Source organism: Erpetoichthys calabaricus, chromosome 14 (genome assembly GCF_900747795.2).
Source record: "Erpetoichthys calabaricus chromosome 14, fErpCal1.3, whole genome shotgun sequence".
In the NCBI taxonomy this organism is placed as follows: domain Eukaryota; kingdom Metazoa; phylum Chordata; class Cladistia; order Polypteriformes; family Polypteridae; genus Erpetoichthys; species Erpetoichthys calabaricus.
Genome location: NC_041407.2, coordinates 16,100,419 through 16,164,482, shown reverse-complemented (window position 1 = coordinate 16,164,482; position 64,064 = coordinate 16,100,419). Strand labels below are relative to the sequence as shown.

Sequence of the window (64,064 nt, the reverse complement as noted above, 5' to 3'; positions counted from 1 at the left end):
TCTTTTTCCGTTGCTGAGTTCACCAGTGCTTGCTTTCTTTCTCAGGATGTACCAAACTGTCGATTTTGCCACTCGTAATATTGTAGCAATTTCTCCGATGGGTTTTTTCTGTTTTCACAGCTTAAGGATGGCTTCTGTCACCTGCATGGAGAGCTCCTTTGACCACATGTTGTCTGTTTACAGCAAAATCTTCCACATGCAAGCACCACACCTCAAATCAACTCCAGGCCTTTTATCTGCTTCATTGATAAGGACATAATGACGGACTTGACCACACCTGCCCATGAAATAGCCAAAGAGTCAATTGTCCAATTACTTTTGAGCCCCTGAAATGAAGGGATTGTGTTCAAAAAATGCTTTAGTTGCCTCACATTTTTATGCAATCGTTTTGTTCACCCCACTGAATTAAAGCTGAAAGTCTGCACTTCAACTGCATCGGAGTTGTTTCATTTAAAATTCATTGTGGTAATGTACAGAACCAAAATTAGAAAAAAGTTGTCTCTGTCCAAATATTTATGGACCTAACTGTAGTGTGGAAATCAGCCCAGACACAGACAGGCAGACATCGTTAGTTCACCCAACACACGTTTATTATACATTATTTACAAATAAGTGCTCACACACAACCCCAAAACTCCCCCATAGTCCAGGCCTCACAATGCCTCTCTTTCTCCTGTCCGTCTCCACTCCTCTCCTCCCGAGCTCTGTCTCACTTCCTCCTGACTCCAGCCATCAAATGGAGGGAGGTGGCCCCTTTTAAACCCACCCGGATTTGCTCCAGGTGCCTCTGGATTAGCTTCCGCCGGCACTTCCAAGTCTGGCGGAAGTACCGGCTGCGCACCCAGAAGCACTCCGGGTGTCCCTTGTCTTCTTCCCCCCAGCACTTCCGGGTGTGGCGGAAGTGCTGAGGGCCAGGGCTCCTCAGGCATTGGGGTGCCCCCTGGCGGTGACCACGGGCCCCTATAGGGTTGAGCTTCTAAGCTCTGTTCCCGTGGTCCCCAAAGCCACCAGGGCGGTCTCCCCCTTGTGGTCTGGAGGAGGCGTCCTCCTGGGGGTCCCGGCTGGTTACCACCCCCAGCCACTCGCCACAATAGACAGGTAAACAGTCCTTAATTATGTGTGGTAGGTAACAAAGTCCAGATGGTCAATGTAATCAATGAACATTCGCACCGTTGTCCATCAAGTCGACACGATTCAGGACTCTACCCTTTCATCAGGAGCAGACAAACTGGGAACTAAAGATAAATAAATTTCAGATCTCATTACATAATCCATATAAATACATGCTCTGAAAGGGGTATTCACAATAAAACCTTACCGAAGAGTATAAGAATTTGAAACACTTCTCAGGCAAAGCATCTACAGTTTTGATTACTAATGGACTTCTCCCCTATTTATAGAGCACTAGATTAATAAGTTCAATATGTTCATTAAATTAAATTAGGAGCTTGTTAAGACCCCCCAGCCTGAGGAGTCAATTAAATGAGCAGCCAATATCTCAACAGAGCATATAAAACATCTATTAAAGGTTCATATATTATGGCGTACAGTCTGGGCCCTTGTCTGGCTGGGACGCCTCTACGCTGGGAGGGAGCGTATCCAGAGCATTACCTCCCCCAGAGAGCTAGGTGGCAGCCCCCTTGGGTTGCAGCGGTGTCTTGGTCTGCCACAGGGCTCCATGGGAGCTGGAGTTTGATGCAGCCCTGTTGGGTTCCGTGGGCGCCGTCATGGGGTGCTGCAGCACTTCCACCCAACCCGGAAGTGCTGCAAGATTTAGGTCAACGAGCACCTGGAGCACTTCCGGGTGCCTTATAAATGGAGCCAGCAGCCACTACTCTGGGAGCCAGAGTCAAGTGGGAGAAGACAAAGCTTGCCTGGAGGAGTGGAGGAGAAGAGAGAGAAGAAAGAAAGCAGAAGAAGTAGAAGAAAAGGACTTGGTGCCGGACTGTGTTGTGAGTGTGGGAAACAGGGGAAAGCGTTTCCCACGTGGGAAAGAAAATTAAAACGTGTGTGCTGGACTTGAACTTGTGTCTCACATCTGTCTGTGTCGGGTTTGGGTGGCTGTACGCCCCCTGGTGGTCCACAATATACAGTATGATCCCTCTTTATTTATCTTCTTAAATGATGGAAACTGTCAAAGACTGATTAACCATTTCATCGAAAACGCTTCAAATTTTACCATAATTTGATGGATTTTAACACAATCCAGCCCCACATTTTAGTTGCGAGACTGATCGATCAGTTCTGTTTGGACCCTAACTTGGTGGGGTGGACTCTGGACTTTTTATCAAAAAGAATACAAAGAGTGAGTGTCAATGGCTGTTTCTCTGACAGCCTAACTACATCCGCAAGGTTGCTGTTTATCTCCTCTTTTGTTTCCCCTGCAGGAGTTCACAGGAGGACAGACACATCCTGAAATGTGCAGATGACTCTGTCATTGTAAGTCTTTTCCACAAGGTAAGGAAGACAGCCATGGACCTGCTGTCAATGAGTTTGGACAATGGTGTGATTGCTCTAATTTCCGACTTAATATTTCTAAGACAAAAGATCTGGTTGTAGATGTGAGGTGCTCTCCACCATCTGCTGTCTCAATTTTAATTAAAGGGGGGGGGGGGCAGTGGAGATGGTAGAGCGATACAAATATCTGGGAACAATCCTTGATAACAAATTAAACTTTGATCTTAACAAAGCATAAATCTGTAAAAAAAAATGGGCAGTAACGACTTTTCTTTCTTAGGAAACTCAACAGTTTCAAAGCGGACAAAACAATAAAGACTCTTTTTTATAAGTCGTTTATTGAATACGTTGTTACATTTGCTTTTATCTGTTGGGTTCGTTCGGTGGCGCAACCTCAGCAATAAGAACATAAATCATCTTAACGACATTATAACAAATTTTGCAGTAAAAGTATTGGTTCACAGTAGGCCTCAATCGCTTAGAAAGAAAGCCAACTCAGTTCTGTCCGACAGACGCCATCCTCTCCGCTCGAAATTCCAACTGTTGCCATCAGTCTACAGATTGGTAGAGGTAGAGAGCAACAGGTTTAAGAACTCTTTTATTCCTGGAGCTGTAAGCATTTTAAATTCTGTTACTTGTAGGGATGCTGCTATATATTGCATTCGGTATTATTATATCGTGTACTGTTGAAGGTAATTATTCTTCTTTGTATTGATCTCGAGTGTGTCTGCTTATGCAATAACATTGTTGTGTCTTCTGTTTGTCTACTGGTTCACTGTAACAGCGTCTTCTGTTGGTTGTACTTTCCTGCTGCAAACAAATTTCCCTCTGGAATAATAAAGTCTTCCTAAACTACAGACTGGGGATCACATAATGAGAACATTGAGGAGGTTGTTGACTGCACTACTGACTACATCAACTTCTGTATGGACATTGTAGTTCCAGTAAGAACAGTACGCTGCTATGCTAACAACAAGCCATTTTATAGGCGGTGATCAGCATGAGCTCAAGCGCATGCAGAAGGAACTTAGAGTCCAGCTCAGGGCGGCGAAGGAGCAGTACAGGAGAAAGATGGAGCAGAAGTTGCAGAATAACAGCATGAAGGAAGTGTGGGATGGGATGAAGATCATCACTGGCTGCAGCTCGAAGCGGGGTACCACCATCGAGAGAGACGTGAAGAGAGCAAACCAAATGAACAACTTCTTTAACAGGTTTGACTACCCTAACCCACTCTCACTCTCACCTCGAAGTACTGCACCCTCTACACATCCTTCTGCTGATACCAGCATAGGAAAGACATCCCCACCCATAATTACAACAGCGCAGGTGAGCAGAGAGCTGAGGAGACTTCGTGCCAGCAAAGCAGCGGGTCCAGATGGAGTATCTCCACGACTGCTGAAGGTCTGTGCATCGGAGCTGGGGAGTCCTCTACAGCACATCTTCAACCTGAGCCTGGAACAGGGGAGAGTCCCGAGGCTTTGGAAAACATCTTGCATCACCCCAGTCCCAAAGGTATCACGTCCTAGTGAGCTGAATGTCTTCTGGCTTGTTGCTCTGACATCACATGTGATGAAGACCATGGAGAGGCTGCTGCTTCACCACCTTAGGCCACAGGTTCAACACGCCCTCGACCCTCTGCAGTTTGCATACCAGGAGAAGGTGGGAGCAGAGGATGCCATCATCTATATGCTACACCGATCCCTCTCCCACTTGGACAGAGGCAGTGGTGCAGTAAGAATTATGTTTCTAGACTTCTCTAGCGCCTTCAACACCATCCAACCTCTGTTCCTTAGGGACAAGCTGACAGAGATGGCAGTAGATTCATACCTGGTGGCATGGATCGTGGACTATCTTAAAGACAGACCTCAGTATGTGCGTCTTGGGAACTGCAGGTCTGACATTGTGGTCAGCAACACAGGAGCGGCACAGGGGACTGTACTTTCTCCGGTCCTGTTCAGCCTATATACATCAGACTTCCAATACAACTCGGAGTCCTGCCACGTGCAAAAGTTCGCTGACGACACTGCTATCATGGGCTGCATCAGGAGTGGGCAGGAGGAGGAGTATAGGAACCTAATCAAAGACTTTGTTAAATGGTGCGACTCAAACCACCTACACCTGAACACCAGCAAAACCAAGGAGCTAGTGGTGGATTCTAGGAGGCCCAGACCCCTCATGGATGGTGTGATCATCAAAGGTGACTGTGTGCAGATGGTGCAGACCTATAAATACCTGAGAGTGCAGCTGGATGATAAATTGGACTGGACTGCCAATACTGATGCTCTGTGTAAGAAAGAACAGAGCCGACTATACTTCCTTAGAAGGCTGGCGTCCTTCAACATCTGCAATAAGATGCTGCAGATGTTCTATCAGACGGTTGTGGCGAGCGCCCTCTTCTACGCGGTGGTGTGCTGGGGAGGCAGCATAAAGAAGAGGGACGCCTCATGCCTGGACAAACTGGTGAGGAAGGCAGGCTCTAATGTAGGCACGGAGCTGGACAGTTTGACATCTGTGGCAGAGCGACGGGTGCTGAGCAGACTCCTGTCAATTATGGAGAATCCACTGCATCCACTAAACAGGATCATCTCCAGACAGAGGAGCAGCTTCAGCGGCAGACTGCTGTCACCATCCTGCTCCACTGACGGACTGAGGAGATCGTTCCTCCCCCAAACTATGCGACTCTGTAAGGTGCTGCTGGAGTATGTGAATTTCCCCTTGGGATTAATAAAGTATCTATCTATCTATCTATCTATCTATCTATCTATCTATCTATCTATCTATCTATCTATCTATCTATCTATCTATCTATCTATCTATCTATCTATCTATCTATCTATCTATCTATCTATCTATCTATCTATCTCAACCTCAACCTAAACCAACAGAGCTGCAATTGTATGAAGATGCAAAGTTTCTGTTCACATTACATACTACAAGATCACAAATAGGAGAAAAGGCCACGGAGATGAACTTGATCCCTTCAGCTGTGGAGCAGAGGACCGCTATGCCACAGTGCTAGCACTTTTCCAGCCTACTTTACATAGATAGCGGATGGGCACTTCACCAACCATCAATGTGCAGCATCCACCTGGGTGACGCGATGGCAGGCACTCTTGTGCCACTGAGCTCACCACATTCTTGCTATTAGGAGAGTTGTTAGCCTATAAGGGACAGGGTATGATTAAGGGGTGAATGACCAGGCCATCACAGGCAATCAGGACTCAGGACATCGGGGTTCACCCCTTTATGACCACAGAAAGTCAGGGAGCTCAGTTTCACATCTCAGCCCAAAGCTCAGGGCTCAGTGTCCCCATCATCACTACACTGGAGCGTTGGGATCCACGCACAGAGACCACAGGGTGCGCATGCCCTGCTAACCTCTTCCCGCAGCAACCCAAGCTTTTTCTAGATGGCCGCCCATGCAAGTACTAGCCAGGTTCAAACGTGCTGGGCCTCAAGTGGATTTCGAGTTCAGGTGTTATGGCGGCTGGCTAAGGTATAAGGCCAAGAGGCCAGCCATTGAACGGGGCTCCTCATTTCCACTGCAGTCTCTCCATCGGGTGTGCAGAAGACTCACCCCGATGACAGTTCATATTAATGGTCAGTCACGGTGCCCATTACTGAACATTAAAATGTCCTCAACTGCAGGCCTCACACTCGGCCGCTTGTTTATCGTCAGCACAGGAGATGCAGGATACGCTTAAATGGTTGCCACTGCCGACAGTAACAGGCCTGCAGCTCACTTGTTCTTTCTTTGCCCAAAGGAAACAAAAGCAAAGCGAAAAGCACATCCCCGCGTATGTGGGCAGAATGTAAACGAAACGGCAGGCAGCGAGAGGGCAGGCCGTGGCACTAGGTCGTGCTGTGAAGAACACTTACAGGGCCTTAATCCTGCATTTTGTGTGTGTGTGTGTTTGTGTGTGTGTGTGTGTGTGTGTGTGTGTGTGTGTGTGTGTGTGTGTGCATGTGTGTGTGTGTGTCCCTCTACCTGTCTCCTGGGGATGAGCTGCTTTCAATAAGGGACACAGGGCCTACTGAACTGTGCCAAGGCTGGTGGCAACAGGGGGATTTTGTTTCAAACAATTGCTGATGTTTCACAGATTGACTTGGTTTTCCATTATTTATTAATGAAGAGTTTTTAACAAATGGGTAATGGAATAGATTCCCAGCATGATACGGTAGCCGTAGAAGTGCTGCAACCTGAGACTGCAACCTGTACACAGACGCAAAGGTGCCTGCCTGGATTGGTGCTTCTAATACAATAATATGGCAGGTTTCTGTATGCTTCTAACACACGCCAATCAAAAACGCACTTAATCCATGTTCAGGATTGTGGCAGACCACCAGGCGGTCCATCACGGGCTTACCCATTCACACACACAAAAGAAAGTGGAAGAAAAACCACACAGACATGGGGAGAACATGCATACCCCACACAGCACCAGATCCATGGAGTCTCCTCAACTGGCTCGCCTCAATCCGGAGGAGCAGTGACTCTACTCTGATGCTCTCCTAAATCGTTGAACTTCTCACCGTATCACACAGTTGACAGCCTAGCCACCCTCATTTCTGCCGTTTGTACTCACAATCTCATTCTTTTGCTCATTATCCTCAGATCGTGACCATAGTTCAGGACAGGTATGTATATCGACCGGTAAACCAAGAGTTTTGTCTTTAGACTCTGCTCCCACTTCACCATCATGGACCGGTGAAGCACCTGCAGAACAGCTGCCATTGCACCAATCCGGCTTGGACTGATCTCACGTTCCTTTCTTTCTTCCATCACTTGTGAACAATTTGAACTTCTCCAGCCCTGTCACCTGGAAAGTGCAACCCACTCTTTCCCAAGAGAAGGCCAGGACATCAGACCTGGAGGTGTTGATCTTCATTCCAGCTGCTTCACACCCGAGGGTCGCAATCAGATGTGGCATAGAGGACAACATCACTTGCAAAAAGCAACAATGCCACTCCTAGCTTCCCCAAGTGGGCACCCTCAGCTACACCTTGATATCCTGGCTATGAAAACCACAAACGGGACTCAAAACATGTGTTTTGTAGACTTGGAAAAAGCATACGATCGTGTTATGTCCTCAGGACTATGGGGTAACAAAAGCATTCCCTAAATGAACACCATGAGCCATGTTTCCGAAAAGGTGCCATTAATTGGAATTCATTTGTTTTTGGTGTCAGACTGCATCAAGGCTGTGTTTTGTCACATCACAACATGACGCTTTTAATCCCACCAATCTGATAGAGAAGAATGAAGCCAGTGTTTGCATATTAAAAGTTCTCCCGGCTTTCCAAAGTGCACACTTTGTAGGAAGACTGGCATCTCCTATTGATCCTCTTTTGCAATCCGTTTTATTTTATTTACTTGCGGTGGCATAGAGAAGCCTGCTGTTTGTCATCACATTTTCTGCACCGTTTGCCTCGGTAAACGTCTTTTTTTTTGTTTTTTTTAACCCGGTCTTCCTTTGCGGGTCAGTGGACAGGTCTTCCCTCCTCCATCGCCACTGCTCCGTCTCTACTGCACTGTTTGCTTGCCCTTCAAGGTCTCCCTTGTTTACCGATGCTGAATTTCATTGGCTCTTGTAAAATGTCATTTGTATGCATGCAAGCATGGAGCTGAGAAACGGAGCAATTCACCAAATGTTAGACTTGTTTTGAGGATTGATGAGAACTTACGGGATGGAGGTGGAGGTGATAAGTCCACTCCAGTTTAGGGACAATGGGGTCTCCTGACCCATGAAGGGTAAGATCGCATTCTGCAGAGAAGGACTTCATTTTCATTCAAGGCAGTCCTATAATCCCTTGGAGGACATTGTGTGGCTCACTCATTGTCCCTGCATTCTTCCGTTCTGCCAGGCGATAATAAAATAGATTGAGTAAAGAGCGCAGATTCAATAAATGCTAAGACACGTTTAATCTTTATGCAATCAAAGTCAAGACTGGAAAACGGCACTCATTAGTTTGTGTCAATGCATTTACTGGACCAGCTTGATCCAATTTTGTGCTTTGGGCAGCCAGAGCCTCTTTTACCAAGCAGCTTTGGACACAGGGTTGGAAGGGGCACCAGTGCGTCACAGGGCAGTCTCACGCACACGCCCCCCCTCGGCTGTCAATTGAGGACTGTGTGGAGGACAGCCGGGTCCCATGCCCGGCAGGGACGCCCCTGCTGCATCTGTTCCGGGGGAGCCACCATGGGCAGCTCAATACCTCCCCCGGGACACTTGGTGGCAGCTTCCCTGGCGGACGGTGATCCCCCAGCCTGGTGCATGGCTCCACGGGAGATAGAGTCCTCCACAGCCTGGGTGGGGGCTCGGATAACCGCTAGGGGGAGCTGCATGGAGTCTGCAGCCCCACCCGGAAGTGCAATTTGAACCAGGTGGTCAAGCACCTGGAATGCTTCCGGGTGGGTTATAAAAAGGGGCAGCCACCACCACTCAGGGAGCCAGGGTCTGGTGGAGGAGGACTACGCTTGCGGAGGAGTGGTGGGAGAGGAGAAAGAATTGTTGGTGTGTGGAAAAGAGTGCTTGTGGGACTGTGTATTGCCTGTGGGTCATGGGGAAGACATGCGCCCACGGGTGAGGAAGAAAATAAAAAGTCCTTGTTTTATACATGCCTCTGTGTCCTTCTGTGCCGGGTCGGGCGCCTGTATAGTGCCTTTCTACAGCTGTTAATGAAGCCTAACATGCACTTCTTTAGGATGTGAGACATTCAAGGCCAGTACCTCTGGAGCCTTGAGGCTGCAGTGCTAACCAATGGGCCGAGCGTCTTCCAACAATCTGTTTGGCTATAAAAGCTGTGTCTGAGTGCAGATGGAAATGCTGACGATGGTGGCAATTTTTAGGCAGTGTGGGAGATGGCCGTTGTCCTTGCCCGGTCGGGAAGCCCTTCTGATTGGAGGACCGGGGAAGAGGAAATATGAATGGCAGTACCTCCCCCGGAACACGAGAGGGCATCAGAGCCACGGGCTTGGAGCTTGGAAGCTCAACCCTGCTGGGGACCATGGCCATCAACAGGGGGCACCTGGACAGCTTTGGAGCCTTGGACTGCGGCACTTCCGCCAGACCCGGAAGTGCTGCCAGAGGAGGATCTGGGTTCCCATGCAGCACTTCTGCCACAACTGGAAGTGCTGCCGGAAGGTGATTGGGGAGCAACTGGAGCACTTAGGGTGCTGTATGAAAGAGGCCTCCTCACTCCATTCGAGGAGCCAGAATTGGGAAGCAGAGGACAGAGCTTGCGGGAGAGGAGTGGATGCGGCAGAGACGAGAAAGAAGGGATTGCGCTTTATTGTGGCTGATTTGTGCACTGTGTGTTGTGCAAAGGACTGAGAAAAGAAATAAATCCTGTATGCTTTTGGAACTTGTGAGTCTGAGTCTCTGTCTGGGACCAGGCTAATTCCACAATGGAATCCCAGATGGGACTTCCTGGCCATTAACTGGCAGGGGACTCATCAAAAAAATAATTTTGTGGACAGCCCAGCACAGCAGAACAGGGCATGCACACGCCACTGCACTGCGGCACGCACACACAGCAACCAACGGCTCACCTTTAAGGAGCCAGAGTCGGGAGGTAGAGGACAAAGCTTGTGGGAGAGGAGTAGAGGCGGCAGAAGAAAAGAAGGAGAAAGACAGAGAAGAAAAAGAACTGAGGCATTATTGTAGGTGAGTTGTGCACTGTGTGTGGTGAAGAAAAGAAATAAACGTGTGTTTTGGGACTTCCTGTGTCTGTCTGGGTCTGTCTGGGTACGGACTAATTCCACATTTTATGATGTAACTATGTTTCCAATCTTTTAGAATATCCTCAGTTATCCATATTTTGTGGAAAAGATGGTACAGCATCTCCGCAGTTATTTCACTGCCTGCTTTCAGGGATTCCGATAGGATTCCATCTGGTCCTGGTAGCATGCCTCTCTTGAACTGGGATAATACCTTCCTAATTTCTTCCTTTGTTGATGTAAATGGTTCTGTTGTTGAAAATGCTGGTGAGGTTGACCAAGACTTGCTATGTGCCAGTTGCAGCCAGGAGACAGAGTTCTGTGTGACCTTGAACAGGAAAAAGAAGGTTTTCAGAATTTCTGTAATTTGAAGTTAAAATAAAAATGGGGTAACTGTATACTCCCCATGTGGAGCATAGATGATCAACAAGAAGTCACCACTTCTCCTTGTCATCTGCTTGTTTGGCTTCTTGCTCAGGGGATTATTTCCCCTGTTCTTCATGGCTAACCTCCTTTCCATTTTCCGGCTTGGCACGTGATGTTTGATATTAGATGGTTGCCCTTTCTCCTCTTGATCTCTCATGCCCTGTTTTCCACCATATTTCATCTTTGTTTGTTTCATCATACCATTTGATGCTGAGGATTTGCTGTAGACATCGGTTCATAAACACCTGCAGTTTGAGTGTGGAGGGTTTGTTGGTGCACCAGGCATACAATAAAACTGATCTCAATTTGTGTTAAATATTCATACTTTGGTCTTCGATGAGGCTACCTATGATCTCCATAGTGGTTGAAGGATTTTAAAAACTACTGTAGCCTTTCCAGTTCTGGTGCTGATATTTTGATCTGTGCCTCCCTGGTTATTGATTATGCCACCTAAGAATGTAAATTGTTCAACATCTTGTAGATCATCTCCTCTAAGTTTAACATTGTCATAAATGTGAGCAATATTTCGTGGAAAAGATAGTACAGCATCTCCATAGTTATTTCACTGCCTGCTTTTAGGGATTCAGATGGGATTCCATCTGGTCCTGGTGGCATGCCTCTCTTGAACTATTCCTCATTATGTTTGTATTTCCTTTTGATGATGTCAGGTTTTCCTGCTATCTGGGTCAGTGTCTCAATCCCTTCTTCCATATCCCTGTGCCGGTGTGATAATGCTGTGTTCACGTGCTCTCAGACAGATGGTAAATATGAGTTTCCGAGTCAGAAATCCCATGTGAGCACACTTCGAACTAAGAGTTACAAGTTGGACAATCTGGAGAAAAACAAAGCTGCCCAAATTATGACATAACATTGGCCTTTCACCTTAGTCAATTGTAAAAAATAAAACAATAACAATACATTTTTGGTTGAATTGCATTTGGGGTGAAGTGATTCCAGATCATTTTTCCAGATCATGTAACAAATCAACTGTGACCTCACATTTCTCCAATCTCCGAACATCCCGAAGAGTATGTGAACACAGCATAAGAGGGCAATATCATCAGCAAAGTTAACATCTTCTAATTGGTGAAAGAGCGACCAATTAAATACTTCTTCTGTGGCCTGCTGCTGTCCTTGTTATGATCCATTCTATTCTGATGGTAAACAGAAATGGTGATAGCAGACATCTCTGTAGCACCACCGTTTGTATGCCGAATGGTCCTGTGAGAGCATTGTTATGAATCATTTGATTTGTTTACTGTATTTGGTTGATCATTTTCTCTGGAATTCCATGATGTGTTAGCAGTTTCTATGTTGGTCTATCTATACCGTCAAGTGCTTCTTCCACATCAGTAAAACCCAAATACAATGGCTGTTCAATGATATTATGTAGCGTTAGTGCATGGCCTGTGCACCATCTCCCACTTCTAAACCCAGCTTGTTCTTCTATTAGATGTCTTTGGACTTCAGTCTCTCAAGTAGGACTGTGTTAAATTGCCTTCCAGTAATTGATACTCGAGTCATACCCCTTCCTTACTCAGCTTCCTTTCTTAGGCAGTTTTATGATGTAACCAGAGCTTTTTTTGTGATTGTATGCGCCGGTACTCAGCTGGGACAACTGGTCATGGCATCGACTACATATTAAATGAATCTGTAATCAATTGTGTGCTGTGCAGATTTGTATATTTTTAACCCGGTGCTCTGTGTTCTACTTTAACTGGTCCCGATATGTACTATATTCATCTACATTGGAGATATCTGAAGAAAACTGCACTTGACCGAAAGAGACGAAGAGAATTCAAAGATTTCATCAGTACCTCATCAATAAACAGTCCGACAAACTGCAGCCTCTATTGTATGCTCTTAGTTGTACTCCAGTTTCATCGAGTGAGGACGAACATAGGTTTTCATGAACGAATCTAATTGTTACTCTAGTGACCCGCCACGTTACTGACAAACACTGTCATTGCACTTCTCTTGAAATGATCGGTTGGTCCTCCACTCTAACACTTCAATCCTGTGAAATACATTAGTTCATCACAGTTATGAGGACGACAATCAGCCATTGGCACTCAAAGCAAAGAACAAATTGGGAAGACTGCATGGGATGAAAACATGCAAAAACTTTAGAATTTTCTTTAAAACCCAGTCAAATGAAGCATTGATTGCTTTGCGGGACTATGTAACAACTTTTTCGTATAATGTAGTGCTCGCTTTTAACTTACGGTTGATGTACTGTACTTTGATGTTTTCTGTAATTTTAAACCGCCAAGAACAATATTATTCACTACAGGACAGTTGATGATTTTTGAGTTTCAAATTTGAAACGTTGCATTTTTTTCACCAAATAAACCAAACATGCAGGGCGAGGACTCTCGGTTTCTGGACACCTTCACAGTACTTCAGACTTGATCCAAACGCAATGTATGCGGACCGCCACCTTTTTGTTTACAAAATAAGCACTGGATGTACAGTAACCGTGTTTCCAATCTTTCAGGTTCTCCTCAGTTATCCATCCTATGTGATACAGCATGCCAGCTTTAATTTCACTGCCTGCTTTAAATTTCTTCTGGTGGGATTCCATCTGGTCCTGGGGCATTGCTTCTCTTGAGTTGGAACACTTCCTTTCAGATCTCTTCCTTGGATGGTCTGTCTGTGCTGATACCTGGTGATGTGCTGGTGGAATCTCAAAAGGTTCTCTTGGTGGAAATGCTGGTGAGGGTGACTGGTAATGGACTTGCATTCTGACCAGGACTGGCATCTGCTGCGTGCCAATTGCTGGCAGGACAGAGTCTAAGGGACCTTAAATGAAACAAAAAAAACAGTGTTCAGAAATTGGAGTGGTTTCATATTTTATAAAAGGTAAGCAAATCTCTTTCTCTAATTTGAGGTAACTGGTGTGGAAACCAGGGGCGCTCCAGCTGACCCAACTCGAACACAACAGGCACAAACCAGTGCAGCACAACACACAGTTTTATTATTCTTCCTCGTAGGGACCACTCTCCCTGGTCTCCCACCATTAAACCACAGTTTTAATGCACAGTAGTTTATCTTCTTCGTTCCGTCACCACTCCCCCTCTGGCAAGCTTCATCTTCTTCCTCCTGACTCCGGCTCCTCGAATGGAGTGAGGATGCCCCTTTTAAGCAGGTCCTGGGAGTGCTCCATGTGGCTCATCAGTGTCCCAGGTATGGTGGAAGTCCACTGTAGGGCTCTGCAGCACCGGTGGCCCCCATTGAACCCAACAAGGCTGTTACCAAACTCCAACTCCCAGTGTGCACTGCAGGACTTCTGTGGCACTACAGCCGCCCAGGAGGGCTGCCCTCTAGTGTCCCAGGGAAGGTAGTGCCCTGTGGATACTCTCTCCCCCTCTGGTCCTTCCATTGTCGAGGCATCCCGGCCAGGTAACCAGTCACACTGGATGCTAATATTAGCTATTAACGTCACAGTACAGTAGAGGCAACATGGCAGCATCACTGCTTCACAAACCCAGCACATTCTGCTTGTGTCTGCATGGCTTTTCTTTCCAGTTTGAGTCCCATACCCCCCTAGACATGCAGGTTAGATGAGCTGGGCCCAGAGTGGCTCTACGTGTGTGTGTGTCAGTTGGCCCTGCAGTGGTGTTTTCCTGCCTTGTGCTCAGTGTTGCTTGGATGTGCTCCCAACCCCACGTGACCCTGAATTGGATTAGGCCAGGGCTGAAAATTACTGACTGAATTTGATCAAGCGGCTCTGGAAACGGCTGACTGATTGAAAATGCTGCCGTCTGAGAGCCTGCAGTGGATCACTGAATGGAAAATCAAATATGTATCTGTCAAAGTGGCATGCAATGCACTCTACCCACATTCAAGTCAGGCAGTTAAAAGAAAAATCAATATAAATAAAAGAAAGAATTAAACACAAGCCTGCGATGGACCTGTGCTCTGTTCAAGGAGGGTGAACCATCTTGCACTCAATGTTTAGGAGAATGGCCCCCTACAACCATGAAGTGGATCAAAGGCTTTGAGAATCGTTACTAAATAAAAGGGTCCTGCCAATAAGTCCAGTAAATCTGTATTGATGATTTCAAAAATAGTTTGTCTGTTTCTGGTTGAAAATAAGCTAGAAAGGCAAAACCTATCAAAACTACAAAGCAACTAACTACACCAAGTGGGAAAATCCAAACAATATACTTTACATAATAAACTGAAGCCCCAAGAAACATAAAAATATATGAAATGAAAATAGAACAGCTCTGCTGAATGAAAAGGGTCAGTTCAATGACTTAAATGAACAGAGTTACCCGGCTAAGTCAGTGAGGTAAGGGCACAGTTTCTTAAACTATGGGTGGCTATTCTGAATCGGCTATGACTGTCGACGGCACTTACCCAAAGGGGCGAGATTGGGTTGTGAGGAAAAACAGTTTAAGAAATTCCAGGGTAGAGCATTGCTGGCATTTCCAAGAAAATAATCATCATCCTGGCATTACAGCTCTGCATGCTTTAACAGTTAAGGTGCCGCCCAAACTTGGACTAAGACCCACTCAGGTGCTTCCCAAACCCAGACTAGAACCCCGGGGTAACTTAGCTCCCTAACTGAGAGCTGATTGTACTTTTAATAGAGCAGAGAATCATAATAACAGTCTGATGCTGCCACCACCGTGCTTCACAGGAATGGTGCACTTGTGATAATGTGTGGGAATGGGCTTACGTCAAATGTGGCATTTAAATAGATGGCCTTCAACCAAACAGCTTTAAACTCAGCATTTGACTTCACAAACCAAGAAGTTAAAAAAAAAGCATGTAATGTCTCCCAGTTTAAACCTTAAAATTCTGAAACTTACAAGAGGTGAATACTTTTTATAGGCACTGTGTTAGACATAGATAGATAGATAGATAGATAGATAGATAGATAGATAGATAGATAGATAGATAGATAGATAGATAGATAGATAGATAGATAGATAGAGTTTAATTTTAGCGTAGTAGGCAGGATAAGATAGATAGATAGATAGATAGATAGATAGATAGATAGATAGATAGATAGATAGATAGATAGATAGATAGATAGATAGATAGATAGATAGATAGATAGATAGATAGATGTGAAAGGCACTATATGATAGATAGATAGATAGATAGATAGATAGATAGATAGATAGATAGATAGATAGATAGATAGATAGATAGATGTGAAAGGCACTATATGATAGATAGATAGATAGATAGATAGATAGATAGATAGATAGATAGATAGATAGATAGATAGATAGATAGATAGATAGATAGATAGATAGATAGATAGAGTTTAATTTTAGCGTAGTAGGCAGGATAAGATAGATAGATAGATAGATAGATAGATAGATAGATAGATAGATAGATAGATAGATAGATAGATAGATAGATAGATAGATAGATAGATAGATAGATAGATGTGAAAGGCACTATATGATAGATAGATAGATAGATAGATAGATAGATAGATAGATAGATAGATAGATAGATAGATAGATAGATAGATAGATAGATAGATAGATAGATAGATAGATAGATAGATAGATAGATGTGAAAGGCACTATATGATAGATAGATAGATAGATAGATAGATAGATAGATAGATAGATAGATAGATAGATAGATAGATAGATAGATAGATAGATTTTAATTTTAGCATAATAGATAGATAGATAGATAGATAGATAGATAGATAGATAGATAGATAGATAGATAGATAGATAGATAGATAGATAGATAGATAGATAGATAGATAGATAGATGTGAAAGGCACTATATGATAGACAGATAGCACTGGTGCCATTGTTAGGGTGGTCTGTACGGCTCGCTTGCCTACAGTGCACTGCCTTTGTGTTTTTATCATGTCGAGTGCACTGATGGTGGTTAGAGGGGTTATTTTGTTTTAATCCGATTCAGGCTTCATTACATGGTTGATTGAACCCCTCAGACTCAGCATTAACTAAATTAGCACATCCATCACAGCAGTGGTAAAGCTGCGCTGCCACCCCATCATCCAAATGGTCCCAAATTAATTCTCTGTCTGTCACAGAAGCGCCATTCATTGATGATTTACATGTTGCACAGGTCAGAAAGCAGTCACATTTTCCCTGTGGCTCCCTGGTCTCAGTTTCACTTTGATTTAGTAGACTTCTAGACAGTGACACAGTAGATCAGAGTCGACCAGATGATGATGATGATGATGATGATGATTTGTGATATGAGATGGGAAACTTGATGACCCCCAGAGTAACTCCAAACCCTTTACTGCTGTATGCTATTTTTTTCTGTGAAGGCTTTCAAAGGCAGGCCAAAACTTACCAAAGTTTCAGGCAGGGTTCTCTTGTAAATCACACCAACCGCCTATGCCCACCAGAGCACTACATCGTTTTACACTCTGTAAGACTGCACTAAGCCCATTACGGCAGTGGGCTGATCACTGGTCAGATGTTGCCCTGCACTCTTAAAAATGAAGGCTCTAAAGTGGTTCTTCAGATCAGTGCCATAAGACCCATCCATGTGAAGGTTCCAGAAAGAGCTCTTATTTGATTAGAACTTGAACAGGTTTCACAGCTAACCATGAACAGATAATAACAGATAAGTGAAATATGAATGCATTTTTGATTTAAAAGGATGGGTGTGTGCAATAACACATGGCTAAGTTCAGGTTTGCTTGATCTTCTAGCAGGGGGGCAACAAGCACCTTCATTTACTTATTTATTTGTAAGAGTGCAGGAGGTGCACCACTTAACGGGGTTAGTGCAGTGGGCGTGAGTTACAGGAGACCCCATGTCTGAAACCTTGTTTTAAAGTTGGGATTTAAGATTCGTTTTTTTCTGGCCCTGTAACAACGTACCTCCATCAGCAGTGTACTTTTGTCCATCCCCTTTGAAGACAGAGGAACGTACTTTAGTCCGCCACGACCAGGGGACGACCGCAGTCGCTAAATAATGAGTGAAGCTCTTTATGGGCCTACACTGCTATGGGCCATGCAACGTGTCCCATGCACCCCCAATTTGTGACCTGTTTACCCATCTTGCACTTGTCCCGTGTTTATGCAGCACCGCCATCCTGATGAGAATTATTCTGTGCCACTGTATGCTGCAATATGATGTATGAATGGCAAAAAGACTTGATTTGTATCCTTCTAGGTGGCCTTCTACACATGAAAGGTTTCGGTTTTGTAACATTAGGGAACCTGTCAGTCCTCATAGAACCATTTTCACTTGCAAAGAACCCTTGGAAGAATGAAATGTTTATTTGTCAAGCAGTTGTCCAATGGGGAACCACACAACCCAGTAAAGTGTCATTGGAGAACCAGCATTTTTAGAAGTGTGGGTCTCTCCAGTCTTATGATGACAGCCAGAACTGTTTACAAATACCTCAATTTTTTAATTAATATACAAATTTAAATTGTATTGGCACCCCCACCAGGACTGCTCCCTGCCTTGTGTCTACAACAGCAAGGGTCTGAACACGGATGGATGGATGGATGGATGGATGGATGGATGGATGGATGGATGGATGGTTTAACTCTTTCAGGGCAGATGTCGACTTTTGTTGAAAGAAGAAGAAGTTTTAGTTGGACTATCTTTGCTAGAAGGAAAGTTAGCTTCATTGGTTTTGACCGAGATTCCCTGAGAGGAGCAAACGCCAGCGAAAATGGCATCGACATCTGCCGAGAGATCGAAGTGAATGCGTAAAGCGAAATACTCTGTGGACGACATTTTGCATATTCTCGCTGAATTCGACTCTGAATTGTCGGACTGCAATTTTGTGATTGAAAACAAATGTGAGATATCAGCATCAGCTGATTGTGTTGCTGAATAGGTTCGTGTAGCCGACGTACCTGCGGTAACAATGACAAGAGGTACAAACCAGATTGGGATGCACTGAGACCGCGACCGCCCCCTGCCATGTGAAGACAGCCTGCTGGCCAGCCAACCACACATCCCTGATTTACTGGTGGCCACAGCACCCAGCATCAGACATTTTATGTTGATTTCTGGGTGAAACCATAGCTTTGTGTGATTTTCGGAAAACTGTTATTCGAAACAAAATATTCAGAGTTAAGCTAACTTATACGTAACTCTTTTTCTTTTTCCCCTGATGGTGCTGTTCTGCAATTGGACTATTTGACTTGCAGCGGGTGACAACGGTGACACATTGGTGCAGAATGAGGTGGCCGGCCACCTTGTACATTTCGTGACAGTCCATCCCCAAACCACCTAGACTGTAAATTTCTTCAGGGATGGCACTTCTAGCGCGGGTTCTTGGTTGTTGTACAGAGTGCGTGATCCCACCAGATTCGTTTCCTTCTAAAGCTGAAAGTCAGAAGTTCTTTGGGCGGCCTTTACTATGTTTGCTCGCCTATGAGACTGCCTTTCCCCTGATGCACTTGAACCTTTAATCAAATCTGTGCATAAATGAGGCCTGCCCAGATATACTGTCCTCTTAGCGACGCGTCTCATTGGAGGTCTCTGGTTAGATTACCATGACTGCTGATGCCAAATCATCTTGGTCCATTAGCTGTGCTGTTGCCATAGCAACTCCTCTTAAATGTCAATTAAAGGCTGACTGGACTGCTTGAACCTCCTGAGTACGCAGCTCTCGCTCGCTCCTTCTCTCTCTCTCTCTCTCTCTGTCACTCAGTCTCCTCTGGGACGTCACACAGACTTCAAGCCCCTCACTCCGCATCCATGAATGAAAACGTGCAGGGTGCAAGTGCAGGCTGTTGCCACAAAGCATCGACTGTTTTCAATGTGTTTCTAAAGATAGAATAATAACGGCAGTCATCAAGTTTGACATCCCCTTTGACTAGACGTTCCTGTAACGTGGCACCGGCTGAACTTAGCCAAGCGAAGAATCCATTCTGGCACTCATTAGCCTTACAAACCCTTCTAGTAACATGGAGGGAGTCAGCAGAACTAACACATACTAGTTCAGCGTTTCTCAACCTTTAAGTATTTGCGACCTGAGTTTTCATAACATTTTTCATCGCGCCCCCCACTAACGTTTTTTTGTGAAAGGAGCCCATTAATACCAGTTTGTTCTTTTTTAATTAATGATATATCATAGATGCATATTTTATTATACCTACTTAACTTTTATCTACATTTATCTAACTCTATATTTATTTTTCTGGTATCAGAATGTATCCATCCATCCATTATCCAACCCGCTATATCCCAACTACAGGGTCACGGGGGTCTGCTGGAGCCAATCCCAGCCAACATAGGGCGCAAGGCAGGAAACAAACCCCGGGCAGGGCACACACACACACCAAACACCCACTAGGGACAATTTAGAATCACCAACGCACCTAACCTGCATGTCTTTGGACTGTGGGAGGAAACCCACACAGACACGGGGAGAACATGCAAACTCCATGCAGGGAGGACTCAGGAAGCGAACCCGGGTCTCCTAACTGCGAGGCAGCAGCCCTACCCACTGCGCCACCGTGCCACCCTATCAGAATGTAGTTTAAGTTAATTTGTTTTGGTTTCAATAGATGTATTTTTCATATTTTTGATTTGTTGTTTTCTTTTTTTCACATCTTCGCGCCCCCCCCCCTTTTTGTTACTTTGCGCCACCCTAGGGGGGCCCGCCCCACAGATTGAGAACCACTGTACTAGTTCTTCAAAACCACAAGCAATGGCCAGAAATCTAACTGAACTCATTCCGACAAACTAACCGATGTCATTCTAGAGAAGCAAAGGGACAAAGGGGACACACTAGAGAGCCACCGGGAGAGTCAGCGCACAGCAAACTGCCCAGAGTTCAACTCATTAGTGGGGGATTTTCTCAAACTTCACACACCAGACATTGCTATTTTAATTCCAGATCGAGTGGTAATGCTGATTTCTACTTCTGCATTGTGTCTGCACAGTTGAAAGCGGTTTCTACTTCTGCGCCGTGCCCCTAGTTGGCGGCACTTGTAGCACACAAGAAACGCGAATGGTCCGTTTCTCCGTGCTTGACATGTGGTGCCAGCCAGGAGGGCAATACATTAAATGCAGGCAGGATCACCGCTCCTCATGCCACACATTTTTGTCCGTAGACGAGCGTATTTTGTCCCTCACGTTCTTCCACTTGTTCATATATTCGCCGACTCCCAAACCGGTGTTAGCTGATATTTCGCACCACAAACTGAGAGTGTTGTGATGAGGCGTTGTATAAATGTGTATATTTTCTCATTTCTTCGACTACTCTTTCCTCGATCTGCTCAGTGTTGACTTCAGAATGACAGAAGACGAACGGAAACGCGATTCCTGATGTACGTAGTGTCACGTGTGTGTGTTTGGGAGACAACTGAAGGGCTCAGGGGTTGGCGCTGCATACTAATGCCTTCTCTTTTTCTCTCTGTACAGACCAGAAGATTGACAACTCTACCATTACTGGCATCAAATTATCTATCTATCTATCTATCTATCTATCTATCACTTCTGGTGCCCTGAACCCACCCCAAGTGCCTAGAACCGGAAGTTCAGCCATCTTAGGCAGGTTACTTTGCTGTTCCTTTTTTGAAAGTCTAAATTTTTCTTGTTTTCAACAGTGTATGGGCATGGCCTCCTTCTTCTTTCTCTTTCTTACAGTAGTTACTAAACTGACCAATCCGAGGCATTGAGGTCTGCATTGACGTGAGGCGTAGTTGCATTTTTGAGGAGGAACACATGGGGTTATGCCGTAGCTACGCCGTAGGCTACATGGGCACTCTGATTGACTTTGTCAAATAAATGTGTACATTACGTAACTTCTTCGATCTGCTCCATGTTTGTGGGAGATGAACGGAAACACGTTTTTGGAAAGACGTAGTTACCAAACTGGCCAATCAGAGTCTCCATGGGGTCTGCTTCGCTGTCATGCGTGCTCACATTTTTCAGGAGGTGCTTGTCAGGCTAACGCCGTAGGCTACATGGGCTACCTGGTTGACTTTGTGGTGTTGTGATGGGGTGTCAGATAAATGTGTATATTATGTAACTTTCCTCGTTCTGCTCCATATTTACTTCAGAATAGCGGAAGACAAATAGAAACACGTTTCAGGAGATACGTACTTACCAAATTGACCAATCAGAGTCGAAGGGGTCTGCGTAGGGTCCACGTCGATTGGACACATGGTCACATTTTAAGAAGGTGCAGGTCAGCCCTGCATAGCTTATGGCGTAGCTACTGCACCGCAGAAGTAGAAAATCAGACTTCATTGTACAATGTGTGACGTTATTGTGGGCAGCAGTACCATCAGGGGATGCTACCATCACAGCAGGAGGTCAATCAAGACCCCATAGGTCACATTCTAAGTCCTACTACAAGGTTTTGAGATTCCCCAGACCACTAGGGGGAGATGTGTTGTAGCCTCATAGGCGTACAGGGAGGCCAAATAATCCGGCCCCCTCCAGTACACCTCAGTAGTGAGGCTATCATGCAAGAGGGGGAGTTGTACCCTGTAAAAGCTAGCCCGGCCACAGACAGACACGACAACGCAGTGTCCACCACACACACGTTTATTTTACACAAATATATACAACAATTTACAGTTCACAGTCCTTGGTTTTCCACTCCTGCCACGCACCCATCTTCCACCCGACTCCGGCTCCCTGATTGGAGTGAGGCGGCCCCTTTTATCTTGTCCCGGATGTGCTCCAGGTGCCCTGACGATAACACTGGGGAGTGCTGCCGAAAGTGCTGTCCCCCAGGGAGCAAGGACCGGCCGAGTGCCCAGGGAAAAGAAGCCCCGCACTAACGGTTCGTCTTTCCTCCAGGCATCCCGGCGGGGCAGGGTTCATGGCCACCTATCACAACCCATAAGACACCAGCTGTTGATGATGCCAGCAGGGACCCTGGAAGTGGGAGGGGGCTCAATGGCTTCCTTCAGACAAGAGCTCAGCTGGTCAAAGGAGGAAGGACACCCAAAGTAGTGGAAGGTGAGCAGGGGAAACGTGTCACAGAGTAGCCAGGGAGTCCTGCCGTTCAGTTAGGCCCAAGGGGGCAGTGACATCAGTGGCGTAGGAAGGCGGGTGCGGTGGGTGCGGCCCGCACCGGGTACCAGCTCTGAGGGGGTGACATAAAATTGCCGGTTTTGTATTAATGCGCCTTTTTGTTACATAAAATAACGTCAAATGATTTACGTGGGCTTTAACAATCCCTAATTGCAGCAAATTGCGGGTGAACGATGTAATGCTGTAATGATTTAGTATTATTGTGTGGTGCGGGTGGGGGGGGGGGGGGTGCTCTGTCTCGTTTCTTTTGAACTGTGCTGGTGCTCAAGTAAACAATCAACCGGTCCTGTGACTCATCGTCTCATCCCTGCCACAAATACATCATCGCCCCAAGTCATTCTTTGCAACAAGATGATATTTTTAACCCGAACATCATAATAATATAGTCGGCGCGAAACGTTTTTAGACAGTGGGGTGGGTAGGTATTGTCCGCTCTAGAACCGGCCATAAAGTGAACAAGTTTACTTTAGGATCGTAAAACGAGCGAACGGACAATATCTCCCTCCCCATCCCACTATCTTAAGGCCCCTATATATACGAGCCGGGACACACGACGAAATCATGTGACACAATTCTGGTTAATTGGCGATTTGGCGTAATTTTTGGTGACAAATCAGAGGCCAGGAAGGGGCAGTATTGGGAAATTATCATTGGCGTTCTCTTGATTTAGCTCGTTATTGCCTTTAGATTCTAAGTATCATGTTAAAGTACAGTTTGTTGGATTAGAGCACTGTCGGGCAACGCCGAGGAATTTTCTAGGGGCGCCGCGAAAACTTTTGTAAAATATTTAAAATTGCTCGTGTTTTTGAACTTTTGGTTGATTAAAAAGATAACGTTTAAAAAAATATATTTTATGTTGGAAAAACAGATAACGGTTAATCAGATTGTTGAATAAACGAATGTATTTATTTTGAATGCAAGTTAAAATTTTCGCTGTTCACCATTCATCATAACATCAACACCAGCGGTAACATCTCGTGAGACTTAAAAAGACTCGTTGTTAGAAGATCTCGCTCACAATACGGAAATGAAGTCTAAGAAACGCGAGAGACTTCAAATGATCTACAAGAAAATGCGCGTCTGTCTTTCGAAAATTGATCCTCGCATCAATCTCATATGTGGTGAAAAACAATCTCAAAGTTCACATTAATTGAATTTAAGATTTATCCTTGGATTCCTTTATTAATAAAATGTCTTTCAAACTTGTAAAATTAACTGTTTTTATTGGCGATTGTCCATAGATTGTGTCGTCATGACTTTATTTATGGGCAGTCCCGCAGGTGCGCCGCGAAAGAAAATTTTTGGACTTAGTGCGCCGCAACTCGAAAAAGGTTGCCTTTCACTGGATTAGAGAATGAAACTTGTAAACAATTGAGTTTTCATTAAATTGTATTATAATAATAATAATAAAGTTATGCACTAGGCACTATCACTATGAAAAAAGATTTCTTACATTGTACATTAAACTGGCTTATTAATAAAAAGGCATTTTACTTTTTTTTTAATTCATAAAAAATTGTTTACAAAATAATTAACATTATGCCCTCTTTACTTAACCAATCGAATAAAAAAATTGCTTCCTCAATAAATTTCATTTTATATTTTGGTGGACATGGGGGTGACAAGTTTAAACTCCGCACTGGGTGCCACCAGACCTTGCTACGCCCCTGAGTGAGATTGCTTATTTTCTGTCTTTTATTGTATTTTGCTGTTCTCCTGAATTACTTGTTTTATTATTAAAGGTTTTTTTTTGTTATTTTTAGACTCCTGTCTTGGTGTTTGGGGTTGTGAGGCGCCCCCCTTCTGTCCACAATAAAAACTTCAGTCAGTCAGTCATTTTCCAACCTAACACAGGGTCAAGGAGGTCTGCTGGAGCCAATCCCAGGGCACAGGAACAAATCCCGGGCAGGGTGCCAGCCCACCGCAACACATACCCACACACCAAACACACACTTGGGACAATTTAGGATCACCAATGCACCTAATCTGCATGTGTTTTGGACTGTGGGAGGAAACCCACACAGACACGGGGAGAACATGCAAACTCCACACAGGGAGGACCTGGGAAGCAAACCACAGGTCTCCTTACTACGAGGCAGCAGCGCTACCCACTGTGCCATGGTGACAATAAAAACTTATTTATTGGAATTCTTCAGACATGTTAAGTAACTTAAATATTTTATATAAATTTCTTCCTCAAGTCATCTTTACTATGTTACATTAAAAATCAAATTGAGGCGTTCTCACACAAGTGTAAAAGTGCCTGGTAATTTGCTTGTTTGTTTTGGCAATTATATAGTTTAAGAAATTAAAATAAAAGGGTGGAACTTCATATCTTTTTCCAGAGTGCTAATGTGTCTTAATGAGATTTTAATGGGCAGTTAGGGTGACTACTAAGAAATGTTATTTGCACACCAGCCTGCGCTACGGGGAGCTCCTACAAATGCTAATGTCACACTAAACAGTGCAGTTCACGCAGCACAGTAGCATTAAGAGCAGCAATGGCGCTGAAAAAGTCCTGGGTTCAAACTCGATGCCTGCTCGCTGTTTGTGTCGAGACTCAGTTTCTCATCACGGCTGCATTGCTTTTCCTCCCACAGTCTCAAAGCTGAATGGGAGACTCGGGGTGTGACGGGGTCAGTGGGCTCTGTGATCAACTGGCCCCCAATCAGGGGCTCACCCTTAAAAATCACAGGTATACACTGAAAAATGCGTTTTGATTATTTCATGAGACTTTTATATATTTGGGGGTGTTGAATTCAAAAGTGAAAACTATTTTTCACAATCATGTAACATATTTTCACTAAACGTTTTTCATCTGACAACTATAGTTTTTTTTTATTTTTGCACTATTATTAATTAAATATTTTAATGATTATTGCTTGAATTTAGCATTTTTAAATATTAAAATCTATGCTTAAAGTAAGACAGTTATTTTACTTAATTACTAGCTGTGCTACCCATCTAAGATGGGTTGAAATTAAAATAATCAATGTAGACCTCAACATTAATTTTTCCAGTTCACCAACTATTGGAATGAATTTTGTAATTCATGTAGTAATAAAATACATTGCATTTATCATTCCAACAGATGGCGCATCACAAAACATTTTTTGTAATGAATGTAACGCAAACAAATGTTTGTGGTGTGCCCTCTGTTGGAACAGCAACTACAATGCATTTGTTATATGCCATTTGGTAAGGGGAATTGTAGACATAGTGTTAATGTTTGTGGTGCACCATCTGTTGGAATGAAAAATGCAGTGCAATTTAGTACTACAAACTAGGTGTGCTAACCATCTAAGAAGGGTTGAAATCTAAGTAATCAATATAGACATCAGCACTGACTGTTGCAGTGCACCGTGCAATGCGTATGTCTCTGTTATACACCATTTGGTATGGGATTCATAAAAGTAATGTTAATGTTTGTGATGTGCCATCTGTTGGAATGGTAAATAAAATGCATTTTATTACTACAAACTAGCTGTGCTAACCATCTACTGTAAGACAGGTTGAGATCTAAGAACCTGAAGTAGACTTCAGCATTAACATTTGCAGTTCACCAACTATTGGAATTGATTTTGTAATGCATGCAGTAATAAAATGTATTGCATTTATCATTCCAACAGATGGTGCATCACATACATTTGTAGTAGTAAATGTAATGCAAGTAAATGTTTGTGATCCACCATCTGTTGGAATGGAAAATGCTTTGCATATGTGTCTGTTATATGCCACTTGGTATGGAATTTGTAAAAGCGGTGTTAATGGTTGTGACCAATGCAATGTAATCTATTACTAGAAATGTTTGTGAGATGCCATCTGTTGCAGCAACAAGTGTTTTTTTAAAAGGACACTTGCTGCATACAATGCAACACATGAATGGCTAATTAGATGATTGCATGCATAAGCAGGTATACAGGTTCTCCTGATAAGTTACCAAGTGAGTTAATATTTAATGGTTAAACACGTGGATTGAAATAATCATATCAAACACCATTATATGATACAAATGCATTTGCTGCCTTGAAATATTGTATTATTTGAGCTCAAAATATTGTTTTACTTACTTACTGCCTTACAATTTGGCATCAATTCATCTGCCATTCAAATATCCTTTTTAAATGTCCTCCATTTCCTGATGTGGGCCTGTGGCAACTGAGGTCAGATATCCTGCAGAACACATGGCAGGCAGACTTGAGTTAGCTGTTGACCAAGCCAACAGCAACCTGAAGCAGCAGGTGGTGGTGGGAAGAATCCAAACAGAGGGGATGGGTTTTGGTTGGGGAACAGCCCCTATAATGTGGTCCTCAGCCCCAAGATGAGAGAGCTGGTGATTTCAGAACTAGCAAGGATGGAATAAAAGCAGAAGGCAGCAAACACAAGGACCTTGGATATCCGGGAAGGGATGATTAACAGCAGCTGAGCTGGAAAGAGATGTGGCGAACACCACAATCTAGACTCAGTCTCCTTATCAGTGTCACATATGACACTCTTCACAGTCCCAGCAACCTGTGCCTTTGGTATGGCTTGCCAAGCACGAGAAACCCAAACTCAGCACTACAAGTTATCTCACCCGGCTGTGCTGGCATAAGATCATTTGTCACAGACAGAGGATTGACAGGCAGTGATGCCTTGCAGGTTTCCCATCTAACTTCTCATGGATTATTCAAACATCAGATCTCAATAAATGAGAGACTACTTACATATGCAGATTGTCTTTAGCACACAATGCTCAAGGGAAAATTACCACCATGTTTCTACAAAATCCAGTTGTGGATAGACAGATAGATAGATAGATAGATAGATAGATAGATAGATAGATAGATAGATAGATAGATAGATAGATAGATAGATAGATAGATAGATAGATAGATAGATAGATAGATAGATAGATAGATAGATAGATAGATAGATAGATAGATAGATAGATAGATACTTTATTAATCCCCGAGGGGAAATTCACATACTCCAGCAGCAGCATATTGATATAAACACAGTGCAAGTTAAAAAGTGTAAGGTGGAGAGTGTGAGTCAGGTATAACAGACAATAACTTTGTATAATGTTAAATGTTAACGTTTACCCCCCGGGTGGAATTGAAGAGTCGCATAGTGTGGGGGAGGAACGATCTCCTCAGTCTGTCAGTGGAGCAGGACGGTGACAGCAGTCTGTCGCTGAAGCTGCTCCTCTGTCTGGAGGTGATCCTGTTCAGTGGATGCAGTGGATTCTCCATGATTGATAGGAGTCTGCTCAGCGCCCGTCGCTCTGCCACAGATGTCAAACTGTCCAGTTCTGTGCCTACAATAGAGCCTGCCTTCCTCACCAGTTTGTCCAGGCGTGAGGCGTCTTTCTTCTTAATGCTGCTTCCCCAGCACACCACCGCATAGAAGAGGGCGCTCGCCACAACCATCTGATAGAACATCTGCAGCATCTTATTGCAGATGTTGAAGGATGCCAGCCTTCTAAGGAAGTATAGCCGGCTCTGTCCTTTCTTACACAGGGCATCAGTATTGGCAGTCCAGTCTAATTTATCATCCAGCTGCACTCCCAGGTATTTATAGGTCTACACCATCTGCACACAGTCACCTCTGATGATCACGGGGTCCATGAGGGGCCTGGTCCTCCTAAAATCCACCACCAGCTCCTTGGTTTTGTTGGTGTTCAGGTGTGGGTGGTTTGAGTCGCACCATTTAACAAAGTCCTTGATTAGGTTCCTATACTTCTCCTCCTGCCCACTCCTGATGCAGCCCACGATAGCAGTGTCATCAGCGAACTTTTGCACATGGCAGGATTTGTGAACACATAGCATAGTTTCTCCTTTGCCTGCTTTAATCTAACTGCACCCAGACAAACTTTTTCAGTCCCTTAGGGTGGCACAGAGATAGTGCTACTGCCTCGCAGGAATGGGACTGGCATTCACCTCCTTGTGTGGAGTTTGCATGTTCTCCTACTATCCATGTGGGTTTCCTCCCAGAGTCCAAAGACATGCAGCATAGGTGATAAAACTGACGTGTGTGTGTGTGTGTGTGTGTGTGTGTGTGTGTGTGTGTGTGTGTGTGTGTGTGTGTGTGTGTGTGTGTTCACTTGGCTGATGTCCTGGCGACATGTTGTTCCTGCCTTGCACCCAGTGATTGATGAGAGAGACTCCATTCTGCCCCATGACCCTGCCTTGGATAAGCGGGTTAGTAATTTGGATGGATGTTAACTACAACCTCTTATCGTAAGCTGATTGCACTGCCCTGGTCTTTATTAATTGTCCTGAAGTTCCACCCATCCATCCATTTTCCAACCCGCTGAATCCGAACACAGGGTCACGGGGGTCTGCTGGAGCCAATCCCAGCCAACACAGGGCACAAGGCAGGAAACAAACCCAGGGCAGGGTGCCAACCCACCGCAGGACACACACAAACACACCCACACACCAAGCACACACTAGGGCCAATTTAGAATCGCCAATCCACCTAACCTGCATGTCTTTGGACTGTAGGAGGAAACCGGAGCGCCCGGAGGAAACCCACGCAGACACGGGGAGAACATGCAAACTCCACGCAGGGAGGACCCGGGAAGCGAACCCAGGTCCCCAGGTCTGCCAACTGCGAGGCAGCAGCGCTACCCACTGCGCCACCGTGCCGCCCCCTGTCCTGAAGTTACAATATGATGAAGTGGGGCTATTTATTTTTATTTTTACAGTGATACTAGCCCACCTGTGGCTATGCCCCAGTAGAGTGATGTACACTGGAGAAGTGTGAGATGTCACACCTTCAGTGCTGATTTAACGCCATGAAACTGGAAGCCTGTTGATTTGTAACACTGTGGTGATGAAGATGAGGAGCTCCACAATGACACCTGCTTGTATGACTGGGCTTTGCTGCAGTCCTCGGCGCTCATGTTTTCTTGGTTGAGATCTGTATTATAATGGCAAGCCAACTTAACATTTACACATAATACGAAAAAGCACTTCACTATATCATGAAATGCATTGAAGGAAACAACAAAAGAATTATAGATATCTGAAAATACGCCTAGATTTCAAGAATTCTGAAATTCGTTTCGAGATCTCTCAAATGCAATTCAAGATATCTTGAAATAAGATTCTGAAATGTCTCAAATACATTTCGAGATATCTGCAAATACGCCTGGTTTTTATGGTCGCTAAATACCTGGGTGCGTGTCATATGAGCTGCACATGCGACACGTTACTGAGACGTTAATGCTGCCATTTGTGCTCTTGCACGCTTTTGTCATTTGCTTTCGACAGCTGCGTTTTTAATGCATTCCTCACTTTATCAGCGATGTAAAAAGCCACTTTCAGCAGAAAGTAAGGCAATGTTTACCTTGCGCAAACGGTGGCAAACACGCTTTGGATAGGCATGTCATCGAATGATAAATCGTAGTGCCTTCTTCAACAGAATAAAGAAACTTGTCAATCACCTCTAACCCCCAAGAAACCAACATAAAGGATGCCATTCATTCAACATGTATGACATGTAGGACTTGTAAACGTGATGTGCACCACACTACGGTACGTAATGACCCGTCATCGTGAGGATCGGCCAGCCATGTGTGACCGGGGCCGAGGAGTCTTCTTCAGATGGTGGCCTCGCTGCTGTCTCTGTACCAAGTTGCGCTACTTGCGCGCCCTCTCTCTCTCTCTCTCTCTCTCTCTCTCTCTCTCTCTCTCTCTCTCTCTCTCTCTCACTCTCCGCCCTTTCCTTCACACTTCTAATTCACCGCAGCGATGACTTCGGCTCCGGCAGATCGTCTCCGCACTGCACACCTCGAGTAGGTTGCACCATGCAGCCGATGCACCTGAAGGACGGACAGACAGACACGGACCCGGGACGAGGTAAGAGCTACCTGGGCGGCGGGGGGAAAACAAATGGCGGTCATCCTATACTGTGACAGCCTTCAAGCAGGTCCTGGATTTACTGACATGATAATAAAGGGACGACACGGTGGCGCAGTGCTTAGCCGCATCTCTAGGAGAATGGGCGATAACCCCGAGAGTATGGAGTTTACACGTTACCGACACATTTATGCGGGTTTTCTATGAATTCTCAAATCTTGCGCTTTAGATTAAGTGTCGACACTTCTCTTCACTCATATACAATTCCGGTTCTTTAATGACACTTTTACTGGGTTTCTCGTAGAACCACTGCTCGACAAAGAACCATTTCATTCTGGTAAGGGCCCTTTAGGCTTTGAAAAGGTGTCTCATGTGGACAAAGTACACGGCTTTAATGTGGCAAAGTGGTTAACCCTCAAACCCTGCAGCTTGTGGGTTCAAATCCTGTTACTGTCACTCATATTTAGTCACTAATTAGGAAACACAAAAGTAATGCAAGCAATTGTATCTGATATTCTTGTAAAAAGGCGTCAGCCAAATAATTAAACGCATACTGTAGTAGGATACTGACAGATCATGAACCCCAGAACACATGTGTGCTTTAAAATCAGAAACTCATTAGTCATTCACAAATCTGTAACCTGTTATGAATTTAAATAAATGAAGTTATTTCTGGAATCTTCATTTAGATGATTCTTTCTCGTTCCCCATGTGGCACCGCTGTGAAGAACCACTTCGGCTCCTTTATTTTTCCTGTGATTCCTTTTGATTTCTCTGTTTTCACAGCAAATGATTCTCTGTTGGTGAAGCTCTCATGTCTGTCAGTATTGCACTTTTGTTTTTAAATGGGCTCCAGTGGTGATCCTTTGGTTCTCATGAGCTCTTTCAAGAGTTTGACGGATATAGTGTCTTGAACCCAGGGCCACCAGGATATATAGGCTTCAGCTACCCTATTGAAAATATTACAGAGTGCCAGTGCATAGGCTCCCGTTTCCACAGATTAATAAAATGGATGAACAGGATGCCTAAATATGCACCATATAACAAACACTGATGGATTTTGGATTTACGGGACCAATTGACCTCTTATTAAGCACTTGGTTGGAATGAATGCATGCATCTGCTGTGCTCAAGAAATAAAATTGAATGGTGGCGGCTTATTTGACAGCTCTTGTGTGTGTTATTTTGGGCAGGGTTTGATCTGAAATTAACATGCTCAGATCCTCTTAACCCAAATGAATTGTGTAGAAGACAGGAGCCTATCCATGATGGGCATCAATCCAGGGTTCACTGACACACATTTAAACAAACGCAGTTTGCGCAATCATCAATCAGCCCAAAGAAAAGCTCACGGAGAGATTGAGAGTACATGGAAACCCCACAAATGCCGACCGGGTGCGAGTTTGGAAATTTCTGGAAGCTGTTGTGGCTTTAACTAAATAAAAATAAGTTATATATTGAGCCTTCTATCTGTTCTCCCACTGCATCGTTCTGAAAGACCACTGTTACCCCTTTATTTTTAAGAGCGTGGCTCGTGCCTGTAAGTATGTCCTGAGATTCCTGCCTTGTGCTCGATGCTGACGCCGCTGCTTCTTCGGCAGCCTCCTGACACCCTCTCAGCGACTTAAATATTAAATTGTCCAGGCTCATAAAATGAATGGCTATTAGCACTGAATGAAATGAAATTACCCTTTACTTCTGACCACATTCGGAAAATCTTTTAGAAAGGTACTCAACTGAAGAAAAGATCGCTGAATGATGTCGGCTTCTTTTAGTTGTTGAATCTTTACGGGAAAAAGGTTTGTCAAACATATTGATTCTGTTAAGACGTAAAGTCGTTAATTTGTAATTGGAAATCACCACGATCATTTAATTAATTTAATTACTTGTAATTCTCACAATAATTAAAGAGCCAGTCCCTATAATAATTATCTGCACGCTGAAGTTGCAATTCCTGCCCATTCGGACGATAGACAGGAACAGAAATCTGACTCGCGATTGGCTCCAAGGTTTATTAATATTCAGATGACCGTAATCAAACGGCACGCATACGCGTTGCCTGCAGTCCTAATCACCGCACTGAGAGAGCGGGCCAGCGGCTGAAGGGCTGTTTACACGCAGGCTGGGACTCGCGCAGGCGCAGTGGCGCACACAGGATGAGCCCGCTGCTCGCTTAGTTCAAGCCTTCAGTACTCAGAACACTCTTAAAAATCCTGGCTCTTTAGATAGATAGATAGATAGATAGATAGATAGATAGATAGATAGATAGATAGATAGATAGATAGATAGATAGATAGATACTTTATTAATCATTAGAGGCATTTTATGGCTCTCCGTCTTAACTATGGGTGTAATGGGCACTGGCTGGGGGCCCCACGGGCATAGGGGGCCACGATGTTTCTGATGCCTATGTATGTTTCTGTTTTGCTAACAAAACAGGGGGCCCAGTGCTAAGGTGGCCAGAATGTTTTGGGCCAATCCAGGGACATGGGGGGGTATGGGGGTCTAGAATCTACAGATCACGAGTAGGGACTCTAAACACTACAGAGTACAAAGTGAAAGCTTATCACGTGATTTCTTGCCAAAGTTGCAGGATGCGGTAAAGCATAACCTCCGTCAAAACACCGCGCACGCGCACCGAGTTCAAATTATCGTGGTGATGAGATACATTCAAAAAAGTGAACCAGATGAAATCGGGGACAAAATCTTGAACCGGGGACAAAATGGGGACATGTTTCTGAGTTGGGACAGTTGTCCAAAAAAGGGGACTGTCCCCGGAAAACGGAGACGGATGGTCACCTTACCCAATGCACTAGTTTGCCCCGGGGCCTATGAGGCTGGTAAGATGGCCCTGGGTTGTGTGGTTCCTTGTAGAACTACTGCTTGACAAAGCACCATTTCATTCAGAGATGTGCTCTTTGCATATAAAGTCGGCTCTTCTGATTTGAAAAAAAAACTTCCTAATATGTAGAAAAAAATTGAAACCTGGACTCTAATGTCTTTGAGCAAGGATGCAGAATTAATCTGTAGTTTCAGAGTAGAAGACATTTATTGTTTACCCACAGTGCATTTGTAAAAGACTGCATGTTTAGAATATGGCGTCACAGTGATGTAACAGGTGTGGGCCACACTTGGACCCTATAGCACTTCTAAAAATTGTTCACCTCATTGGACGTTGTCACATTTTTTTGTTATACAACACTGAACGACGGTGGATTTAAGTCGAATTTTTTAACATTGAACATGAGGAAAAGACTCTTTATTGTCAAAGTGAAACATATCTGTACAAAGTGGTCTAAATTATTTAAAAATATAAAACATTAAATAATTGACTGTATAATTATTCACCCCTTTTAACATGAAACCACAAAGTCATCACTGGTGACCCCCAGTGGAGGTCACCTGTCTGGGGGTTACAGTTGATTGAACTATAATTGCACCTGAATCTGGTGGGGCCAATCAGTATGGTGGGCTAACCTACACAATGAAGACAAATGAACACTTGGAGCAACTCTGTGAAAAGCACAAGCCTTGCAAGAAAATGTCCAAGTCGTTGAATATTCCTTGGAGTTCAGTGAAATTGACCCTGAAGACATTGAAACAGTATGGCAGAGCTGCAAATCTGCTAGAGCAGCAGGCCGTCCACAGAAACTGAGTAAACGTACAAGAGGGAGAGAAATGAGGAAGGCCATCAAGAAACCGGTGAGAACTTCGAAGGAGTTACAAGCTACAGTGGAAGAGATTGAGAGACTGCCCGGACAGCAACTGTTCACCAGTTGCAGCTTTATGGGAGCGTGGCAAAAAAGAAAAATATTTCAGTAGGGGACACGTGGGAGACTCAGAAATCAATTCGAAGAAGATTCTATGGTCCGTTGAGACCAAAATTGAGCTTTTTTGGCTGTCAGACTGAACAACATGTGCATAATCACAAACACACCTTTCTCGCCCTCAGGGCTGTTCTTAGTAGTTTGGGGGCCCTACGTGGTTCAGAAATGTGCAGGCCCCGGATGGGGGGGGGGGTTCCCCTTAGCTCAGGAAGGTATTCTAATAAAACATCTGGAAAAGGCCTTAGATGACCAGTAGGCCTACATGTACGCTTGTGTGTATGCAGAGTGGTAAAATATTGATTTTGTTTCTGGATCTGGTAAAGGCTGGTAATATTGGGATATTTCATGATGTTATGGGGATCTCTCTGAATGAATACGAAAACGAATCTCTAAAATTAACGTTTGCTATAGTACAATACATTTGGCAAAGTTACGACAACAACAACAACATTTATTTCTATAGCACATTTTCATACAAAAAAGTAGCTCAAAGTGCTTTACATAATGAAGAAAAGGAAATTAAAAGACAAAGTAAGAAATTAAAATAAGACAACATTAATTAACATAGAAAAAGAGTAAGGTCCGATGGCCAGGGAGGACAGAAAAAAACAACAAAAAACTCCAGACGGCTGGAGAAAAAAAATAAAATCTGCAGGGGTTCCAGGCCACGAGACCACCCAGTCCCCTCTAGGCATTCTACCTAACATAAATGAAATAGTCCTCTTTGTATTTAGGGTTCTCACGGAAGGACTTGATGATGATGATGGTCATGCAGACTTCTGGCTTTTAATCCATCAATGATGAAACATCACGGTGCTTTGAGTAGATGATGGTGGCGCAGGCCGCCACCACAAAGAAACCGGAAAAAGAAACAGAAGAGAGAGTAGGGGTTAGTACAAATTTTAGAGCCACCATGAATAGTTATTATAATGAATTGAATATACAGAGTATCAGGATTAAATTAAAGTGAAGTTATGAGAAGGCCATGTTAAAATAGGCATGACAATATTATTAGGGATTTAGGTGAAGATTGCAATTTGGATAATAAATTACCATTGTTAATAAGACTAAGAGATGCACTGAACTGAATTTCCTAGGACTGGCACAGATGACTGCAGTGACAGGGGCATGACAGGAGCCCCAGGCCCACAGCCCGACAACAAAAAGAAAAAATTGTAAGTCGGGCCCTATGCGGATGCGTAGTTCACATATTCCTAAGAACGTCCCTGTCGCCATGAAGAGTATTGGTGGTGGCAGATTCCGGCTGTGTGGATGCTTCTCTGCAGCAGGCCCTGGAAGGCTTATGAGGGTACAGTGAATGCAACAAGCGTGAAACCTGCTCCATGGAAGAAGATTGGTCCTCCAGCAAGACAACAACCTCAAGAACAAAGCCAAAGCTACACAGGAATGGCTGGAAAACAACAATGTTAATATCCTGGAGTGGCTGAGTCAGAGCCCAGAGGTCAATCCAATTGAGAATTTGTGACAAAGGCTGTTCATCGTGACACCTGACAGAGCTGGAACCGTTTCACAAAGAAGCATCTCGAAAATGGCCGAGTCCAGGTCTGCAAAGCTGACAAGAGACTTGATCATTCAGACTCACCTACTAAACACTGACGCTAAATGGGGTGGTGCATACTTAGGACATCAATCAGTTTGTGTTTTGTTTTTGTAATTATTTTAGACCACTTGGCAGAAACCTGATTTTCACGTTGACATGAAAGAGTCTTTTTCTGTTGAGCAGTGTCGAAAAAAGGCAAATTAAAGCCACTGGGATTCAAAGTTGTAAAACAAGAAAATGTGAAGCACTTTTTAGAGGCTCTACAGTATAGTTCACTCCCCATCCGGCTCCTTTCCCTGCAGATCTCATGCAGTTCCTTACATTTCCATGTGTTTCGCTCCACCGTACAGGATGAAGGACTGTAAATTGGACCAGCGGGAGTGAATTTGCTGTGTTATAAACCTGCAATCCAAACTGAAGTCAAGCTCTGCCAGCACAGGTTGTTGAGCTGCAGGCAACCCTGTGATGATCTCGAAACTCAACTTTATTTTTTTCTTTTTCGTGTTATTTAAAGGGCCTTTCAAAATTCACAAGCAGAAGCGTGCTTCATCATTAATTAGCTGCTCCTCCGCACAACACATATTGATTCACCCGAGTGCTCTGTGGATTGAACTCCCCTTTTAGAAACAATTTAGGCACAAATGGAGAGCTTAGCAAACATACGAAAGCACGCGAGTAAAGTCCGGCCAATGAAACGTTACCCTCTGTATAAAATGGAGAGACAACAAGTAGTAAAAGTTAAGGTTTCCACCCCGCATACTTGGCAATGTTAAGACAAGAAAAAGTCCAAAACAGAACTGGGGTACAACAGAAAACATGGCCGTCATATAGCTGGCAGGCAGGATAAGAGGCGGGTTCTAAGGGACTGGAAGCGGAAGTGATGTCTCTAGGAGGCGGGGTCTTCTGATGGTCTGCAGAGGGGAAAGTGTTAGAAAACGGCGCCACCCCTTGGTCTGGCGGAGAAACACATTTATTCGAGCCCCCAAACCACGGGTGTCAAACTCCAGTCCTGGAGGGCCACAGTGGCTGCAGGTTTTCATTCTAACCATCTTCTTAATTAGTGATCATTTTTGACTGCTAATTAACTTCATTTGCTTTAATTTTAATTTTGTTTCTTTTTCCTTAATTAGCAGCCAAACAATAATGAAACACAAAACAAGCCGCCACATGACCAGCTCACCTGTGCCCGTCACACAATATCTGAAAATAAAGAATGTGAAGGTCTCAGTAAGGTTGATCTCTCAGGTCACCAAAACATTTTGATGGTGTTCTTAGAAAGAACAGAAAATCAACAGTTTTGGAAACGTCTGCTGTGGCGGAATGAGAGCAGCAACAAGCCATGCAATTAAATAACGGGGTTAATTAACAGCAAGAATCGGCTTAAGAGATTGATTGGAGTTTGAAATTGCAGTTTAGCTGGTCATCTGTTGGTTCATTTCATGTCTCCTTTCTGTTTTGGCTGTCCTTTAACGAGGAAAAGAATCAATTCAGAGCCACCAAATCCTTAAAAACAGGGCTATGAAAATGAAAGGAAAAAGAATTTAATTAGCAGTGAAAACTGGTCACTTATTAGGAAAAGGGTTAGAATGAAAATCTGCCACCACTGTGGCCCTCCAGGCCTGGAGTTCGACACCCCTGCCCTACACTGTCTCTCATGCGCACATGTGTGACACCTCTCATATTACTTTATGTGCCAAAACACAGTCCGTGTTATGGGGCCACCGGAGAATAGCAGGGCAGTATAGTCAACCGAGTAAAGCATTAGACTGTGCAGTAAGTAATCATCAATGACATCCTTGAGAGTCACTTGACCTGCTAGATATTCTTACAAGTATTCAGACCCTTTGCTGTGGCTCCCCTAATTGTGCCCTCTGTTTGCTTAAATTCTCCTTGATTGGAGTCCACGTGTGGCAAACTGGACATCATTTCAATGTGTATACGAGGTCCACCATTCACACTGCATGTCAGAACAAAAGTCCAAGGAACTCTCTGTAGACCTCTGTGACCAAATTGTGGTGAGGTCCTCAATTAGGACAAGGTGATAAAACCATTCCTAAAGCTTGGAGGGTTCCCAAGATCACAGGGGGCTCAATAATTAAGAAATGAGAGAAGTCTGGTACAACCACAACTCTTCCTACAGTTGGCTGTCCGCCCAAACTGAGCAACCAAGCATGATGGGCTTTGGTCATTAAGGTGATCATGAACTAAGTTGTTACTCTAGCAGAGCTTCAGAAGTCCTCTGCTGAGATGTTTGAACCAGTCGGAAAGGATGACCACCTCAGCAGCTCTCCTTCAATCAGGTGCATATAACAGCCTGCTTCAAGTTTGCCAGATGGCATTTTCTCTTGAGTGCTTGGAGAAAAAGATTCTCTGGTCTGATGAGATGACTCTTTGAGCAGAACTCGTAGAACTTTGTCTGCTGAAGACCAGTCACTGCTCATCCCCTGCCTAATACCATCTCCTCCCGTCAAGCATGGTGGCTGCAACATCACAGTATGGGGGACAGGGAGACTGGCCAGAATTGAGGGACGGATGAATGCAACTAAATCCAGAGAGGTCCTTGAAGAAAGTGCACACCATCTCTGACTGGGCTGATGGTTCACCCCTCAGCACCAAAATGACTTGAACCATACAACCAAGGCAACGCTGGGGTGGCTCCATTGAAAATCTGTGGAGAGACCTGAAGATGTCAGTTCACAGTAGTTCCCCATCCAATCTAACTGTGCTTGAGGGGACCTGCCAGTAAGGAATGGGATAAACAGCTCAAATACAGGTGGGCAAAGCTGTAATGAGGCACAAGTTGGAGTTGCAGCCAAAGGGGCTTCTAGAGTATTGAATTAAGGGTATGAATACTTCTAGAAAAGAGAGGTACTTGAAGGTTGGGAGCATGTGCCGATAGCACCCAACTCACACCGCACCACCTAGAATGGGACCCCAGTGCAGCGGGTGGCACCTCAGCACCACACTGGAACAGTGTGAGGTTTTTTACCGTGGCTGGGGTGCCAATCCTGCCATCAACTAGGAATGAGAGATTTCATTTTTTGAATTTTAATACATTTGCAGACATTTCTGAAAACACATGTTCACTTTGTCATTATGGGTTATTGAGTGTTCATGCATAGGCAAAAATGTCAAATTTATCCATTGAAAATTAAATCTACGATACAATAACGTGTGTAGAAAGCGAAGGGGTCTGAAAGACTTTTCAATCCACCGTACATCACATTGGTTTCAAGTGTAAGCCGAATAAACCCATATATTGTAAATGTGAACACACAGATTTCTAAACAAGGAGTACATGACACTGGGGGTGAATAAAAGACGGGAACCATCATCTGAGTAAGAGCAGCCAGACATAATTTTATACAACACGTTTCACGGACACCATCTTCAGAAAAAGGGGCCACGCAGTGTGACATATCGTGGATAAAGCGTTAATATCACAGAATGCTAATTAATACATTTTCTAATTTGTTGTCTTAACTTATGTCGCTTTCACTTAATGGCTTTGTTAATAAATTTAAAGTTGCTATGAAAGAGAAAGAAGAGCTTTGGAAGGATATTTGTTTTAACAAATATTAATTCTCCCAGCTAAAGAGAGTTAAAGACACGGGCACCTACTAACATTTTGTTTGAAGCTTTCCATCAAACAGTAGAAATCAAATTTGAATGGATCTTTAGATTTCCTTGTGACGCTAACTCCTACATATCTGAACTGTCCTGAGGCAACCGACGATAAGTGATCTAATTTAGAATGACATGCAAGAGAATTAACTGGGGAAAGCGTGGCTTTATTAGAATTAATTTTGAACTAGAGATCCTGTAAAATTCTTCTAATACATTTAATACAATTGACAATGATGAATTTGAATCTGAGAAGGTAGAGAACCATGTTGTCTGTACAGAGAAAAAGTACATTTTGTTTGGTTCTTTTCTCATAATCCCCACTTCTAAGTACATCTGACACTGTAGAGCCAGGGGTTCTATAGCAATTGCAAAAAACTTTGGTGATAGTGAACTGTGCTGTCTGGTTCTAAGCTCTAATATGAATATTATGATCTCCAATATTTATACATTTTTTGTGCTTGTCCTAGTGGTTGTTCATGACTATTAAATATGTATTATGGGATTCTGAAGTACAGAGAATCTGAAGCTCTAGTTTGATGTCTTTTAGTTCCCGACAAAGCTGATTATTTGTTTACCTTCTACCTTGATGCCATTTTGTTTTCATTGTGGGCACCTCCATTGTAAGAACATTGTTTGGAAATCCATCTCAGGACTGATTAGTGACATCAAACGAGCAGTGGTACAAAGGTCATTCCTTTCAATTCCAGGGTAACCGAAGTTAACAGATAACAAACCTATTCTTTGCAAAAAATTGATTTTTGAATTCCTGGTCACCAATCCTTGCTCTTGTTTTTTGACTATGAAATTCTTCCTGATTCCTGGCTTTGACCTCAGCCCATTTTTTAACTGTTCTATCTTCTGGTCATTTCTGTTTTTTGTCCTCTGTCTTACTTCGGGCAGAACAATGAACTATCCATCCATCCATCCAGTTTCCAACCCGCTGAATTCGAATACAGGGTCACGGGGGTCTGCTGGAGCCAATCCCAGCCAACGCAGGGCACAAGGCAGGAACCAATCCCGGGCAGGGTGCCAACCCACCGCAGGACACACACAAACACACCAAGCACACATTAGGGCCAAGTTAGAATCGCCAATCCACCTAACCTGCATGTCTTTGGACTGTGGGAGGAAACCCACGCAGACACGGGGAGAACATGCAAACTCCACGCAGGGTGGACCCGGGAAGCGAACCCGGGTCTCCTAACTGCGAGGCAGCAGCGCTACCACTGCGCCACCGTGCCGCCCAGAATTGAACTACTTATAATTTATACTAATTGCGTGAAATTGGTACTTCTCTAGCCAGGTGAACAGAGGAGGAAATGGATCAAAACATAGTCAAAGAACAAAGCAAAGGTTACAACCAGGAAGTAAATTCTAATGTGCATCTCAGCCGAATCATCAAGCCAAGGTGAACGTCAGAAAACAGAGTTATGAAAGTCGTAACCTGGACATTCTATAGAAAGCACAAGCAACGAGTGAAGGTTTTGAGATCTATTTGCAATCATGGGTAAAGACACTGTTTAAGCTAGTCCGGCTAGTGATGTCACGGGACGCAGCATGCAGTTGCTATTTCGAGAGGTGGGCCGCTTCGTCTCTGAGAGTTACTTAACCAGAATTCCACTGCATGGCATGTTCAGAAATGGTGTGGATTAGCAGAATTAGCAGCTACAAGGAAAAAAAGAAAAATGAGAATTTCTGCACAAAATGGAGGGAAAGCTCATTGGATTTTTCAAATACCTGACGTGTCTCTCAGATTAAGCTATTATGATCTAATGCAGCGGTTCTCAAACTGTGAAGTAACAAAAAAGGGGGCGCGAATGTTGCCATATGTGGCATAATTTCGCTATTCATAGGGAAATTTTAAACTTGTAGCGGTGTATCGGCAGCAAAAAATATAGGAATAAATTTTATTAGGGTTTCAAAAAAACATTAGGGGGGCACGATTACAACTGTTATGAAAACTCGGGTCGCAAATACTTAAAGGTTGAGAAACGCTGATCTAATGTACAGCAGTATGGAAGCATGCAAAACATAGTGAAATAATTTCATAACTAAAGGAATCCAATGAAAGTGCAGAATAAACTCATAAACTCACAAAAACTCCTAAGAGCATTCGATATGAACCACCAGGAACTGTGAGAGACCCTCTGGATTTATAGGGTGGAAGGCAGTTCCTTGCAGTGATTGGCCTCTTGGCAGACCACCACCAAAACACATGGAACATAACACAAGCAAAAATAAGAAAGCAGACAATAAACAAAAGTGATGTCAACATAAATACATGGCTCAACAAAGAACAAAAAAGACACAAAACAAAGCTTTGAACGTCAGCCAGGGCTCAACTGCCAGCAGGCCACACCCCCTAACAACAGCCAAGGCTACCTTGGCAACCGGAACAAGGCTGTGGTGCACTCTTGGCACACAAGATGGCCACCAGAAGAAATATAACAATATGTGTCTTAAAATTAGAATTAGAGAGACAAGTCCGTTGCAGGACTCACAGGTACAGGGGGCCACAGTCTCATTTAGAGCAGTCGCCTGTTAAGCTTAAGCCAGTATTCCACCTCTGCTTATGTTTAAATTTCTTTTTTTTTATTTCTTTATCATTCATTTTTGATTCTTTAATTATTAAATTTTATACTAAAATTACTATTTATGTGTATTTCTCATATAATTATGTATTTTTGTCAGTTTTGCTTATTATTTAGTGTCTATGAGTGAGAATCTGTTCTGCCAAGTTCCTTGTGTTTTGTGGGTGAGTCCCCAAGAGGCGGGGCCACCTGTCAATCACCATTAAAGGGCTGCTCCCAATCCTATAAAGGTGGAGGGAACTCACAGTCCCTTGTGGTACATTGAATGCGCTGGGTGTTGGTGCGTTCTCTGTGATTATTTCTGTGTTTTTTGTTGATTTTCTGGATTTTTACCTCTTTTAACTTCTCTCTGGATTTGTGTTTTGGAACTTGTTTGCCTCTGAGGTTGTGCCTTTTGTGCTCCTTGGTGCATCTTTTGCTACAGAGCATTTTTGTGAAATAAATCTTTTACTTTACAAAGATTTTTCATTTGAATTTTCTGTTATACAGGCCAAAGGTTGATGGTAACCCTTCATCTTGAGCTTTTTAACAGAAGTTTTTGAGACTTTAAAGTTTATTGGACACTTATTAATTTTGAGGACTTGCTCCACAGCTTACTGCGGAGGCTTCATTTTTGGATTTTGCTTTGAGGAATTTCCCAGTTCATGACATCACCTCACTGAAGACGAGAGTGTTTAGGGTGTTAATTACAAAGCCAGAGCAACTGCAGGAAACCCTCCCAGACATGGGAAGAACATGCAGAACTCAAAGAGATTCTCAAATCTCAGTAATCGGGTATCGAGATTCAGCCCCCGGAAGGCATTAGCTCTAACCACCATGCCACATTTTGTCTAAATGAAGTGAACTTCAGTGAAACTAAAATGGTATAAGTGTGCATTTTAAAAATTAGAACTTGGGGATTCCCACTACTTATCACAAGCCTGCTTGTAATTATGGGAAGCTTTTACAATTCAAAGGTTTCAGCTGTCGCCTTATCAAAGCCTGTCATATTTATGAGCCGCATCTCCATAATTTGTATTGATTTTAGATAGTACACTGGTAATGTGTTAGCACTTTATAAAAAGTGTTTCATAACTCACACAAATCCATAAATTAAATGAGATGCATTAATCCAATCAGACATGTTGTATGTTCAATCAATACTAATCTTTTTTTACATTTATTTTATGGTGTGCAGCTTACAGGCACTGTGTTCTTGAATGTGTAATCACTGAAGTTGAGTTAGGATAAGATTGTTGTGTTCAGCAAATGGGGCATGTTAAGGAGCTCAAATCTGGAAGAAAGCAACACCCAGGCAGACAGACAGTGATCTTGGGTTAGAAATGGAAGACAACTAGCAAATAGCCCGATGGAGGCAGTGTGAGTATTTGCATTATTTCATGAAAATCTTGATGTGAAGTCTTCCACAAAGGCAAAAATGGATATGAGGCCTGGCTCCAAAAGCTCCACAAAAAGCAAGCCAGGATCTTCACTGTCCTGCCAGGCCCCAGAGACTACCTGCTGGCTTCAGCCAGAACAGACCCCAAAAATAGGAAGCAGGTAAAACAACTCAAAATGTTAAAAAATGTAACAAAAGCTCCAGAAGAGGAGGGATGACCATAAACCTTCTGCCTGTATTATAAAGGGCTATCAAAGAAGACAAAAACTGAAAGATAATAAGGAAACCTATTCCTGCCAATTATTCATTTTGCAAAATAATAGTATTATTTCTCAAAAGTATTGTGTTATTTTGTAATAATTATTGCATCATTTCATAAAAGTACTGCATTGTAGTGTCTCCCATATTGAAAATTCCAAACAAAACAAAAACATGTTTTATAATTACCAATTTAAATAGTGTCCTTAATAATAAAATAAATGACAAAAATACAGACGTGAGCATCAGTAGGCTTTGCGCCCTAGGAACCAAATTACCCAAACTATTCTATAACATTTCAGTAATTATTTACCGCTCTGATGCTGATAGCAATTGACGAGAAGAATTTATAATTAATTGCAGAATGACGGTATTTGAGGGTTCCCCTACAGTGCCTCTTTCTCTCGCACGATTTGGCTCAAAAACTAATCAGCACATCGTCATCTCATAACAGGTTTACATTTCGAGTTTGGTATTTTTCCATCTGGCCATTTTAGCTCTACACCATCCTGAAGAAACTGTGGACACACAGACAGACACACATCCATCTTTGAGATATCAACGTTTTCAGGTATCGGGGAATACCCTCGAAAACCGGAGATTGAAATTTTTGACGAATCTAAAGCTCTTGCTCCACCCCCATAGATGATAGGTTAGGGTGGGGGAGGGTACAAAGCAAAAATGAATGTGGGAAGTCATAACCAAATTATGATGTGTTTCTTTGTATTTATGTGTTAACGTTGTTCAGTTTAGGTCATTGCCTGGAGGGAAAGGGGTCTATTATATAGGCATAGTGGCTAATAGGGCTACAGTTATTTGAGAGGAGTATTAAAGACTCCATATCATTGTGACATTAGTTACTTTCCAAAGTTTGACCTAATTGGTAGTTCCATTTTTGAGTTTTTAATACTGTTTTCTGGTCATCAAGCACTTGTTTGAGCCTTTCCTTGAGTCACTGAGTTTGTATTCTGACATCCATTTGTGGCAACTCTCCTTGATTTTGATGGTTACATAAGTTGTTTGGACCATTTCATCCTCCATTTTGATTCTCATGCTCCCCTCTATTTCAGAGCTCCTGTTGTTTGAGGCGTGTCCTCTGAAGTTGTGGTGTGACGCGATGGGTTAAAAGGTCCACTTAGATTTCGCTTCCACTTCCGAATTGCAGATTCAAACCCTTTTCTAATCACCCTTTCACATTCATTTGCAACAAAATTTTGGTTAACAACTTCTTGTTTAATTGGAATACAAAAGCCACCAAATGATATTAAACCAGCTGCATAAGTTCTGTCAGACTACCAATTAAGAAGCAGCAAGGTCAGTTATCAAATAAGTATATTTAATTAACTCAACGTTTATTACATATTAATGTAGGGTTAGGTTTTAGGGTTAGGGGAAAAGATAGGGTTCCCCTGGGCTCCATCCACAATGCTACAACATGATCTACTTGTTTTGAGTCCTATGGGTGCCCAGAAGACACAGGCCATCAACACCAATTTGTTTTGGGCTGTTTATGTTCACCGAGGTCCCCTCATGTGTAAACCAGCTGGGAAGTGGGTTTTAAGTTTTTTTGTCCCATCCCTTTCTACCTCTTTTCTCTCCTTATTCTATTATTTTTTGAGTTGTATTCTATCTAATCAAGTGGTGAGTTATAAACATTTTTTTATTTTTTTGTACTTAAGTTTAGGATTGATAAGGGGATTGGCAATGTCTATTTAGGATTAGGGTTTGTTTTATGGATAGTTGTCTTAGGTTTAGGGACATAATTCTTTGTTAATTCTGATGTTAGGTCAGGTTAGGTTAGGTTTAGTATTTGTGTTGGGGTTGGTGCTAAAAGGATCCAGACTCGGTTACTTTCCCTACACATCTGGCTGTATGGCCCTTGGCGTGTGTACTTCAGCTGTAATCGTCATCGTCCTTTTCCCTGTTTGTGTTGTGTTATTTCTAGGAGAGATGCTGTCCCCCAGTTTGGGCTCCAATGAATGACCTGCCTGAGTGGGCTTCAAGTTTATCCTTGGTCCCTCTTCCAGTATTGGCATCACCTCCCCATGTATGTGAGTTATGATGTCAGTGTCTAAATTAGAGAGAGCTGTCTTTGTTCTCGATTGGGGGTCCAATTGGCCTGCTAGTCATCCTTGGTCCCTTACCCGGTTCCAATTCCAGTCTCTCGAGGTTAGGAATCTTGTCCGCATCTGAATGCTGTACCCAGGCAGGCCTTGCTGTGGTTAGTCTAGGATTCTCCCTTGGACAGTTTCCCTCCTTCCCCAAGATTCCCGAAATGTATCAGCTTGATGGACAACGAAATGAATTTTCATTGTTAAAAGCTTTAATTCTGGACACTACAGTTACTTCATCCTATGGCGGTGTGGTGGCTCTGAGGCTAGGGATCTGCACTACCAATTGGAAGGTTGCTGGTTCGAATCCCGTAAATGCCAATAGGGACTCTGCACTGTTTGGCCCTTAACCTGCAATTGCTGAGTATCTGAGTAGTGAGAAAAGCGCTACTGTATATAAATGCAAAGAATTATTATTATTATTATCCCTTTGGACTGTTTGATTTACAAATGTGGGTGTTGGGCCTGATCTGGAATTTGTTTCTATAACGTGTCTAAAATGTTGGAAGCTGTGTGCTCTTGTTTTTTTGACCATGATTTTTGTCTCTTGTTTTGGCCTTGATGATTCCTGCTATTTTTTGGCTTTCGTCTATTCCCCTGCTTCACTCTCAGACCCAGTCAGCTTGCTGACATTACATAACAGGTGTATAAAATTAAAAGTTTAGTTGTTTGGAGCTTCACCAAATCCTGATAACATTCATTGTGTTGTATGTTTTCCTGTTATACAGTATTTCCTTACTCTGTTTGTTGTGTTATGTTACGTCATCAGTGTGAGCCTCTCCCAGTATTCGTTGTGTTACTGTGAGAGGAGGTAAGCACGCTGTTATTCTCTGTATGGTAAAATGTATTAAATTATTTTAAATTGCTTGAGTTCATTTTTTTGTATGTGGCAGTAGTTGTAATATGATTTTTGTTGTATACAGTATATTTTGAATGTTTTTCTATTCATTTTGGTTATGTGTTAATGTGAGAGTTCAAAAGCCTTTCCACGTGGTTTTCTTTTGTCAATAGGAGGAATCACAGAGCTTGAATAGTCAGTTTTTATGTTCTGTTTTAATATTCCAGGTATGTTATTTTTTTATTTGTATATTGAGCCATGGCAGCACGGTGGCGCAGTGGGTAGCGCTGCTGCCACGCAGTTAGGGGTCCTGGGTTCGCTTCCCGGGTCCTCCCTGCGTGGAGTTTGAATGTTCTCCCCGTGTCTGCGTCCAAAGACATGCAGGTTAGGTGCATTGGCGATCCGAAATTGTCCCTAGTGTGTACTTGGTGTGTGTGTGTGTGTGCCCTGTGGTGGGCTGGCGCCCTGCCCAGGGTTTGTTTCTTGCCTTGCGCCCTGTGTTGGCTGGGATTGGCTCCAGCAGACCCCCGTGACCCTGTACTTAGGATATAGCAGGTTGGATAATGGATGGATGGATGGATATTGAGCTACGCATGTATGTCGTTGCAATTTAGATTGAGCCCAGTATTCATTGTTACTGTGAGAGGAGGAGGAATCACAGAGCTTGAATAGTCACTTTTTATGTTCTCTGTTTTAATATTCCAGGTATGTTATTTTTTTATTTGTATATTGAGCTATGGCGGCACGGTGGCGCAGTGGGTAGCGCTGCTGCCGCGCAGTTAGGGGTCCCAGGTTTGCTTCCCGGGTCCTCCCTGCATGGAGTTTTGTTCTCCCCGTGTCTGCGTCCAAAGACATGCAGGTTAGGTGCATTGGCGATCCGAAATTGTCCCTGGTGTGTGTGTGTGTGTCCTGCCCAGGGTTTGTTTCCTGCCTTGTGCCCTGTGTTGGCTGGGATTGGCTCCAGCAGACCCCCGTGACCCTGTAGTTAGGATATAGCAGATTGGATAATGGATGGATGGATGGATATTGAGCTACGCATGTATGTCGTTGCAATTTAGATTGAGCCCAGTATTCATTGTTACTGTGAGAAGAGGAGGAATCACAGAGCTTGAATAGTCACTTTTTATGTTCTCTGTTTTTATATTTCAGATTATTAATAAAAAAAAGTGAAAACGTCAAGAACTAAAAGGTGTTTGCATTACTCCTTTGTATGGCACATTGCATATATATCACAACGCAGAAGCTTTGAGAGTTAACCAAATCTAAAGGACAGGATGCAACAGTACGGCGCGTGCGATGGAGACCGGTTACAATTACACCTCCAAGCACTACCACCGAAACGCCAAGCTCCATTATGTCCCCAATGGTAGCCCCATTAGTCCAGTCACTGGGGATTTCCCAAACTTGGTCGGACCCTTCACTCTTATCCTGTGTTGGTTTTTTTTGCATACGTCTTAAAGTGGAGATTAAACAAACATTTTCTTATTTTTGTCATCTGTTCCAAACGCCCGTGCCTGATGTCACTTTACAGCCACTCAAACGCATGATTCCAGCTTTATTGCTCTCATACTGCTGTCTAATATTCGAGTTTGTGTTTGGGGAAATGTATCTCCTCATACAAATCTATTTTTGCATTCATCTAAATCAGGAAGAAATTACTCATATTCTTCTCATCTGAAGCCTAAACTAATTCAAAGAGTGTCTTTAATGTGTAGTTGCTCTGGAATTGCAGGCCTCTCGTCATAAACAGGAGTAAATCGACTGTAGGTTATGAATCAGGCAGAAGGGTTTTATGAGGTTTTATTGCACTCAGTGCAGTGCCAGACTGCAAGTCAAGTGGGCTTCAGAAGGACTTCACTGGAAGAGAGAAGCTGTTCGCATCCTCCTGTGTTTATTTTCAGGTCGTCTTACTTTCCCTGATGGACGTGTTTTTGTGCTTTGAAGTGCTCAATCTAGCCGTTAACTCAACAGTGATGATCACCATATGGCTATGAATTTTTATCCGTCAATCCATCCGTCTGTTTTCGTTCCTTCTAATCCATTAAAGACTTAACGGCAATGGATGGGAAGCAGGAAACAACCCTAAATGGGATGCCAGTCCATACATCCATTACTTGAGCCCCCCGCTAGTGTCAGTTTAGCTTTGTAGGGCACCAGAAGATACCTCAGAATGAACCTACCCTGGATGGGGCGCCGGTCCTTCACATTTTATTTATGACTTGTAGAGTCATGTTTGCAACGGCCAAGCCAAGGTGGGAGCCCCCCCTCTTGACATATCAAGATTTGATCCTAATTTAAAGATCTGAACAGATAGGCTCTGTTCGTCCCAGGAGAAAGTAAGTCCACCTTTGGCTCTTCTAGCTGGTATTGCCCCCCTCAAGTAGATGTTTTCCGTAACTGTCTAGCAGTCTCTGATATCAACTGGGAGAAAGTTCTTCCCACTCCTCCATGTAGAATTCCTTCAGCTGTGAGATTATTTGGGCGGAATGGTGACTCTGAGGCTAGGGATGTGCGACAGTAATCAAAAGGTTTGAATCCCATAAACGTCAGAAGTGACTCTACTCCGTTGGGACCTTGAGCAAGGCCCTTAACCTGCAATTGCTTCGTCCTGGGGATGACGTTAATCTGCTTCCAGCCCTGCAAGGTGGTCTTCTAACTTGCATGGACAACGTGGGGGTTGGTGGCAGGATTGGCACTCCCACCACCGTAAGAAAACCTCACACTGATCAGCGTGGAGCTGAGGTGTCACCTGTTACACGGCTGTGCTCGGCTCTCAATGCGGGTGGCTGTGGCAGCGCGCTGTAATCATTCCCATGCTCCCTCTCTTTCTCTCTCCTCTGTGATGTTTGAGGGATGTCTTGTATGCACAGCCCATTTCAAATCCCCCCCCCACAGAATCTCATTGGGATTCAGATCAGGGCATTCCAGAACCCTCCATTTCTTTCTTTTCAGCCATCCCATGGTTTATTAATTGGCATGTTTAGGGTCACTGTCACGTTGCAAGGTTCACTTTCAGTTGAGCTTCAGTCCTCTAACAGACATTTTGCATTATCTTCGAGCCCCCTCTGGCACACTGAAGAAGTCATAGTGGATTTTATGATGGTGAGCAGCCCAGCCCTTGATATGGCCACAAACCTCACCAGGATTTACAGTTGATATCAGATTCTTCTGGTCAAATTCTGTCTTTGATTTTCACCATATAACTCGGTCTTTGCCTGTCCAGAGCACATCGTTCCACAAGTCCTGCTCTTTGCCCACATGTTTGTGGGCAAACTTCAGTCTTGCCCTGAGGTTCTTTCTGGACTGCAAAGGTTTCCTCCTGGCACGCTGGAGGCAGTCAGTTCCTTTCGTCATCCACCCGGTAGTACTTCCAGTCTGAAAGCATTTCCAGGTGAGATGGAAACCCCATGAAATAGGGCATCCCCAGTCCCTGCAGCACCCCCTGGCATCCCCAGGCCAATTTGAAGAACTCCATGTCCCATGTGGGAATCCAAGGCACCACTGCAACACAGGGGGGCTGCCATCTAAACGCTCCGGGGGAGATAATGCCCTGTACACGCTTTATCCCCGAGTCCTTGCATCTCATGGGCATCCCAGATAGGTAAAGCTGCCGGCCATCCCTTACAATAGCCAAGTGGTGTTTGCTAGCAAAACTCCATCCGGCAGGTCCATCCAGCCAGTAAATGATGCCTCCATCCGGGATGTCTGGGATTTTATGGCGGCTGGACCAGAAAGGGGCATGGTCAGTTGTTCTCACTGGGCGGCTTCTCGGCACTGTGGAGAAAGAAGAAGATGACAGGGTTAGCAGCAGTGCTCCCTCTTGGTGGGTTATTACATACCTTGACTGAGCCTGTGAGGAGGTCCTTCAACACACGGGTGAGATACATATATACAGTCATATGGAAAAGTTTGGGACCCCCTCTTAATTCTTTGGATTTTTGTTTCTCATTGGCTGAGCTTTCAAAGCAGCAACATCCTTTTAATAGATGACATGCCTTATGGAAACAGTAGTATTTTAGCAGTGACATTAAGTTTATTAGATTAACAGAAAATATGTAATATGCATCATAACAAAATTAGACAGGTGCATACATTTGGGCATCCCAACAGAGATATGACATCAATACTTAGTTGAGCCTCCTTTGTAAATCTAACAGCCTCTAGACGCTGTCCTCCTATAGCGTTTGATGAGTGTCTGATTCTGGATGGAGGTCTTTTTGACCATTCTTCATACAAAATCTCTCCAGGTCAGTTCAATTTGATGGACAGCCTGCTTCAAATCATCCCATAGATTTTCAATGATATTCAAGTCAGGGGACTGTGACGGCCATTCCAGAACATTGTACTTCTCCTTCTGCATGAATGCCTTTGTAGATTTCGAACTGTGTTTTGGGTCATTGTCTTGTTGGAATATCCAACCCCTGCATAACTTCAACTTTGTGACTGATGCTTGAACATTATCCTGAGGAATTTGTTGATACTGAGTTGAATTCATCCGACCCTCGACTTTAACAAGGGACCCTGTCCCTGAACTAGCCACACAGCCCCACAGCATGATGGAACCTCCACCAAATTTGACAGTAGGTAGCTGGTGTTTTTCTTGGAATGCGGTGTTCTTCTCCGCCATGCAAAGGGCTTTTTGTTCTGACCAAATAACTCCATTTTTGTTTCATCAGTCCAAAGCACTTTGTTCCAATATGAATCTGGCTTGTCTAAATGAGCATTGGCATACAACAAGCGATTGTTTGTGGTGTGAGTGCAGAAAGGGCTTCTTTCTCCTCACCCTGCCATACAGATGTTCTTTGTGCAAATTGTGCTGAATTGTAGAACGATGTACTGATACACCATCTGCAGAAAGATGTTCTTGCAGGTCTTTGGAGGTGATCTGTGGGTTGTCTGTAACCATTCTCAGAATCCTGCTCATATGCCGCTCCTGTATTTTTCTTGGCCTGCCAGACCTGCTGGGTTTAACAGCAACTGTGCCTGTGGCGTTCCATTTCCTGATTCCATTCCTCACAGTTGAAACTGACAGTTTAAACCTCTGAGATCGCTTTGTGTAGCCTTCCCCTAAACCAGGAGACTCAACAATCTTTGTTTTCACATATTTTGAGAGTTGCTTTGAGGATCCCATGCTGTCACTCTTCAGAGGAGAGTCAAAGGGAAGCACAACTTGCAATTGACCCCCTTAAATACCTTTATATCTCATGATGGGACACTCCTGTCTATGAAGTTCAAGGCTTTATGAGCTCATCCAACCAATTTGGTGTTACAAGTAATCAGCATTGAGCAGTGACAGGCATTCAAATCAGCACAATGACAAGGGGACCCACATTTGTGCACAGCCAGTTTTTCACATTTGATTTAATTTCATACAACTAAATACTGCGTCACTAAAAATCTTTGTTCGGAAAACACCGCAGTACTCAGATGTTCGTAGGAAATGAAAGACATACCACTGTTATCTTTGTTGTTGAAAGGAGAGTCAATTATTATGCAGGCTGAGAGGGGTTCACACATTTTTTCATATGACTGTACATATATAATAAGAATAATACATTTAATTTATATAGTGCCTTTCCCATGCTAAGCTCCATATTTAATCAGTCATCATGGCTGTGCAAAAGTAGTCACCAAAACCTAAACCTACACTACAACAAAATCACAAAAATCTCTCTGTTCCAATTCACCACAAGAATACGAAGGCATATAATGAATCTGAAAAAAGAAGGGAGACGAGCCTAGGAGTTAAAAACAGGTAGGAGATCTGCTTTGTCACAACCATTAAATTACGGGGTCTGTCAGAAGACACAAACGTCACCCCTGGTTCATCTGCCTTGTGCTGTGTTTTTGGGGAATGCCAGCTGTATTAGTTGGTTGCTGAGTAAAGAGAGCAGTGGTGGTGCTCATCGTCTCTTTAAAAGACATACAGTCAGTCGTATTGTGGAGGTGAGCACCATCCGGCTGGTAACTGAAGTTAAGAGGCAGATGGCAAAGTCTACGTTCAGATCAGTTTTAGCTCAGATCAGATTTGCCAACCTTGACGGTTCACATTCATGAGTACAAGTGGCCTGCATTTCTAACTGTAATGTGAACCCATCTGTCCTCTGAAACGGCATGAAAGCGCACATTGATACATCTGAGTCACCAACAAGAAAAGATGTCACATTTGTCAGACGACTTGTGGTATTAAAATTGACAAAATGGAGGCGCTAGTAGCTGGTGGGTGCATCGAATTTTGCTCTAAAGGACGGCAATGAGTTTGTCAGCTGTACATGATATGGTCAAAAATGTCAAATAAAGCCAGATGGGTAGCGTTTGTTGTGTTCGCAGCTATGGCTGGCACTGCTGCACCAGGATGTGTGGGTACGAGGAAGGAGCCAGCAATGGTGGACCATGAAGTGTTGGCACAGCTCCTCCATTGCTGTTTTGCCGCAGTGCCAGGGCTGGCTGATGACGGCAGCACTCAGTTCATGCGTACAGGCAAAACAAACTACACAAACTGTTATCTGGCTGCTGTCATTCATGTCACATCCGATCTTGGAGCACATAGGAAAGAGATTTAAAACCGGATTTGAAAGAATCGGGTTTCTGTGTCCACACAGTCCTGGAAACATCTGATTTGTGTCACATGAAGGCCACAAAATCAAACTTGAGTCCCTTCATTCTGGTAATTCCACAAAATCCAGAGAAGAGGAAATTTGAAAGCTGTGTGACACTTCGCAGTAACCACGGTGTGTGGTGTACGACTGGAAGTCACGTATGAGAGTGGAAATCCATCTCAGTGTCTCTGACAACACTGGGGCTACAAATAAATAATAAAATGGTTACTCCTGCTACATAGGAGTAAATGAGAAAGAGCTGAGGTACTGCGTGAGCTAAAAAGGTGGAAAGACCCCATTCATAGTTTCTTATTAGCTGTCAAGGGGAGAACATGCAAACTCCACTGATCAAACCCAGGATACAGAATCCATGAGGTGGCCACGTGCCACCATCTTGAAATCTAGAATTACGAACATCAATCTAGGATTACTGATCCTCATTTTCATATGCCAACCTTGAGAAGTCAGAAGCCACAGCTGGGTGGAATCACCTTCTTCCGAGGTATGCCATCATTTACCCAAGTGGTTTCACCATTTTGAAGCCCACCTACTTCTGTTTTTCTAGTTGGCCATGAAGCTTGACTGCCGGCCGGTGAGGATTAAAGCATCCTATGGGATGTGTCACCTGGCACTGGACAGACCTGGCAATGCCACCATAGGAAGCACAGCCAGACCTCCATATTATAAGGCATTTTAGAAGTATGTCAAACACCACAAGCCCATCTATTGTTTAAAACACCATTAGATAAAGGGCGCCAATGAAGTGGATCCGTTCACATCCATCCATCCATCCATTGTCTCCCGCTTATCCGAGGTCGGGTCGCGGGGGCAGCAGCTTGAGCAGAGATGCCCAGACTTCCCTCTCCCCGGCCACTTCTTCTAGCTCTTCCGGGAGAATCCCAAGGCGTTCCCAGGCCAGTCGAGAGACATAGTCCCTCCAGCGTGTCCTGGGTCTTCCCCGGGGCCTCCTCCCGGTTGGACGTGCCCGGAACACCTCACCAGGGAGGCGTCCAGGAGGCATCCTGATCAGATGCCCGAGCCACCTCATCTGACTCCTCTCGATGCGGAGGAGCAGCGGCTCTACTCTGAGCCCCTCCCGGATGACTGAGCTTCTCACCCTATCTTTAAGGGAAAGCCCAGACACCCTGCGGAGGAAACTCATTTCAGCCGCTTGTATTCGCGATCTCGTTCTTTCGGTCACTACCCATAGCTCATGACCAAAGGTGAGGGTAGGAACATAGATCGACTGGTAAATTGAGAGCTTCGCCTTGCGGCTCAGCTCCTTTTTCACCACGACAGACCGATGCAACGCCCGCATTACTGCGGATGCCGCACCGATCCGCCTGTCGATCTCACGCTCCATTCTTCCCTCACTCGTGAACAAGACCCCGAGATACTTGAACTCCTCCACTTGGGGCAGGATCTCGCTACCAACCCTGAGAGGGCACTCCACCCTTTTCCGGCTGAGGACCATGGTCTCGGATTTGGAGGTGCTGATTCTCATCCCAGCCGCTTCACACTCGGCTGCGAACCGATCCAGAGAGAGCTGAAGATCACGGCCTGATGAAGCAAACAGGACAACATCATCTGCAAAAAGCAGTGACTCAATCCTGAGCCCACCAAACCGGACCCCCTCAACACCCTGGCTGCGCCTAGAAATTCTGTCCATAAAAGTTATGAACAGAATCGGTGACAAAGGGCAGCCCTGGCGGAGTCCAACTCTCACTGGAAATGGGTTCGACTTACTGCCGGCAATGCGGACCAAGCTCTGGCACCGATCGTACAGGGACTGAACAGCCCTTATCAGGGGGGCCGGTACCCCATACTCTCGGAGTACCCCCCACAGGATTCCCCGAGGGACACGGTCGAATGCCTTTTCTAAGTCCACAAAACACATGTAGACTGGTTGGGCAAACTCCCATGCACCCTGCAGGACCCTGCTAAGGGTATAGAGCTGGTCCACTGTTCCGCGACCAGGACGTAAACCACACTGTTCCTCCTGAATCCGAGGCTCGACTATCCGACGGACCCTCCTCTCCAGGACCCCTGAATAGACTTTTCCAGGGAGGCTGAGGAGTGTGATCCCTCTGTAGTTGGAACACACCCTCCGATCCCCCTTCTTAAAGAGGGGGACCACCACCCCGGTCTGCCAATCCAGAGGCACTGTCCCTGATGTCCATGCGATGTTGCAGAGGCGTGTCAGCCATGACAGTCCTACAACATCCAGAGTCTTGAGGAACTCCGGGCGTATCTCATCCACCCCCGGGGCCCTGCCACCAAGGAGTTTTTTGACCACCTCGGTGACCTCAGTCCCAGAGATGGGGGAGCCCACCTCTGAGTCCCCAGGCTCTGCTTCCTCATTGGAAGGCATGTTAATGGGATTGAGGAGGTCTTCGAAGTATTCCCCCCACCGACCCACAACGTCCCGAGTCGAGGTCAGCAGCGCACCATCCCCACCATATACAGTGTTGACACTGCACTGCTTCCCCTTCCTGAGACGCCGGATGGTGGACCAGAATCTCCTCGAAGCCGTCCGAAAGTCATTCTCCATGGCCTCCCCAAACTCCTCCCACGCCCGAGTTTTTGCCTCAGCAACCACCAAAGCCGCATTCCGCTTGGCCTGCCGGTACCTATCAGCTGCCTCCGGGGTCCCACAGGACAAAAGGGTCCCGTAGGACTCCTTCTTCAGCTTGACGGCATCCTTCACCGCCGGTGTCCACCAGCGGGTTCGGGGATTGCCGCCACGACAGGCACCGACCACCTTACGGCCACAGCTCCGGTCAGCTGCCTCAACAATAGAGGCACGGAACATGTCCCATTCGGACTCAATGTCCCCCACCTCCCTCGGGATGTGGTCGAAGTTCTGCCGGAGGTGGGAGTTGAAGCTACTTCTGACAGGGGGCTCTGCCAGACGTTCCCAGCAGACCCTCACAACACGTTTGGGCCTACCACGCCTGACCGGCATCCTCCCCCACCATCGAAGCCAACTCACCACCAGGTGGTGATCAGTTGACAGCTCCGCCCCTCTCACATTCACATTCAGGGTCTAAAGCAGCATTGAACCAAAGTGGGCAGAACATCATCTTTTGGGCCACAGTCGCCTCATCTCATTTGTACTTCATCTTACTTCCATCCTTGCCATCCTGCCCCATTTCGTTTCTCTAATCTTCCTTTCCCTTTTTATCTCCCATGCAGCGCACGTGAGATTGGGATGATTTCCTTGCTCAACATCACAGAGCACTCCCCACCACGATGGAGCCAAGAAGATTCAGAGCAAGTCGAGAAGTCCACCTGCGTCCTGGGATTCATCCCTGTCATCTACTACAGTGCCTTGCTGTGTGTGGGGGTCCCAGGTATGAGGAATATGGGGAGATGCCTGCAGAGTGGTCTTCCCAAAATTAGCAACTAAACTGGAAAAGTCCACGTTACAAAAACGTACTGGCTGCACGGAAATAAATGAAGAATCAACCCAGATAGCCCCGCGGAATCTCTTAGAGCAGTGTTTCTCAACCTTGTGTGCCCCATTTTTTCATATTAGTTTTTGTGCCCCCCCCCCACCCTAAAGTTTTTACGCACATTTTCAGATTTTTGATTATACTGACATCCACCCAACAACACTAAATTTTAATTTTGGCAGAAATGCTCAAATCTGGATCAGACTGGGTCCTCACTAATAGTTTTTTATCCTAAAAATATACAGTCACACATGTGACACATTTAAAATGAAAATCCATGTGATAAAATATACGTAAAATTCAAACATTTCTTCAGTTTTCATTAAATTTGATGAAATTTTTTTTATTTTAATAATTCCACATTTTAAATTATTCCTTCCATCCATCCATTATCCTACCCGCTATATCCTAACTACAGGGTCAAGGGGGTCTGCTGGAGCCAATCCTAGACAACACAGGGTGCAAGGCAGGAAACAAACACCGGGCAGGGCGCCAGCCCACCGCAGGGCACGCACACCCACACACACCAAGCACACACACGGGACAATTTAGAATCGCCAATGCACCTAACCTGCATGTCTTGGACTGTGGGAGGAAACCCACGTAGACATGGGATGAACATGCAAACTCCACGCAGGGAGCACCGGGGTCTCCTAAATGCGAGGCAGCGGCGCTACCACTGAGCCACCATGCTGCCCCAGGGCTGTATATATATATATATATTTTAAATTTAATAACTTAACTAAAACAGCGGTTTCACAATCTCAATGTAGTGGCTTCAACATTCAATGTCTTGTTACCTCCAACTCTGACCGCGATGGCTGATGACGAATTCTGTGCTGCTGCTGATCTTCTCATTGAAGGCTATAGCACCGACATTTCACCGGAGTTTTGCGCCCAATTGTTGTCATTCTGTATGTGATTTTCAATCCATCCTGTCAACCAAGTCGACTGTTTTCGAAGTAGCTGAACTGTTGCTGACAGATCACTATGCACTGTCGTCTACTTTCAGTGACATTTGCACAGCTTGCATGTTAGTGCTGACTACGCCAATGACTGTGGCTGCGAATGAACGATTGTCCTCCAAGTTAAAACCCATCAAACGTGACTTCAGAAGCACCATGTTGCAAGACAGACTTAGTGGCTTGGCAATCGAAAACAAGCGTGCCAGACAACTTGATGTGTCAAACATCTCTGAGACTTTTGCGCAACAGAAGGCACGCCAGCAAGTATTTTAAGGTACTAGTGATATTAGAAGTAACTAGGGGGCTCTGCCCCATGCTTGCTTTGCTCACCAACCCCCGGGCGGGCACTATGCACTAGCCACTTCGTTGTTCTGTCACTGGCATATGGAGAAGCAGATGCTATTTTCATTAGAATTGTTACATATGCATAATAGACCTAACTATTTTACATTGCAGTGAGTAATTAATGCTCTGTGTAAGACAGGACAGAGCCGACTATACTTCCTTAGAAGGCTGGTGTCCTTCAACATCTGCAATAAGATGCTGCAGATGTTCTATCAGACGGTTGTGGCGAGCGCCCTCTTCTACGCAGTGGTGTGCTGGGGAGGCAGCATAAAGGGGACGCCTCACGCCTGGACAAACTGGTGAGGAAGGCAGGCTCTATTGTAGGCACGGAGCTGGACAGTTTGACATCTGTGGCAGAGCGAAGGGCGCTGAGCAGACTCCTGTCAATCATGGAGAATCCACTGCATCCACTAAACAGGATCATCTCCAAACAGAGGAGCAGCTTCAGCGACAGACTGCTGTCACCGTCCTGCTCCACTGACAGACTGAGGAGATCGTTCCTCCCCCACACTATGCGACTCTTCAATTCCACCCGGGGGGGTAAACGTTAACATTATACAAAGTTATTGTCTGTCTGTATACCTGCATTGTTATCACTCTTTAATTTAATATTGTTCTTTATCAGTATGCTGCTGCTGGAGTATGGGAATTTCCCCTTGGGATTAATAAAGTATCTATCTATCTATCTATCTATCTATCTATCTATCTATCTATCTATCTATCTATCTATCTATCTATCTATCTATCTATCTATCTAAGTAACCATAGTAAAACATAGTAAAACATAATTGAAAGAAAATTATGTTTCATGTTGCGTTAGAGGTATTCGTTATATTGTGTTATACTTTTTCCTTCTGTTTGATTTTGAAATTAACACATAAATACTTTTTAAACGTACATTTTTACTGCAAAACTTCAGTAAAAACAATTTTTTGAATTAACTTTTCGTCAATATCACATTGAATTTTGATTCCGTGTTCAGACTTTCATCGTGACAATGCAACGTATAACTGCCCGTGAGTGAATATCGTTTCTTTCTCTCTAATAAATAAACCGACTTTTTCGAATGTTTGTCCCTGTGATTTGTTAGTTGTCATTGCAACAGCTGTTCTAACGGGAAACTGTAAATGTTTTAATACGAATGGCATATCAAGTTCTCCTTTGGTGTCTAATGTTATCCCCAGAAGATGTACTGCATTACCGTTCTTGGCGCCTGTTAAAATTTTACATGTCAGAATTGTTCGACCAATTTTGAAAGCAATTAATCTTGTCCTGTTGCATAGCCCATCACTCACATATAAATTACACATTAACATTACGTTACATCCTTCTTTCAACAGTAATTTGGCCGGTGGAAGACCAGATGGTATTAACGGTTGTAGATATTCTTCTATGGCCGGTGGAAGACCAGACGGTATTAACGGTTGTAGATATTCTTCTAGATATTGTAAGTTGATGTTTTCATCTTCCGCACCATCACCACCAACTGTTTCAGCGTAGTCTATTGATACGCATTTAACTAATTTGCTGTGTAGCCGATCGACAATTTTCGAGTGTATTTGTTTGACTTCATCATTTCTCGGTGCTAGGATTGCCCATGTACTCATTTCTTCTGTTGATAACCCTTCGGGATGAAGTTCTTCAATAAGATTTGGACGTAATAAGTCTTCTTTTATTGAGAATTTAAAGTGAGGAAAACGTAAAACTTTATAAGAGCTGAGATCGCAGGAACCGTGTCTGTCAAAAGCATTCACACGAATGAGAGGTGAGAGGACCGCTGGTGTGGGCCGTGAACCGTAAATGGTTGAGAGGAAGGCGGGACTTGAAAAAATCTCTTGGCAAATAGTCTTGTCTCGTCTCAAGATTTTCTTTTATAACAGAGAGATATGATTTGTGACTTGTCAGTCAGTTCCATTTTTGTAAGCTTTAATGGTTTAACAGATCTGTAATCTGTTTTATTGTGTACCTCAGTATGGCTTGCTGTGCATTAGTGTCACTAGGATTTGTGAGAGTGAACACTTTATGATCTCCATTTTCCAAAACAGGTCCATTTTGTAATAATATCCTGTCAGCCGGTGTTTTCGTTTTAATTTGTTACAAGTTGAAATTGGTTCATTTTATAGCACAGAACAGTTTCTACTTTCTGGCTTACTTTACATTTTAATGATCTTCCTTCACAAAGTTGTCTTGGAAAAGTAAACGTTTCCACATTTCATAAATACTTATGTACTACCCACACCTCTCACATTCCATTCCCACAATTTACTTTATTTGGGCTAACTTACAGCGGCTGTAATAAAGCGATTTTAAAAAGTTATTACAAATTTCATTTAGAGAGCTGGTGTGTGATCTGATAGTGACACGGTCCTGCACGCCACTGCCCAGCCGGCCCCTAGGATCTAGTTATGAATAAATTACTAACAGTTATGCCAGACAGGAGGGACGCTGCACAGGGGCCTTCAGCTACGCCACTGTTGCAACTCCTTCAGATTCTCCGGGTTACCGTGTAATTTTCAAACTGCCCTTACTTTTGGGTTTACCCTCGTCAAAGCTGTTCAGAAGAACTCCTTAATCGCAGCGCTCCAGAGGTCTGCAGCTAGACCCTTCTTGACATTTGACCTACATTTTCATTAACGTTTCATCTTATGATGTCAGAGACTGAGCTGAAAGCTGATTGGTTGAAGAGAAATGACCTTCCTAGAGCAACAACTGTCCTGTTGCTTCAAGGACAACATAAACCGGGCACTTTGAGATCAGCCCACAAGGTGGGCAGCTTTATTATGAAGGAGGGAGAAATCGCTGACTGTGTCAGTGTGCTGACACCTAGTGTTCACTTCTGAGAACAGCAGGCTCGTGTATATGAAACGCTCTCGGAAAGCAATCTAAATATATTTGGTGTTATCATTTTTTAGCACGTGACCCGCCTTTAAATTTGCTTTGAAATCATTTATTTTCTCGTAGAGTTATATATAGTTATATATTCTTATTCCCAATATACTAGTTTATAATGTTTTGCACAGTAAAGTCCAATGTTCCATTTTTAAGGAATGGCAGGTGAACTATCTCCTTCAAAGTGAAACTGGTGAGGTTGTAGCCACCTGTCAAGGAGGACAACCGCAGCGACGTGAGACGTGTCCTGTTCATCATTCTGTCTCTCTCTCTCTCTGTTTCTCCCTCCAGTCAACGTCCTGACGGCCATGGCCCTGTCACGTTTGGCAGCCCGCACTCAGAAGTCTTTATATTTCTACCTGCTGGCCCTGACGTCATCCGACATCCTGACGCAGCTCTTCATCGTTTTTGTTGGGTTCTTGCTGGAGACTGCCATCTTCCACAGGGATGTCCCGGTGGCGCTGCTGAGGTCTGTCAGTATCCTGGAGTTTGCTGCCAACCACGCCTCCATCTGGGCTGCCGTCCCGCTCACAGTGGACCGCTACGTGGCTCTGTGCCACCCCCTTCTTCACAGGCAGATCAGCTACCCGGAGCGGGCCAGGAAGATCATAGTTGCCATGTTTGTTTTGGCCGTGGCGTCTGGGATCCCTTTCTATTGGTGGTCTGACGTGTGGAGGGTGAGCCACCAGCCGACCGCACTGGACAAAGCCCTGATTTGGACTCACTGTTCCATTATCTATTTCCTGCCCTGTACCATCTTCCTGGTGCTCAACTCGCTCATCATTTACAGGCTCAAGTTTCACTACCGTAAGCAAAGCCTAGAGTGGTGCCAACAGCCTGTGCCAAGATGTTCCAGCAAAACCACTGCCATGCTGCTGGCTATAACCACTGTCTTCTCAGTCCTCTGGGCACCAAGAACCTTTGTGATGATCTACCACCTGTATGTCTCCTCCGTGAACCGCAACTGGCGTGTCCACCTGGCCTATGACCTCGCCAACATGCTGGCAATGCTCAACACGGCGGTCAACTTTTTCCTGTATTGTTTTGTGAGCCAACGTTTCCGAAACACCGTGCGGGAAGTGCTGCTGACCTGCGTGGCCGTCCTGCCACCGATTCACCGCCGCTTAAGCAGAGACCCACAGCAGGCTGGTGGCTCACTTTCCTCTTGTAGACCTAATGGGGGCCGAGAGTCCACTTGAGACCAGCCTGTCCACATTTACATCAAAGGCTGTGGATGTCTGCCATGAGCTTTGAGCGTCTCTGCAGTTCTCGGAGACTGTAGACAGCAATGCATTTCTATAAAATGAAGGCTTTAGGTGAAACCATAAACGTGATTACATTTACATTTATTCACCCACACGTCATAATGGCAGAGAACAACTGTTTCCATAATAAATATTTTATATAGCGCCTTTCCACAGCCAATACTACCCCTAAGCACTTTATGCACAGTACAACAGCTCTGTATTTCTATAAATGGAGGAAAGGCCAGTCAAGTGGTTTGCTAAGGGGGCAACTTTGTAGTGGTCCGGTGCCGCCCGGATTCACGCCATCAATGGGATGGTGATTTTTTTTGGTGGGGATTCCAGGAATGCACCCAGCCTTGGCCCGACCCACACACACTTACAGACAAGAGACACGACTCAAACAAATGAGTGAATAATTTATTAAGTGGAAAGTCAAATATAAACAACACAAATCAGACAACCCTCCCCTTCGGCGATGCAAATGTTAAACACAACAATCAGTCCCGACAATAAACACTTATCACAGTTCCATCGTGGCAGAAATGGATGAAATGGTATGGAGTAAAGACGACGATGATGATCCCAGGAACATCTTCCATAAGAAGTGAATTAAAAAGTCCTACCGGTAGTCCTGAGTGGCGTGGGGTGGGATTTGTGGGGGATTTGTCCAAAGACGCAGAAGGACTAATCCACCACTATTCACTCAACAGTCAGGCACAAGACAGTCTATTCATCCTTGTGAGAAATGATCCTGGGTATATGTGATTTCACCAGGGTTATGTTGGACGGAACACACGGGATACACAGAAACACAGACCTCTACCCTTGCTGCTTTACTGGCCCTTCTTGTTCCCAGCAGCCCCTGCGCCCGTTTCAGACATGCAATGAGGGCAATACCCTTCAGGGCCTTCCAAGGGTAGTACTGCTACAACTTTCTGTATCCATTTTCTGACCCACCTAATTCAACTTGGAGTCATTTGAGGGGTGGATGAGGCAACATTGGGCACAAGGCAGGTGCCAGCTGTGGACCGGGTGCCAGTTCAATCTCAGAGTTTGCCATCAATGGTTTTCTGTTTGTATGGTGAAGATCATCCCAAGGTGCGAATACAGCCAGTACTCAGACCCCCTTCACTTTCTGCACACTTTATTGTGTTGTAGATTTCATTTAAAATTTGAGAAATGTGCCCTTTTAGCCCATCAATCTACAGTCAATAACCCATCATGACAAAGTGAAGGCATGTTTGCAAAATGGTTTCCTAATTTATTCAAAATCAAAAACTGAAATGTGTCATTCATTCAAGTATTCCGACCCACTTTGCAATAGACCCTTGGGCAGGATTTCCAGTGTTGCAGTAGACATTTGGGCAGCAATTCCAATTTTGCAGTAGACCCTTGGGCAGCATTTCCAGTGTTTCAATTGAATTGGGCAGCAATTCCAGTGTTCCAGTAGGCCCTTGGGCAGCAATTCCAGTGTTGCAGTAGACCCTTGGGCAGCAATTCCAGTGTTTCAATTGAATTGGGCAGCAATTCCAGTGTTTCAATTGAATTGGGCAGCAATTCCAGTGTTGCAGTAGACCCTTGGGCAGCAATTCCAGTGTTGCAGTAGACATTTGGGCAACAATTCCAGTGTTCCATTAGACCCTTGGGCAGCAATTCCAGTGTCAAGTCTTCTTGGTCTCAACAAGCTTTGCACATAATCCATTTCTCCTCATACCTCCGTTTGACTGGATGGGAAGCATCTATGAACGGCCATCTTCAGAGCCTCTCCACAGATCTTCTGTGGGGTTTAAGTCTGGGCCATCAATTGACTTGTCCCAGTATTGACATGGCTGAACATTTTGGGTCTCTGTCATGCTGAAAGGTAAACCATCATACCAATCTGAGTTGCTGTGCCTTCTGGAGCAGGACTTTCTTCAAGGACCTTTCTTGTTTTGGCTGC

The 64,064-nt window shown here is 44.3% G+C and overlaps 1 protein-coding gene across 2 annotated transcripts; it reads left to right on the top strand.

Moving 5' to 3' along the window:
• The first annotated feature begins 30,326 nt into the window (after window positions 1–30,326).
• gpr142 (G protein-coupled receptor 142) lies at window positions 30,327–62,445 on the top strand. 2 transcript variants are annotated; one of them, XM_051918974.1, is made up of 3 exons: window positions 30,327–30,434; window positions 56,420–56,577; window positions 61,170–62,445. In XM_051918974.1, the coding sequence occupies exons 2-3, from the start codon at window positions 56,436–56,438 to the stop codon at window positions 62,075–62,077; spliced, it is 1,050 nt and encodes a 349-aa protein (XP_051774934.1). In that variant the 5' UTR covers window positions 30,327–30,434; window positions 56,420–56,435; the 3' UTR covers window positions 62,078–62,445. The 2 variants fall into 2 exon arrangements, with proteins under 2 accessions (XP_051774934.1, XP_028674339.2); XM_028818506.2 differs by lacking the exon at window positions 30,327–30,434 and having other exon boundaries at window positions 56,298–56,577.
• Window positions 62,446–64,064: the final 1,619 nt, after the last annotated feature.

Bases quoted from the DNA above. Each gene is read 5' to 3' on its own strand.
- gpr142 (XM_051918974.1), top strand. From the start codon at position 56,436: ATGATTTCCTTGCTCAACATCACAGAGCACTCCCCACCACGATGGAGC. The intron at 56,578-61,169 runs GTATGAGGAATA...TTCTCCCTCCAG, and splicing joins GCTGTGTGTGGGGGTCCCAG to TCAACGTCCTGACGGCCATG.